This window comes from Homalodisca vitripennis, chromosome 1 (assembly GCF_021130785.1).
Source record: "Homalodisca vitripennis isolate AUS2020 chromosome 1, UT_GWSS_2.1, whole genome shotgun sequence".
NCBI classification, from domain to species: Eukaryota; Metazoa; Arthropoda; class Insecta; order Hemiptera; family Cicadellidae; genus Homalodisca; species Homalodisca vitripennis.
The window spans coordinates 147,031,031-147,090,728 of record NC_060207.1 but is presented as its reverse complement, the minus strand read 5'-3'; the positions used below and the strand labels follow the sequence as shown (position 1 = coordinate 147,090,728).

The 59,698-nt window shown below is 30.8% G+C and overlaps 2 protein-coding genes across 2 annotated transcripts; one reads left to right on the top strand and one right to left on the bottom strand.

Moving 5' to 3' along the window:
- Window positions 1-13,217: 13,217 nt before the first annotated feature.
- On the bottom strand, window positions 13,218-30,029 carry LOC124373507 (ferritin heavy chain). Its single transcript, XM_046831869.1, has 6 exons — window positions 29,888-30,029; window positions 21,668-21,763; window positions 20,461-20,573; window positions 18,818-18,973; window positions 16,255-16,392; window positions 13,218-13,702 (listed from the first exon to the last, which is right to left on the bottom strand). The coding sequence occupies exons 2-6, from the start codon at window positions 21,756-21,758 to the stop codon at window positions 13,541-13,543; spliced, it is 660 nt and encodes a 219-aa protein (XP_046687825.1). The 5' UTR covers window positions 21,759-21,763; window positions 29,888-30,029; the 3' UTR covers window positions 13,218-13,540.
- Window positions 30,030-30,100: 71 nt separating this feature from the next.
- Window positions 30,101-53,070, top strand: LOC124373513 (ferritin subunit). The gene is made up of 5 exons (XM_046831875.1): window positions 30,101-30,308; window positions 39,257-39,375; window positions 45,399-45,563; window positions 46,597-46,734; window positions 52,679-53,070. Exons 1-5 carry the CDS (start codon window positions 30,242-30,244, stop codon window positions 52,820-52,822), a joined length of 633 nt encoding a protein of 210 aa, XP_046687831.1. The 5' UTR covers window positions 30,101-30,241; the 3' UTR covers window positions 52,823-53,070.
- Window positions 53,071-59,698: the final 6,628 nt, after the last annotated feature.

The window sequence follows — 59,698 nt, the reverse complement described above, 5'->3', positions numbered from 1 at the left end:
GCTATAAGTCATAAGCTTGGCTACCACACCAAAAGGAGCACTAGTCAATGAAGTTGATTTGTTATTGGCTGATGGTATTTTTACTCTTCATTGTGAAATATCAGTTGTAATAAATAAATTAATACAAGTAAACATTATTTATGTTAAAATTCACAGTTCTTGTTATTGAACTGCTGTTGGTGTTATTTATTCATATTACCATATTAATTCATATTTTTTATGTATTGAAGTATGTGTTTATGGTGCACAAATAGTTTCCGCAGATCTCTTATCTTTCTGACACCATTTATATAATGTGACTATGGAGGACAGTTGAAATGAGACATTTGAATATATAGAGAAAATATATAAACCAAAGCCAACACAGTAATTATTATTAGATTTTGGTTGAAGCTATGAACTTCAAATTAGCACCATACAATACCAGTGAGCAAGAGACGATACCACAATGCCCATTTGTTTTACTAAAATTTTGGTACAGACTTTTGAGAAGTATTATTTATTCATTAAATCTTTACTCCTTATCCTGATTAGTAGAATCTTTTGTCTTATAAAAATAATTCGGCCAAACAAGTCCAGTTGAACAGTAGATAAATCGAAGTTTTTGGCTTCAAAATTTCAAATAATATGTACTTCAATAATAATCATTTCTTGTCAATCCATGTTAGAAAATTTTAACTTTATCAACTTGTCAAGGTATTGGGTTTCCTATAGTCTTTTGTTATTATACTTTAAGATAGATATGTTCCAATAATTTATTCGGGATTTCCAAGATTTTTAAAATAATAATTTCCTTTACTACTTTCTTTTTATTAACATTGTTAATGTTGTTTTGTTGTTTGTTGTCTCTAAAACAAAAAGATATATATAAAAAGTTCAAATTAAAAAAAAAAATATATATATATATATACTACATAGTAACAAATACATACTTTTATGAAAAAAATTATATATGACAATACATAATCAAATAAATTTTAGTATTACCTATATTTTTTATAAAATACTTTTACAAAATCTGGAAAAGTGGCCTGCCAATAGAGGTAATTTAGTTGCCAGTACTTGGTTTAATACTCTCATCCATGACTACCGTCAGTACAGGATAACATTGATATGCACGCTGTGCACTTTTTTCAGTGTCTTCTAAAATTCATCAGGGATGACGTAGCTTTTTTTAGTAACTTCCTCTATGTGTTTGTTTGATGTAAAATTTTGTCAAATAATTTAAATGTTTCATTAATTGATATTAATGAAATATTCATATTAATATACATTTTTAAATTTATTTATATAATATCTAATATTAAGTATAATAGTAAATTTATTTTAGTTTAATTATTCCTCCCTTCCATGATTATAAAATAATTTTCTCGATATAACAATAATAAAATTTAATGTATTCAAGTATGTATGACTGATTCTTAACTATACATTCTGTTACTATTTTAATCCTATAATTTATTCATTCAAATTTTAAATCACTATTTAATATCTTGTCATTCATCTAACATTTAATTTCACTTTACTAGAAATAATTATGCACTAATATGAATTAAATCTCTAAGTTAATTCATATTTCTGAACTCTTCCTATTCACAAAATATTGTCTAGTCAAAATATATGTAACAACCAGAGATTTAGCTAGAAAGCCAGTGAAAGCTTCCTGTTCCTTTATTCCAAATATTAATTTAAAACTAATTCCCATTACTTCCTGGAAGAAGCCACTCTCAGCCAAGCATCAGAACAAGATGGAGGGTTAGTTTATTCATTGTATAATATTTCAAAGTCTTATACCTTTAAATGTGTCTCTAAGCAAAACTACTCAAAGTTCTATATAACTAGACCACACAATCACAGAATTTGTTCTCTTTGAAACACTTCAACTGTTGTTGAAACATCATGATTTGGTGATTATTCCTTGTAGCACACCACCATCTTGAATTTGTGATTTTTAAGACCAATCAGAACAATGTAATTTAAATTTAACTTAAAATAACACTAAATATTTTATTTAACTAATATTAACTTTTGTAAAGTCTTATCCAAGATCTTTAATTTCAGTATCCCACTGGTAAGTGACAAGACTTCATAGTTACATTCAGTAACGTAACTTGAAATAATTTTGTTACTAATAAATAATATTATTAATTACCTATTCAGTTTAACTAGAATTGGATTTTTATTAGATGCGTTCACTATTTATTATGTATGCTCTTATCAAACATCAGCATGAAGTACCAACTCCTAAAATTTCTGCTCTATTACAGTTTTTATAATTTTTGCTACTAAACCTTATAACTTCCTATTTCAATTAAATTATTTTTAATATTTGAGTACACTGTTATTTTTATTAATTGGATGGGTATTAGTGGAGCTTATCACTTAAGGGGCTGGAAAAACTTCATTGATGTCTGTCTGTACAATATCTCAAAAACAAAATGACCTATGGACTTGAAATTGGGCACAAAGTTTCATTTATGTGAGGAATACTGAGTTTAATGATGTCGTGCCATGGGATATGGCTGAGTTTTAGTCAATATTTTTACATTGGTCTTATGGGTAACCGTGATGGCAATGTGAAAACTGAGTAAATAAATTTGTACATTAAACTCAGTACACTCACAAGAGATAATAACAGTGAAATATTAACACATGTAGCCTAACTCTTCCAACACGTACATCAATATTTTATGGTGACTTGGTGTATTTAAAATGTTGCGTGTAATAGTAATTCATTTCTATATAGACAAGAATGAGTTCTATGATATCCAACCATGGAATCTGGCTGAGAGTCGTTGAAGCCTATCACTGTAGACTCACATAATTTCTCTTTTGTTTGCCGGGCGAAACATGTTTTTTCTGTATATGTGTTTTCTTTTCTGGTGATGTATAATTGTCTGTAGTTCTCTATCTGTCAATAATCAATTGAACTATAGACTTGAAATTTTGCATTTTACCTTAGCAATGCGTGGTGTGGCATACTTCTACCTTGTAAATATTTCAAAGAAAACTAATTTATTTCAGGTTCTATGCACATATTTTTGAACTTTTTCTACATAGGAATACATTTTGGATTCCTTTTTCCAGACTGTTCTGGCAGCGAAGAGTTCTCGGACATTCTCACTTTTTCATAGTTATTGAATCCCTTCTTGCTAAGATAATGGAAAAGGTAGTATTACCTTGGAGCAAAGTCAGGGCTATATGGTGGATGTTATCAAAATTCCCGTCTGAAAGAATTAGTCCAACTTCCTGGAGTTTGTTTTTAGAAACAATTATATAAATTAAGAACAAGTCATTGATGGAATTTCATGGAAAGAGTGGTTATTGTGAATCACCTGTCCTCACAAATATTTGTCTCAATTACAATCCCCAAGTTTTCTGAAACCATGGATGGTTGAAAAGTACATTCTTCATAGTGAAGTTTTCAACGGCTGTATTGAATTCCCTCATCCAATTTCGAACTTTACCTTCAAACATAACTTTTTCTCCATAAACTTCACAAAGTTGTCAGTGAATGTCAGCAGCCAATATGTTTCTTGCGGTCAAATAACACCACTGAAATGGCCCTTATTTAAAAACGTCCCTCCTATTTATCTCTTTAGTATTAAAGTCAAGTATTAACTGATATCTTGCATACTGTTTGTAGGAATTCCACCTGCGAATTCCACACAAGGATTTATATATCTAACGTAATGGGTCTTAATTACAGTTTTCTTTTCCTTCTAAACTTTTTGAGGTTCAGGTTCCCTTTAGTTATGATTGGATTGATGATTAGTCTCACACTTGAACACCATTCTCTACAGTCTAATCCACACTGGACAAAATCACAGAGTTTACTTTCGAATCTATCTCTGATATAATAGCGATGCATCTGCATAGCCAAAGTGGTGAGCTCTTTCTCGGTTGACTTGTCTAGTAGCTTAACTGGGCTCCACAGCAAGTATGATAGTACCTCTCCTTGGAGACACACTCTTCATGTAGTTTATCAGACGGTGTTTCCTCCCACCTGAGCCTCCTCTCTTGTAGAAAGCATGTTAATTATCCATCTGGATAATGTGCTGCCCATTCCTCTGCTCTCAAAACAATACTTTTGACTGCTTCATGACAAATCCAGAAAGCCACATTATTTGACAGCTTTATCATGGAATTATTTCCCTATATAATTCCAGTCAGCTCAAAAGGTGCAGTTTCTGTGGATGATCCTGCTGATAACACATACTGAGTCGTTTCAAGGATATCTGTTCTTACAAGGAGGACCCAAAAACCCAAATTAAAAGTTTGTGGTCATTTGTAAGACATAATAAAGAGTTCTCTTGCTAGATGAGGTTAGTACAGAACTTCAGAAAACAGCTGTTTTGGCGGAGTCAGTTTAAAGGTTAACGTTTTGAGCATAGTGTTGTATTTCTCTTACTTTTATTCCGCCTGCAAGTCAATATGGTAAATTTAAAAGAGCAAAAAGTGTATTTGAAATTTTGTTTTCTACTTCAGAAATTGTTAACAGAAACAGACTTTTAAAGAGGATGCTATAAGCTATACACAAGTTTTCGAGTTGTTTGGGTGCTCTCCGTTCCATTTGGAAGTTCCCCAACTATGCTATAATAAAAACAAGACAAGTGATGTCAAATGTGAGTTGATGATAATTGTTTTTTTTATGTTTGTGAAATTGTACATTGATAATTTTTTCCTCCTGGCCAGATTATTCTTTAATGTGAATTTAAGATGAAACCACTTATAAAACTAAAGCTTTGAATTCATTTTGTCTGGTTTTAAAAGGTAGCAAGTCTGATAGTTTGCAACATACTGAATCATTAAGATTCATATAAAATAACAACTAATTTGCCTGATAAGGCAGACACCTGACAGGTACTAGTGTTAAGCTATTAATCTCTAACCTTCATTAGGAATTATACTGTCTTAAAGATTAAAAATACTCAGCCTCAAAGTAGAAGTGCAATTATTGACTCATTCAAAATCAACTCATTAATATTGTGATTTTTTGTACTGTGTCACGTAACAAAACAATTTTCTGCTACTAATATTTTATACAGGGTGGAAAAAAAGTATGGAAACGCTTTCACTAATTTTGTATGGCTTCACTAATACAAATTAAATTTTTTGTACATCACCACTTGTATTAAGAACCTAGTTTTTGAGACCAGTGGGACATTTTTATCTTTTCAGGGGGACGGCCCCGTGAGGAGTCGGACGAAAAATCTTAAATGTAAGCATAGCCGAGTTTGGTATCAAATTAAAGGTCTAGTAAAGAGAAACTCATTACCGCAAATCGCACTTAAAAAGGTTGACCCTATCCAGAGTACGGCCGTTTGAATTTCATAAGTAACGTTTGATTAATTATTATTTCTCCTCAATTTCACAGTCTCAAGTAAACTGTTCTGACTGAAAATGACACTTTATGGAACACAATTATCCAAAAGAATTAAATTAAAAATTATCTATGTATTACAAAAAATAACCATACCTTTTAAATGAGGTGCTCAAACTGCTCTCCGAACACTTGTTGGCAATGAGCTATTCTATTATAAAAACCTACTGCAGTCACATTTTGAAGCATCTCGGGTGTAATTCTTCTTGCTTCTTCTAATAAACGATTTGTCAGCTCCTCAATGTTGGCTGGTTTAGTTTTATACACATTATCTTTTAAGAAGCCCCACAAAAAGAAATCTAGTGGATTAAGATCCGGTGACCTAGCCGGCCACTCAACGGTACCCCTGCGACCAATCCAACGGTTAGAAAACACTTCATCTAACAGATTGCGCACCCGCAAATAGTAATTGGGCGGTGCTCCATCTTGCTGAAACCATACTGCATTAAAGTTTGTCCCAAGAAGAGCACGCACTGCTGGCAAAATGTTATTTTGTCAACATATTGGAAATAAATTTTCATATTGAAATAGATTTCCATCTATCACAAACGGTCCTACAAATGTTATTGATTATTATTCCAGCCCACATATTCACTTTTCTGAGGCCTTTGTGTGTGGCCTTCTATCATCCAGGTGTGGTTTATGGTCGGCCCAGTAACGGCAATTATGCCTATTTTAACTTGTCCATTAACAAAGAATGTAGCTTCATCTGAAAACAATATCGAACTTTAAAAATTTTTTGAATTTCGTCACACTTTCTCATCATTATTTTGCAAAATTCAGTCCTTCGATCAAAATCATCCTCTGCAAGTTCTTGGGTTAGGGTTACTTTAAAAGGGTGATACTTGTTTTTGTGTAAAACATTCAACACTGAGGTATGGCTCATATCAAGATCTTCTGCAGCCACTCTGGCCGAGGTGCTGGGATTTTCAACAAAAGATGTTTGGAGTACATCCAAAGATTTTTGTTCATTTTGTTGCCGATTTAGGCCTGCCACTTCTTTGACTGTTCTAGTTTCTTCAAATCGTTTTACTGTCTTAAACACTGTTGACTTACTAATTGGGGGTCTATCAAGAAAAGTGTCATTAAACAAATGCGCTGTTTCTTCATAGGGACGAACTAGATATCCATACCCACGCATCATAAGCAGCGTGATTCTCTCAAACTCACTAAGTGACATTGCTTTTAAAACTAGTAGAATAAAATGTAAACACTTAAGTAAAAAAATTTATAACTATCGCAGTACCATCTACTTTCAACTTTATCTTACGTGGACGATATTATAACATAGACTAAAAACCAAGCTGATATTAAAAATACAAAACTGTGGAGTTTTGCTGTGACAGAACTGTTTGTATTGCCTAAACCAGTTTATGTTTGCCTGAGATAAAAAGGGCTGGAGGGACTGGACCTTGACCTCATGTTGATAAGGAGTTACGGTGGTATTATTGAATACTCTCAGTTTCTTGAAGACAAGACAGGAAAACCCCTATTTACTGTTATCCAACAAATGTAGAGGTAAAAAAATAATTTTTTGTAGGGAATTGTTTTTTCAAATTTACATAACCGACATAAAACATACTACTGAAAGTAAATTAGTTACTTCACAAGACAAAATTACTAAATTTCTTTGTCATGAAATTCATACGGCCCGTACTCTGGATAGAGTCAACCTTTTTAAGTGCGGTTTGCGGTAATGAGTTTCTCTTTACTAGACCTTTAATTTGATTCCAAACTCGGCCTATGGCTTACATTTAAGATTTTCGTCCGACTCCTCACGGGCCGTCCCCCTGAAAAAGATAAAATGTCCCCACTGGTCTCAAAAAACTAGGTTCTTAATACAAGTGGTGATGTACAAAATTTAATTTGTATTAGTGAAGCCATACAAAATTAATGAAAGCGTTTCCATACTTTTTTTCCACCCTGTATGTAAATGCTAATACAAAGAAATTTCTAAATATATGTTCAATTTTAGTTTATAGTCAACTTTCTGTATATAATCGTTAGTGATAACTAAGTGACTTATGACTTAGGGTCGTCTTCTCCATTTCTTATCATGTCCTTTTTTTGCCCATCTTTTAACCATCTCTTACCAATTTCATCACTCATACGATCGACATGTGCTTTGTCCAAACTTTACTGTTGGCTGGATTCTCAATTGGCGGGAGCATTTAAAATGTGACATTAAAATTAACAAAACGCATTTTAGCTTAACAATTGATTTTGCCGTAATTATGTCTGTGGCTTGATACAGATTTAGACAGTGGGAAAGTGTGGGACAATATAGCTATAGCGGTAGAATTCCAGAACGGTACTTACTTAAAACATATACCTCGTATGTTACATTTGTTGTAATTAAAATCAGCTGTAGAAAAAAACATTAATGGGTACCCTAAAACACTCTGCCCTGTAATATATTTTTATTCAATATAGTTTATAATAACCTGAAATCGGCGGGCATGTAACTGTTCGCCCAAACATTTTGTATAGATTTTGGTGGACAATATATTGTCCACCCAGGTAAAAAGTTGATACCTTATAAAAATAATCATCAGACATGGTATATGGTAGATTATAAAGGTGATGTGCCGAAGGCTAATTTATGTAACTTATGTACTTTATGATTATGTAACTGTGTGTGAGCACTGAATTTTCTGCACTGACAACCGGCTCACCAAAAAAGGGACCATGTCACATGTGGTAGGTAATAATTTTAGAATAAAATGTGTAACATATCCTAATTTTACCTTATATACTATAAAATTGACTAAAATTAGGTTTACATCCTGTCATCAATCAATCATTGGATTGATTTAATTTGTTCTTATGGTGACATGTTTTGAAGCTTTTCCTTCATATTACATGTAAGAGGCTGCAGCATCGCAATGACATGTGAACGACTGGTGTTAAATAATCCTTGCTGTTGGTTCTGTCCATATGTAGTGTTATTGTTCTGATCAGCTGTTCTGACTGGGAGACTATTGTAGATAATATTAGTTTTATCTTGTAATTTTTCATTTAACAGGTTATTACTCGGTTGCTACACCATGTTTTGGGGTCGTGTCTGGAACATAATGTACCCAATTGTACACCTGATGAGACAATGGTAATACCAATTCTCCTAGATTACACTATATTTTGAGGTCTAGGTGTTTATAATGTCAAAACTAAGCAAAAAGCACGTTTTAAGCTTGTTCGTCACCGACTTTTTGGATCTCTCAAAATTCCAGGAGCCATGTCTGTGACAGCATCAGATTTGAGACGCTGCACTAAAGAGGAAGATGAACTGGAACTAAATTCAACAAATTATTAACGTAGTAACTCTTAAAAGCTGAATAAATTCCATACTCACTCAATGATGATAATAAATTGGCTTTATTAAAACAATGTATTACTTCCAGATCATTTAATGTCTTACTCATGTTATGATTTTCATCCAATAGATGTTGAGTGAAAGTAGGCCTTTGTTTACTTAATTATTTATTAAGATAGATGGTGTTCCTTGCATCTTTGTTTGAATGAACAAATGGTTTTTCCTATGTCATTTTTGAGACAGTCATTGCATTTTATTTTATATACTCCAGTCTGGTCCAACATGTCACAAACCTGCTTATTAGTTTTCAAAGTTTTGTTTAGGTTATTACTTGTTTTAAAGCTACATTTATGTCATTATGTTTCTTTAATTCTCTAGTAGTGGTATTTTGTATAAACCATTTAAATTCAATACATACACATTTCTTCTCATTAGACGTGTCCATTTCAATTTTTGTTATGTTTCTTCACTAATTTATCGATGATACTATGTGAATAACCATTAGATTTTGCAATATATTTTATTGTATTTAGTTCCTGGGTATAGTTTTCTGGGCTTAATAGGGAAATTTAGTAATTTGTGTATCATATATTTGTAGGCACCATATTTTTGGGATATCACATGGTATGAGGTTGAACTGATTGTTCGCTTTCATGTTGTCGGTTTTCTACATTTGCTGTAATAATTGAAGTGTGTAATTATTCTTTTATAAAGGTAGATCCTAAAAAAGTAATTTATTTTCTTATATTTCCATGATGAAACTTAATTTTGGTGTAATATTTTTCAGAGAATTATGTACCATGTTTATCAGCCGATCTGAACCGTTGAATAATACCCCGGTGTCATCTACGAAACGATGGTACAAAGCTGTCATGTTATTGTGTTTGTTGCAATCCAAGATGTGTTATTTTCAATGTGGTTTAAATACAGGGCTAATAAAAAAAGTCTGTGGAGACCCTCAATTAATATTGTAATGGTCACACTAGAGAAACTAAACTCTACACACCTTTATGTCTTGTTGTAAAGTACTTTTTAGGCATAATTACTACTTCATTCACAAGTCCAAAATGGGTTATTTTGGGGTTAACTCAAAAATTTCAATTGTCATGTCCCATTGAGTGATCCCTATTTTAAAGGTCCTGATAAAAGAAAATTATGAACGCAAAGAAGAAGTCCCTTTCTTAACCCAGTACAAAATGGCGGCCAATTGAAGGTGTTAGAAGTCAGAATTGACTACTTACAACCTAAGCATAAGAAGTTAACTTTTAGAGCAGCTAAAACTTAAAATTTTAAGCACCACTCAATGACCTCATTTTTAGAGTATTTATTAAAGGTTTGAAACTAGAGAAAGTACAGTATTTGTGTAACTCGTATTTTTAATGCTAATAATGAAGGAAAAGAAAAGATATCTAATAACAATTTTCTATCATTGTCATGAATTCTAGAAGTAGGTAGGCACTGTCATTCCTTACCAGCGTAAGGTTCCACAAGAAATGTTCAAATTGCTTCCCCTCAGCGGCTTGACAATGCACCATTGTGGAGTAAATATGTCACACAATTCGCTGTAATGTTTGTTGAGGAATCCCTTGTATAATTTCTTGTACAATATGATTTCTCAGATTATCAATATCTTGTTGCTTTAATTTGTACACTCTGTCTTTAACATAACCCCATATGAAGTAGCAGAGTGGTGACAAGTCCGGTGATCAGGCAGTCCACTCAATAAACCCACTACTTCTACCTATCCATTGATTTCAGAAAACATTATGTAAGTAGTGCCGGCTATAATGTGGTGGTGCTCCGTCTTGTTAGAACCAAACTTATTCAACATCATCTCTGGATGCTTGGAATTATCTGTTATTTGGGCGTATTTAAGTACACATCACCAGTAAGGTTCCCTTCAATGAAGAATGGTCCAATAACATCCTCCCATCACACCTAGCCAAACATTAATTTTTTCAGGATGTTGAGTGTGGTTTTCTCGCACCCAGTAAGCATGAAAGTTGCTTTTTCACTACAACAATATAATTTAATTTACATATCTGGTTATCTATTATACTCATAATTTAATCACTGAATTTTACCCCCGATCAAAGTCATCTAGGTTCAACTCGTATGCAAGCTGAATTTTGTATGCCTTGTATTGATTGTCAAAATACCTTACAAATGGATCCCTGAGATATCTCCACTTCTCTTGACAGAGTAGTAGTAGTTGACACATGTGGGTTTTCAATAACAGACATCAACACCTCCAAACAATGATCCTCGGTTTTTGCTGATCTCAGTCTTCCAGATCAGGACCGATTCTTCACAGACACTATTTCCTCAAAACGTTTTATTGTTTTTTCAACAGAAGGTTTTGATATGAGGATTCTATTGGAAAACGTTTCATTACATAAACATGTCACTTGATGATATGATCGAAGTCTATCACATAACCACGCATCATTAACAATTTAATACATTCCTGTTTGCTTAGCTACATGTTGAAAGCAAAGAACAATGTGCTCGATTCAGCATGGCAAGACACTGATGGTATTAGATAAGTATTGTCATTAAAAACAGCTGATTTGATTGTAACCAGTAATGTGATTCAGTGTTATGTTGTAGTTAGGAGTAAAGTCAGTAAATAAACAAGTCATGTTTACAGTTTCTTAATTTTCTATAGTATTAAAGATAGTAAGCCTCTGATAAGACTAGTAAAAACAACTGATTACACTGGACAAAGTCCATAACTTGTGGAATCTAGTTCCCCCTCCAGTTAGCAATTCCAAATAATTATTTTAACTTCTGTATGTTTGATATTTTAAACCATACTTTACTATGATATTATTATTCCCTTTTAATACTTTAAAAATAAGAAGTCACTGAGTGGTGCTTAAAATATAAAAATTGTAGCTGCATTAAAAAGGTTATTTATGCTTAGGTTGTATTCCTATCATAACCTTTATTTTATAAGGTTTACAAATTAAAATAGTCTCTCGTTCTAGTGTGTACAGCATGTTGGTGCAGTCTTTTGGTTTGTGCTTCCCCTCACTGGCCTGGACCCTGAAAATCATGCTTGAATTTTTTTTATGTACAATTTGTCTGTTATCAATTTGGATTTTGGCAAGTTCATCAATGAGGCTTAAGTGCATGGCAAGACACTGCTCCATTGAAGAAGAAGAAATTTATTAGTACTTATTTGTGCATGCACAACCATGTCCTACTTTTTTATCATCTATAGAAAAGAAAGAATCTGGATTGGATGGATTCCAATCCATGAAACGTTTACTAATTCCGTAACATATAACGATGGTAATTGCCCGATATCCTGTTATTTTTCAAATCATCATTGTCCTTGTAACCTATAAACCAGCTGTCCACAAATTTAACATGTTGAGGAGTGCTGACGGCTGTAACCGTCAACCTGCCTAGGGTCTACTAGAGTAAGCGAAGTATCATTAATGGACTCCAGTGAATAAAGAACACTTTTTAGTTGTATATTTATTCAAAATGTATTTAAACATTACAAAACATCAACATTTATTATCTTCTTATTCCTATTGCCTTATAAAATTTCTTGGCTTTAAGGTTGTACTTCTTTTTTTGTTAGAATTTTGGCAATTATTATTATGTTACAGGAATATGCGAAGTGCTATTTTACACAAAGCAGCATCTTGATTAATTATTATTTTTTTAAATTATCATTCTGTCTTTTGGAACAACTTTCAGCTACTACTCAACATGTTAACCCTTTGATTGATCAACAAAAATGTTTTCCAAAATTGAGTGTCTTTTTACATGTGTGATCCCTAAATTGACAGGCTCAAATAAGCATTTTTGTTGTATTCTACTAAAAAATTCATAGTCTTATTAAGTAATAACACAGGGACCTGAAATTAGTCTTGTCTTTAGATCTTTAAATGTCCTATTAGGAAAAAATATAAAATTATTCACAAAACTTTCTTTTTTACTTTTAAATTTTTGTTTAAAAATTTGCTACTTTCTCACTAATAAACTTAAAAGTATTTTGTATAAAATTAAATACAAAAATTTAGCTACCAAGGTAGTTAAAAACATGACAATTTGGTTTCCATTATTTATTTACTTCATTTACCTTAACCTAGAAGTACCTGATGATGAATCCATTGAATTCGAAATGTACATTGTACAATAGAATATATAAAAAGTGTTAAAAGTTTTGTTATTGTATATTTATAGTAACACTTTTCTAGGCTACATTTTTAACTTGTTGTGGTTCCAAATCTTGAAATAATATTTTTTATTGATTTAAGACGATTTTGAAATAAAAGCCTTACTTACTCTCTTACTGTTATAAAAACTAATTGATAACGTCCCAGAATATCAATTGAAAAAGAATAATTATAAAAGTGCTTGTCAAATAACTAAGATTGTCCTTTAAAATGATCTTGTATTTGATTAAGAATTCTACCATATCATACTGTATGTTTAAACAATACAATTTGTTTCTTTGCGCTTAATACAAAATTCAAAATTAACAGGAAAATAAAAAACAAATTTAAAAACGAGTTTTATTACTGAATAAAGAAAATTTACATCAAGATATATGTGTAACATTATAAAACTACATATTATATCAAGTGAATGTACACTTTGTGCCCAATAGCTACTTACTAAGATAAATCTTAAATTATCTACATGAAATTTGTAACAAACTTAAAATGTATTTTCATGTCATGTCTGAACGTACAACTACTAAATATTATTTACGAAAATATGAGCTCTTGATAGTGAATGATGCATGTTAGGAGTTAACAGTCGTAAATCACACTTCACTGTAGTTATCACAATTAATTATGACTTATGAGGAACTTAACATCCTATGCAAGAACTTTCTTGAGATGTTCATCAAACAAGTAGATGGCGAGACTCGGATCCTTGTTGCCAGCGATCAGCTGGTGAAGATCATTGGCGTGGCCAGCAAGGTCACGGATTCTGTCAGCGTGTTTGCTCACAAACTCTTTCTCAATGAAATTGATGGTCTGAAAAAATACAAGATACAATATAAGATATATTGTAAGATAAGATATAAGTATTTGAATATTATTGAAATAAAACTACAAGTCTCACAAATAATTTTTAAACATCCACCATCACAAATTAATGGTCTGTTTTCTGAATAAACAAAAAATAATATTAAGAGGTTTTAAATGTCTGACTTTTAAAACAAATATTTTTAAATAGATATTTTTAAACTGCCTAAACAATGTTCTGCTATATTTAAATTTCTACACAAGTTTAATATTTAACATTCTAAAATTATATATATATATAAAACATGACAATTTTAAAACTAACATCTATCAATATTGGGAGTATTTCAACAGAAAGCCAACAAGGTGTAACAATGCTTTACAGTCCTACAACCTATTTGGTTGGAATGAGAGTAATTGATTTGTTTAACCATCACAGTTAGATATTACAAATAACTCGCTAACCACTTTTAATTGCTTTTTAAAATGTTTGTTCTAACATTTCTTTTAGATTAGCAGAATAACATTCTCCATATAAACTGCAGGCAAGTTACTAGATAAATGATTTCACACTTTTAATCATGTAAGAGGAATAAAAGGTCATTTTTTACAAATTTCACATGCTAAATTAGTAATATGGAATTGGACTCTCAAAACTCTTGCACATTACTTCTTAAAATGCCTTTTATTTTATTTTAAGATTTGGCGTATGTTATTATTTGTCCATATAATTTATATATTTTTTTCCATTTTTACATATTTATTGTGACAATACTAAAAGAGCCTGATATCTAGCTTAGACTTAGTACAAGGATGACTTGCAAGAATTGACTTTGTTTTCCTATCTGCAAATGTTAACTGATGTTCTGTGTGAGTCACCGGTTTGTAACAATAGACTGGTTGTCCCTATTTCACTATGTAACCAATGACAGAGCATTGTTCTTCATATTTAAAATAAACATTGTTCTTCATATTTAAAATAAACAAACAATATGAAACCAGTTTCAGTTGTCAGTTTTCTTTTAAATGACTATCTGCAAATATTAACTGATGTTCTGTGTGAGTCACCGGCTTGTAACAATAGACTGGTTGTCCCTATTTCACTATGTAACCAATGACAGAGCATTGTTCTTCATATTTAAAATAAACAAACAATATGAAACCAGTTTCAGTTGTCAGTTTTCTTTTAAATGACTATCTGCAAATATTAACTGATGTTCTGTGTGAGTCACCGGCTTGTAACAATAGACTGGTTGTCCCTATTTCACTATGTAACCAATGACAGAGCATTGTTCTTCATATTTAAAATAAACAAACAATATGAAACCAGTTTCAGTTGTCAGTTTTCTTTTAAATGACTATCTGCAAATATTAACTGATGTTCTGTGTGATTCACCGGTTTGTAACAATAGACTGGTTGTCCCTATTTCACTATGTAACCAATGACAGAGCATTGTTCTTCATATTTAAAATAAACAAACAATATGAAACCAGTTTCAGTTGTCAGTTTTCTTTTAAGTGACATTTGATGTATGGGAAAGTTTGTTGAGTATAGAGTTAATTGTTTTGTGAGCAGAGAGTTTTTTTTCAATAAGCTCTGGTACTCTTATTTTAAATAAACCAATTAATTTAATAATAGTAATGTTTTATACAAATTTTCCCTTGAGATAAACTATATATAGTATAAATTCCAATTACTTTAGTGAGAATTATTTCTATAAACTAGTATTTATCTCATTTCAAAAAGCATATAAATATAGTTTAAGCCACAGTTATTTCAACACAATAATTTTGTTTAAATATAAATACGCATATTTTATCACACGACCTTTAAGTAGTTTTATTATATTGTGCAAACATTGTATATTGTACAAACATGTTTTACAATAAATTACTGTTGTTATTGACTATAATAATGGACTAAGGTTAATAAAACTGTATATTGTGATAATAATAACACATAAAATACTATACTGTTTATTTAAACAACATAACTAAAAAATAAGATTGAGTTTTTTGTTTACAGTGTCTCAAATTTGGTATAATTTAATTTATTACTTTTTAAGATATAATGTTTTTATATTAAACAAATACAGACAAGACAGATGGGAAACTAAACATTGGAGACATATTGATATTCATATGGTGAAATATGTTTGTATTGATCTGAGCAATAACGTGGTATACCTTTGTCCAGACAGTTACAGGACACCCTGTATAACAGATGCTGTCCCATGTCATAACAAAGACATGGTGTGCACAACTTTAAACTCAACAATTTGCTTACCTTCGCAAAATTTTCATCAGATGAATAACCAATTTGAACTTAGCTCTTTTACTAAATGCATATCGATCCTTAACAAATGTTTTTCCTGTCCCAATATGTTTCTAGTATAAGAACAATGCATCACTGAGATGGCTGTTAGGTCAATACTTTATAATGAAACAATACATTTATTTTTTTTATTAATAACACATACGTTTAGGTATATTGGATGAAAATAGTCTACACTGTTTTATTAATGAGAAAATCCACGCAATGTGTAGCAGAATAAACTCACCTCAGCATCGTGATACCTCTTCTTGCGGACAGTGACCTCACTGTGGATCTCATGAGCCTGTTCAGCCAACACTTTCTGCATGTCCAAGGCCGTGGCCAGACTGCTCAGCTCATACATCTTGTAAGACTGGATTCTCACCTGGACACCATTACATGGTTACTCTATGATTATTCATACCATAATATAAACCCATTCTTATGTATTGATGTGTGCTGAGAAAATATTCTGCATGTCCAAGGCCGTGGCCAGACTGCTCAGCTCATACAAGACTGAATATTGACCTGGATACCATTGCATGGTCTTTTTATACCATAATAAAATAATTTAAATAGGTTTTCCACTGGTGTTTACTATCTAAATGTGAGGAAAATAATTGTCTAACTACAGGAAGATTGACCATTTAAATTACATTTTTTAATATCTTAATCATTTGTGATTAAAATCTCTACAATTTTTATATATTACCATTTTGAGGGATGTTTTTTATTTGTCACCAGAACTACAGGGCAGATGTTACCAAATGTCCAGATACTACAAATCCGAAACTTCGAATATTGTTAATTAAAAATGGAAAGGATAATTCTTCCTGTACATGGGCAGTCATTCTTCCTATAATGGAACAATAATTCTTCTCAAATTTAGACCACAAAAACAGTACAAAATCAGAATCAAATCAGCCATTCTTACTTGACTATTAAACCAATAAAATATCTAATACGTGCCTTGTTTTGGTGCATTTGAATCAATTTCAATTAATACATAACAACTATTAGTATATTAAATTATTTTAAATTTATTTATAATTATTGTGATAGTTGTATTTAAACTAATTAACATTTAGGACTATTTCTACTTGTATGAATACTAGCTTTCTATAGTAGCTGAGTGGTTAGTGTCTTAGCTTTACACCCCAGTAACCCAGGAATGGGTTTGGGCCATTGCATTTTCATACACTAATAATTATCTGATCCTAGTCTGAGAGACGTAATAATCAGTTCCAGGGTAGACATTCAAATCATCCGTAGAAAAAAAGGTTCAAAGTAACAATATCACTTTAGGAAAAAACCAGAGAAAATATTCAAGCTAACAATTGTTAGCTGTTAGCAGTTGTCTTTGACGGAAAAAAACCAATAATTTTGAAAAAGTCAAAATAGTACAGTAGAGTCTCGTTAATCCGACCTAATTGGGACCGAGCCCTATTCGGATTATGTGATTGTTCGGATTAGCCAGAATTACAGAAAAATACGGTTTTAAACTTGAGATGGGTCTATTTTGTTATAGAATTATCAACATTGTTTATTAAAACATGTTTTCTGACTGTTGCATTGTATTTCTTGACAAATAAACGTGTTTGCGAATACTAAGCACATTTACGAATTGGGTTATACCCAAAACCCATTCCATAGTTTAAAACAAGGCAGATCATATGGTAAAGTCAAATTTAAACAAAACTCATTATCTTTAGAAAATAGGTCTTAGCAAAACTCACTAATACAAGCCTTCTTATATTTATTTCTTATCTGGAACTTTCTGTGTTTTCATGTAAAATATTTTTCTCTCTATCTTCTGTGGCAAGTCACACTGCTTATTCCATGTTATTCAGTTTGTTTACATCTGAATCAGGCGTAAAGAAGATTAATAGCCTATTGAGTGATGTTCTTAATGTCCTCATGAATCATGTAAGTGTAAAAATATGAATACAGTTTTTTATACTAGTAGCCTACAAGCTGAGTTCTATAATGAAGCGTTTGGTAACACTACAAACAGCAATGATGACAACAATAAAGAACCTGATTACAGTAATGAAGACAATGTTTGTAAATAATACTAAAACCTTTTACTGATCTATTGTAGAAGAAAATGCTAAATTTTATACTTAAGTTTGACCTGTAGCCATTACTTTTTTTATTTTTCAATGTGTATGTTAATGATGTAAGTTTTTTTTTTTTAAATCTATTAGTTTTTCTTTGCCATAAGAAATTTATTAGATCTTATACATATTACTTTCTACATTTAAATATTTTAATATTTAGTTTTATGATGTATATGTGAATAAATACCCAAAAATAATATAAAACATTTTTGAAAGTATCTTAGTTTTCAGGGTTTTCATAAAAATAAAAAGAATTCTCCTCAAAAATATGTTTCAGTAACTGCTGATTTTGGTAAAAATGCGCCTCAGTTGATATTATTTCAACAAGATTTTAGAAACTTATAATATCTCAGAACAATGGTTGAATACTTTTCTTATCAAAATACAAACATTTTATTGGCATTGCTGATAAGACTGCTATCTGAAAGCTATATATGACGTAAACTAACTTATTCCTTCATGTGTCTTCTTTGAATAAGTATATATGATGTGCATTACATATTTTTAATAAGGACATAAAAAGTGAACAGTTGTGTGATGGGATAAGCCTGGAAGGTAAGCAATCATTACAAGAACTCGTATAGATACAAATATAGTAAAAAGAAATGTTAAATGTTCTTAAACCATATTGTGGTTGTACAACTGAGAAAGGTGGTATTGTTACAAATTACATTTGACATCTTTACTTACCTTCTTCCTGGGCACAATGTTGTAGTTCATGTTGAAACCTCTCTTGGCCATGTACTTGATCAAATCAATACTATCTTCCCAAGCATCATCAGCCAGTTGACGATACAGCTTGCTGAAACCTTCTCTGTTCGCTTCATAGTTATTGAAGTATGCTGACTGTAATATAAGAATTACAAATTAATACACTTCTTTCACAATTTGATACAATCTTTCAATACTAAAACCTTTTGCCAGATAGTGTAGAGAAAAAATATAAAACTAAAACAAGAAGTTGTGACTTGACAAAATATGAAAATAAATAAACAATTTTAAAAGTTCTGAGTAATAACAGACTAATGTGTCTCAACTATCAGGCACTTTACTAGCTTCCTGGAAAGAATTGGATGTTATCCATAGAGTTATTCAATACACCTTTTATAAAATTAATATTCAGTACCTCCATTCACCTCTATTTAAATTTACAACAAACTGTAGATGTACTACATTTTAACAAGTGCATAATTTTAGCTAGATCTATTATTTCTTTATTAACAAAAGATCAATTAATGAAGTCCAACTAGTAACTGAAAAAAACTGTTCTATAAACCCAATGTGAGAGGTTATAAAAACAATCTTCGCTGGTTAATAATATCATATAAACCTTCTCCAGGGAAAAATACATACAAATTTTCATAATGATCGTTCAAACAGTTTCTGAGTCTATCAATGCCATAAATATTAAGATTCTCTTATTTTATATATAAATACAATATACATTGTTTAAAGTTAATTTAGTATATAACACTTTGAACAATGAATACTGAGATTTAAAACTCTTCTCACGTTAAGTGATGTCGAACTATCAGACTTGTCTTATTCTTGAAGTGAGTATCAGCGCCATGATAGATCTGACACTGACATTATACTGGATCCGAATCAAGTAAATGAAGTCACGAGTTGTTGATGGATGAAATCATATTTAACACTAAAGAAACAAATGATGCAGTTCAATAACAATGAAACTGTAGATTAAGTGCTGCAGATCCTGCAAATAATGGCTTAATTTACTTGAAGTTCAACAAATTAGTCAACAAAACCTAGTGTCAATTGGTAGCATCAAATGATGAGGACAAGTGGTATGATTGCACATGTATGGTGAGACAATTGTCCTCTACAAATAATTAAGAAATAAACTATACTTTGGATTTGTCAGATCCACACAGTGTCTTCAAATTATTTCTAACAGAAGATGTTCTTCACTTGGTAGTGAATAGGAATGCCTGTCAGTATTTACAGCAAAATTCTGACACTAAAAATTACTTTATGAGGCAATGGCTCAATTGTAACCAAAATGAAATTAAGAAACTCTTCGGGATGTAGATTGTGGTGAGCATAATTCATGAATCCTGTCCCAAACTGAAGACTCTACTGGTCTACTAAAATACTAATTACTGGTTAAAATACTGGATACATTTAATGATAATTCTCATTCAGATTGTCAATCTGTCAGTCTGACGATCTATGGTCTGGTTGAATGCATGTAAACAATAACTAATTCAGGATAATTATGACAATTTTCTATTTTAAGTAATAAAAACTCAGAATCAGATAAGATTTAACAAATATAAAAGAGAACACTTCTCAAGAAAAATAGACCCTCTTACCATTAACAAGAACTGGAAGTTCTGGTCTATGTGAGTCGCCGCGTAGTGCTGAAGATCAGGCTGAACAGTGTCCACTCCTGAGTAGTTTGAGTTACAGTTGCTTATTGAGCCACCTGAAGTTAAAAAGAAATGTTGGGTTCACTACGACCCTTACAATGTCACACAGTGAGACCAGGTCAAGACTAATGGGCTGTGATCACTAGATAAATACTACATTAACAGGAGCACTAGCACGTTTTTGGTTGGCTGATGGCATTTCACAATTAATATAACAACTACGTATCAACTATGATAACTAAACTAATATTATTAATTATTATTTACATTCTTTACAGTTTCCATTAACTGTTGTTGACATGATTTGTTCACATTCCATAATTATTCATATTTATTTAGTGTATCGTAAACTTGCTTATGTTATACAGATCATTTACGGCAGTCTTCTTATATAAATGAGACTATATTCAATGGCAATGAATAATCTTATTGGAAATAATTGACCATATTGAGAGAAATGTCTAAAAATCAAAAACAGAATTTAAAATTTTACAGCAGAAAAATTGTATAATATAATATAGATGAATCTGGATATGGTGCCTTGTGGTAGATGAAGGAAACTAGGATTGCCCGTTTCCAATGAGCTAGGGTGCATACTAAAACACATTGTGTGGTGATCAGATTTTGGAACTGACTAAAAAAGAGAGAATTTCCACTATACACTTTTTATTCTTTATTATGGGTTAAATTTATTCTATAAGAAGTCAAAAATTATAAAACAATAGTAAATATTGTAAATTTATAATAATTAGTATGAAGGAAAAATTTTACTTTATTTAATTCATTTACTAATAATTTGTTTAGTCAGTATATAGCCATTAATACTAGCCAGTGTTTTGAACAAGGAGTTTTTTGAGTTCCTGTTTAATGTAGATATTCACATACTCCTATTCTTATTATTTTATTAATCAATAACTGCGGAAAAACACAGTTCTTATTTTTTAGTTAAGCTCCCTCTAGTTAACAAACTTATACCCAATAAGAAATAATATGGAACATGAAGAAATTAGCACAAAAACTATGTTTTTAGGAATTTCTGCAACTCAGCTTGCAGGAAAAAAAAATTGCCTAGCCAAATAAGTGATTGTCCATTTCATGGCTAAAACAATACAAATACTGGATATACTGGATATTGACAAACATTACTTACCAATAGCTCCACATGATTGAACCACATCATTGTAGCAGTAATCTCCATTGACTGCTAGCACAAAGATGCTAAACACGACCAATCGTATCATTATGCCTAAAAAAGATAAGTAACATCATCAATATTTTGTTGTCAGTATCAAGATGGACACCTAATGCAAAGAATATTTCCTTCAATAATTAAATTTGATTCTATAAAAGGATTTGTGGCATTTGACTGGTTCTGGCTTTGCCTCTTTCTATAAACAGAAATGCTTCATACAATTTAATTAGTCACACTACTTTTATGACGTTTTTAAAAAAGTTGCTCTTTCTAAGTACACTTAATTTTATAGTTTACAAATATTTTCAATATTGAAAGCTTTTGAGAAAATATCATCTAATTTCCTAGCAGTACAGAAGAATACAATCATACAATTAACTATGTATCATAAAATCCAAAACTTGAGGTTTAGAAACAATTTTTTGTATTTATTCATTTTATGTTTATACCTGCAACAACCTGCACTTACAACCTCATAATCAATTAAATACTCCATATTTAAAACCTGAGTATGGAATAGGCTATTTATGGAGATTTTGTGATAATCTTAATTCTTAGGCTTACATAGCAGGTGTAATGACTAATATATAGATGTTTTCCAGTTCACACTGAGTCGAAATATCGTTTATAAAAAAAACATTCATGAAATATTTGGCCTCGGTAATAAAGGTGTAAAACGACTTCAGTTAACAGATGCTAAACCAAAAATGCTAAAAATAAGCATCCGTCTGCACAGATGAGTAATAAGGAGTTTAGCTTTATCTTGATTATAAATAAAGTTAATGGATACATTTCACAAAAAGAGAGAATTTCTGCCCCTTCGACATGCATTTAAAATAAACATACTATTATAAGTAATAGAGAGTGGTTATCAATACTTAACCTTCTACAATACCATAAGATCATAATTAATTATAATATATTTAGCAAAAAAACCAACATGTAATGATCATTTGGCAGTTGGAAATTGAGCATGGCCTGTCGGTGCCAAAGTCCAATCACCTCCAACCGCTTTTTTTATTGCTCTCTGTTTTGTGTTGCCATCATACAGCTATTTTTGGTACTGCTAAGGAAAATATTTATTGAAAGCACTCTTATCCTCATTCATTGAATGTTTTTATGTCCCAGAATATTATCACAATGTAATATACAAATAATGTTTTCTTGATCCATTCATTACCAGTGATTTAGTAGATTTTCAAAACAATACCTTCCAACTTGTGCAGCTATCTTACAGACTTCTTGGAACTAAATTTTTTAATTTTTTGCAACTACAATTTTAATGACAATAGATTGTTACATAGTTTTAACAGTGTTGCAGATAGGTTATTCGTTCTTTACTACTAAGATGGCAGTAGTAAGGAAAATTTGACTATTAACACAGAAATTGGGACATTTGATGTTGAGGAATTGGCTCTGAGAGGAAATGTACATTATTATTAATTTAGACATTCTGAGAATACAAGTTCATATCAGATTGACAGTGTACCTCTGGCCATGCCAGCTTAAGCTGAAGCATCATTTTGGTGCTGCCCGCGCTGATGGTAAAGGACAAAATACATCTCTGTAGATCTACCTAATACTAAAAGATCAAATTCTAGAGGGTCTGATCATGATTACTATTATTGCTAGCTGAAAAACACTACTTGACAAAGCAAACAAATATTGTACATTTACCAAAAACAGAACTTCCTAATATCTTACAAGAAAATTAGTACCACTCTTAATGTTCATCAGCTATTGTCATTTGTAATTTTCATCCTTATACCTTATAGCCTACATTTTTTGTTAATAGTCCCCGATTCTCCTGATTTCAGCATTATTGTTATTTTATGTATCCAAAGATTTAAAATGGCTGATGTCAGCAATAAACCAATAGGGGTTGACTCACAATCAAAACAAGACCACGTGACATCCAGCACAAATGTCAAACAAGGAAATAATACTCTGCTAAGAAAAGTAGTCTCATTTTTAATGTTCTATAACTTTGTTATTTGTCATTGTCACCCTTTGAAACCTTATATTGTTTTTTTCAGGAAGATGATAGCAATTGGTTAATAATGCGAAATTAAATTAATAAAAATGGAATGGCAGTCGCAGGACTAACCGACAGAAGTGACTACTTATGGGCTGTGAATAAGTATATCTTAAAAATGTGTTTCCTAATTATTAAATTGTTATTTTTTATATTTTAAAATAATACGAGACAAAATTCTATAACATAAAAATATTCTGTTAATTTTATATATATATTTGTAATATTTTTGTACATTTTATGTATTACAATTATCACACAATTAGTGGCTACAGAGTGAACATACATGATGCATGACGTTCTGTAATACGAATCTAATGTTTTTCCCCATGCAAAACATACATCCATAGCCCGCCAAAAGAAGTAGTCACTTCAAAAATATTTTTAATTTTTGTTTCTTTATTCTTCAACATTATATTTATTATGTTAGCAATACTTTTTCTTAAATTGTGCTAAAAACAAAACCAATTTCAAGCAAATTCCACAATTTTGTAACCCAGGAAATGGCAGTAATTTTTTGTTGTTTAGTACCATACTTTAAAAATGTTATAAATAATACATTTATATACTTACATGCATATTTTTTCAGTGAATGTGGAGATAGTAATGGTATAAAAACTTTTGCATCAATAATTAACAAATATGTTTAACTATAAATTTTGCCATTTCTTCAATTTTAAAAGTGGTGGGATGTACCTGGTGAAGTGTGATAGTATAATAAATATTAGAATCTGAGATAACCTGTTTATTCTTAGTGTTACCTAAGTTTAGTGTCACAAAATATATAGCCTAATGGTGTCCAGGTTCTCTTGATTAAAAATAAAAAATATATTGTAAAACCCCTATTTGTGACACAAAAGGCAAAATTTGTTATTACCGGTACAATCATTGTTAAAAACTAGCAAAAATTATAATTTTTACACTAAATTTTTCCAAATAATATCAAGAATTAGAGAATTGTGTGGACTGCAAAATAATAAATAATTTAATAATCATTACCTGGTATCCTGCTAAAATGTAGACTCATATGTACATAGGCCTAAAGTGGTGTCAATAGTAACAGGTTTAGAAGTTTCTTAAGAATGTTTGAATTTTTAAAAGTTTTTTCGTACTGGTGTGTAAATTTTGATATGGAAATATTTCACTGATTATATTAATTTTACTATATAAATAAATTAAACAATTACTAAAAAAGATAGACTAAATTTGAAATTAATGGCTGGATGGCAAAATACAAGCTTTGCGTTATTAACCCATTGTTATCATCCTTCTGCAATAAGTTATATGGTTTCCAGGATTGAAAATGACAATGCAATTCCAGAATATTAAAAATAGAAATTCTTTCTTGTCCAGAACAATATTTCCTTGTTCTACATCTGTGTTGGGCATCACATGATCTTTGTGTCTCTGTGAATCAACCTCCTATTGGTTCCTGCCGTCAAGGTGCCTTTAGATACGTAATATATATAAAAATACTGAAATCTGTGTAATTTAGATACAAATAAATGCTGTTTTTTAAGGTAGGTCTTCTGAAAATAAATTTCAAATCGAGCTTGAGATTCACATTATCAATCCATAAAAGTGTGTATTACTTGAAAGTGTTTACAGCTGTTGGATATAGATTATTTAAAAGTTAATTGTTCAAAATAATTAATTAGTATGGATTATATCAATTGTTATGATTTTAAGTAATATCGTTTGCCAATTTCGATATAAAAAACCGGGTCCGCTTATCGTACCCTATCCATATTCATAATTAATGATGGCTAGCTGTTATTATTTTTTAGGAAAACATTATTGTTTAACCCTTTCGAGTGCCACAGCATATTTTCCCAAGTCATACGCATAAATTGCCGGAGCATTTCCTTCTGTTTTGCAAGCGTGTGGGGAAAAAACTATATTAAAAAAACTATTCAACCGATTTGAATAATTTTTTTTTGGTTTGTGTGTTATAAAACAAGGTATTTTTTCCATATAATATTATAATTTTATTTTTATTTACACAAAAAGAATATAGGTTATAACAAAAAACTAAAAAATGAAAAAAATAAATTTCAAGTTTGAACTAAAATTTTATTTATAGGCTACAATATTTTTTTTAATTTTTTTTTAGCTATACCATATGAAAGAGCATGAAAAACTGAACAAAAATCATGCATAATATGGTGTGTTACAGTAATATTTAACCAGATACTGCAATATATACAAAATACAACAAAAAGCAATTTTTGTTCAAGTTTGTCAAAAGTTTAGAAACAATATTATAACTACCCTATTTCGCTCAATGAAGTAAGACGACTGTAAAATACTAATTATATAAAAAGTATATAAAAATATACACAGGCCTACAATATAACCTTACTTCACCTAAAATCAATAGTTTGATTGGAACTTGCGTTTTACTTCATCACCAATCCAACAATAAAATATACGTCACTAAAACACGGAAAAAGAAGTTTATAAATGCATTGTAAGTTTTACTGAACACAATTGCAGAATAGTAATAACAACAGTTTTCAGCATAAACACACGAAACTAGCACAATGTAAACACACAACGAACGAAACTGTGTAGTTAATGGCAACAAGTAGCAGCTGACCAACTATTGCGTCATCTGTTTTTTTCTGATGACAAATAACTACAAGGGGGCGGTGAACAATAAAAATCAATCACAATTGATAGTTCGAAACTTGTAGATTGCCGTGAAATAAGTTATTTGTCAAAACAAAAATGAATTATATGTGATATTAATTAAATAAAAATCGTCTACTGGGTAGATGCCGGCAATTTATGCACATTTCACAACATCTACTATGTAGACGCTGCGGCACTCAAAGGGTTAAATTTAAGTTAATTAAAACAAAGTAAAATCATTTGCATATTGAGTAATGCCCTACAAAAACCATGGCAATGATCATGCACTTTTTTTTGTCAAAATGTATTTTTAATGTTTCAAATGGCGGACAGAGTACGATAAGTGAACTCGGTTTTGTATATCGCTTATTACAATAATCGATACTATGGGCATGTCCATGGTAACTCACGTTACATTTCAACATGGGTCCTAAGTTATTTGTTGAAACATTTTAATTTTTAAAGCATAATATTAAGCAAAAAATATCTTGCAGTATTAAGCAAGAATTATAATACACATTGGCCAGATTTCAACTTCCTGAGACTAATAATTAAGGTAATAATAATTCTCTAGTTTCGGTAACTCATGTTACACAAAAAGGACGTCATAATTTGAAAGCAAACTTTAACATGAAACATCTTTTGTCCTAAATGTTTAATTTTCTTAATCTAAATACTTAAGATTGGCTCAAGAGTTTGTAGTTTAACTGTGACAACTACAACAAATAAGAAACTGAAAAACATAATTTTAATAATATACTATTGACCTAATTGACAGTAACTCACGTTACAGTAACTCATGTTACATTGTGTCTCTTTCCTAAGGACATTTTTTATTTGTAGAAATAAATTTTGTTATGTAATTTTATATATTGAATTGTGTTTAATAACTACTTTAGTATCATTACACTTAATTATTTTAGTTTGGCATAATTAAATATTTGTTTTTAATTGTAAAAATAGGTACAACTTTTTTACCAGTGTAAAAACAAGTTTTATTATTTCTAAAAACAACTTATTTTTTGCTTTAGGCCTGTTCTATAACTTCCAGTTTGTATTTTTCTTATAACGCAACTATGAAAGAATAAAAAGATAAGATCAAATAACTTTATGGTAATTATAGACTACATTTTTACATGGCTTGTATATATAATGAATATCCACTAACGCTTAAAACGGTTAGACAGTCTGTGTAGCTAACATTTTACTTTTCTCTGATATTTATTTTGTTTTTAAAAATAATAATAATATCTTCCACCTTTCATTTTAATTTCTGGAAGATGCAGAACACTCAAAATTTGTCCAAGTTTGACGAAAGTAACATCATTTTCGATCGGTTTGAATGTATAACAGTTTTTATCACTTTTTAAACACATTACTTCAATGTCTCCAAACTTGTCATTTACCACTTTGGCAAATAGCAACATAGCCTAATTAAATGTAACCAAAGAGTCTTTTTCACTTGAAAATTGCACAAGGACAAAAGTTCCACTTTTAATGCTTTCTTTTCTAGTTAGTTCACTAGAAACACTCGGGAACGGATGATTCTTCATCAGAAAGGTCAGTCATCACTGTACGCCAGATTATATATAAATTTCTTTACTGTACCATTACTTGTCGAAGGAATAATTGGGTCACTAACAGGCACTTCATATATTTTCTTGCTTAGTAGAAAAGTTTGAAGATTATTTCTTAATCTTAAAATATTACAGATTAATTTTTTTAGGCTTAATATTAATCTTACCTCCTACTAAACTACCCAGACCTGTACATTTTGGGAATACTTAAATAACCAAAATAAAAGACAAAGGTTACCTTGAGAACTCACTTCTAGGTTGAAGTGGTAACTCACGTTACAACATTTTTGGTGTGTGTACTTGAAGTGGGTCTAATAAATCAAATAATAATTTCCTGAATAAAAAGATTTATATAAGCTTATAAAGTAAGGTTATCTAAGTTCAATGCAAAGTTTTATATTTATTAAAAATTATAAGATCAAACCCAAAATATTGGAACAAATTTCGGTAAACTCATGTTACACTTATATTTAGAAGTATGTTTGAAACAATTAAAACAGGCATTATATTCTGAACAATACAAATATAAATATTACCATAATTATTTAATTGTTTTGAGGTTAACTATGTTGAGAGCTTGTTTTGTATTAGTATTAACTCCATTATATAAACATTGTTTTAAAGTGCTATGAATAAATATCTTTTTACAGTAACTCACGTTACAGAAAAACTTATATGAAATTCCTGCAAATGAAACAAATTTAAAAATTAAAAAAAATAGTACCATACTTGTAATAGTTTTCTTAAATAGAATCTGTTTTATTATTGTTATTGGGTTGTGTATTACATAAGTAAACTTGAAAAATCTGTAATTTTGGTAACTCACGTTACATGAAGTAAGGTTTAAAACATAACCTAATAGAAAGAACAATTCTTAACCTAAATGTAAAAAAAAGCATATTTTTAGTTAGCTTTTGTTCTGAAGATGGCTTCTTGGTACTGGCCACCTTCTAGATTAATGTATAATCAGTTATAAAATTGAGATGTGAGGACTTAACAAACAGCCATCAATGAACTCTGCTAACCGGTGTTAACTAAACACAAAATACCAACAAAAATAAAAATTTTTCCTCTAAAAAGCCAATGCTGCCAACATTGCTCAGAATAATCTTTATCTGAAAACATTCAAACCTAGGTTATTTCATAAAAATATTTTTTAAATATTTTTGTCCTGTTTTACATGGACATACCTTTGTATATCGAATTACAGAACTATCAATCGATATTAACTTATATAAAATACTAAACTAAAATGACATGTTTCAAATTATACCTAATAGAAAGTTTAAACAGTACATAGTATATACATCGATTTTGAGAAAAATAAACTGTCAGTTTTACAGTTAACTTTCCTCACACAATTTCACATAGTAATAATGACAGTTTACGCTCAGGAATATTTTAAAGGTGGTTTTAGAAGGTTTTAGTGGGTGTCCCAAAACTTAATATTCAACGAGAAAATTACTGACATATCTAGGCATATAAGAATTATTTAGGTTACTTTATACCATTCCATAAGTCTCATGGTAAAAGATACTCTATAAGTTAGGGCTACTGGAAGTTTAACTAACTAATTTTATGGACGATTAAATTAAATTATTGAAACACAGTTTTATTTAATAAGAAATTAAAACCAAAGGTCATAATCCAACCAAACAAAGCTTAGGTCATTTATAGCCTGGAACCTCTTTCTGGGACAATGTTTATTTTAATAGCGAATACACGTATTGGTTATAATATTATCCCTTCTTGTATATTTTAATATGAAGAAACAATAGAAAACGTTTTATATGCAATTTTAGAGGATAAAGAGTTTGTATACAAATGCTGAATCCAAAGAATATACTACCTATTACAACTTAATTCAAACGAATCTTGCCAAAATAAAACACAAGTTACTAAGTTAACTCTATATAACTATTAAGCACTTACTTCTCAGTTACAGCGAAGCTAAATACAATAACTTATTGAGTGTAGTCTTCCCTTGCACTCCTTTTCTTCTGATTTAGTTCTAGAAAAATTGCCTTGATCACATCACAGACGACTTCCGAGCATGCGCAAATGACAATTGCGCAGCAAATTTTATCAAGTTCACAGTGCGCATGACATTTCAAGAGGATTGTGATGATTATAGAGAACTACATGTGAGACATTGAGTAATTGCGGTTAGGTACAAAGTTTAATTTTAAAACTTAAATACTTAGACGCCTTCTGCGCCAGTGTGTGTAAAGGCCGAGTAGAGTGAGTTGCCAAATTTTGTTGTGCTTTTTCACAACTTCAGTAATCATGAAACACATCTTTGTTTTTACTCTTTTGTTCATCATCTCTGCAATTTATGCAGACGAGCTTCATTGTAAGTACACATTAATAAATTCTAAGCTATATACTTCTGAAGTCATTATGTCAACAGTTTGTTATTCCATCACTTTTGAAAAACATTAATAATTATACTTTGTAACACTTCTTCCATTTAATTAGTAGACCTAGGCTACCTTAATTTCACTGTCCAACTTGAACAAAAATGTAAAGAATTGGTTAGCAATTTTAAAACATGCAACTTAATTAATTTTTATAAACCTTACTAGCTGTACTTTAAATCTTTGTGTGCTATCACCTGGATGTATGAAAAAATTCAAAACAAATATTAACTTCCTGATATAGGGGAGTATCTGTAACCATTGATTAAAAAGTACAAATCTCGGGGTATACCTATTCGGACGTTCCTGATTGCAGTCTTTACTTTTCAACTAAATTCAGTGTATTTACTAGGTATATATAGGCTATAGTTAGTATACTAAAACAAATATATATATATATATATATATATATATATATATATATATATATATATATTGACCTAGCCTATTAACCATATGATTTTAACTAGGTTGCATTGATATTTGATGTAGCCTAAGCAACAAACAGCAAGATCATGTAACTATTTTTTTTAGCATTTGGGCTGCAGTTTAACGTTTTTCTGATATGTAGGTCTAGGCCATAGTTGGTTGGGTTATTTTGTAATTTTATTATTAAATTTATGTTATTAAAATTGCAATGTAATATTACTCTTGTTACGTACGATTATTACACAATATCGAAGTTTCGTAATGCATTTTGTGAATACATTATAATTGTTCGATAATAACAATTGAATGACGAGTGTGGGCTGCTTATTAAAGTCTCTCTATACTCATGATTCTATATAAACAACGGGGTAGGGTACGATAAGCGGACCCGGTTTTTTTATATCGAAATTGGCAAACGATATTACTTAATCATAACCATCGATATAATCAATCGACTACATTCTTCTATATAAAAAACCGGGTCCGCTTATCGTACGCTACCCAAACAACGTTCTATAAACATAGGTTGAGAAATGTGTCATTAGGCCACAAGTTGCTATTTTGTATGTTTTATAAAAAATTATCTCCAGAACTAGTATAGCTGCAAATACCAAACTTTGCACATAAGTTATGAAAAATATGAGAAAAACTCAAAAAAACAATTGTGTAATTTGCTTTAATATTAACTAAATGGTAATGTAGTATAAATGTAAAAAATTTTTAAGCCAAATAATAGAAAAATCAGTCTAAGTTATAAACAGTTTATAATAAACCAACTAATTATTATTTTTATGGCAATTTCATAATTACTTTTATCAGCAAAATCTGTTAATGAATTAGCAAGCACATGAACACTGTAAAGGTACAGTTGCATAAGCGAGGAACAATAAACATTTCACAGTTGAGGGCCATGAGCTGTTTGCAGATTGTTATTGCCGTGGTGGCTGTTTGCTATAACAAATCCTTTTCTTCTTACTTTCAATATAATTTTTTTTAATGCTTCAAAAATTATTACAGCATTTTTTATTTATTATTACATATTTATTATTATTTTATTAATTATTACATACATTTTTTATTAAGCCCCAAATTGCGTGTTATATCTTATTAACGTACAGAAATAATCCAAAAACTCCAAATTTTATGTGGTTTAAGAAATGTATAGTTTATCTTATGACTTAAACATTGTATATTTATACATTAATTAAAATTTGAGTGTGTTGAAGGACAAAAAACATACGCTGGAAGCCTTCAACAAGCTGATGTAATACATCACGTGTGTTCTAGTGGTGAAGTGTGTTTCAGAAAACACAATAGATGTCAAATTACAGAATACACGATTATGACATTAAATTAGCGATTGTTTCATACACTCAAATTATAAACAGCAATTCTGTAAAATTACATGACCGACCGGATTCTTCTGGAGTTACGGGCTTCAATAAAATATGGATATCTTACTGAAAGTGTTAAAAGCCTGATTATTGGGAAGTTTGCTTCTTCCTCTATGCAACCATATAAATGTTGTCACGATCGTATAACACTTACTAGGCTGCTTTAAATGTTACATAATATGAAAGTATGTTAATGTGCCACATGCCACCTCCGGGTTTAATTTAAAAGTTTTACAGAAATATTAAGTGTACAGCATACAAAGAGTTAATTTTAAGAGTAAAAATGTCAGAAGTTTTAATTAAAGTAAAATGGGATAATCTAGATCTAATCAGAGACATAAAATATAGGCTCTTTACCTTTTGGATACCAGACCAAAAGTTTTCTTTGTGTTTGAGGAATATTGGTAACTTTTACCCAGGAATGACCAAATAATACTGGACTCTATGTAGCCTGTAACCTCCTGATATTTAGGTAAAAAATAATCATTTCAATATAATGATTTATAAATAAGTTTTTTCACGCAGTAAATATAGCATCTTTTTATAAAACAAATTTAAAAATTAAAAGCAATAAGAAAAAGTGTACTCTACTTAACTTATCAAAAATTAATGTTTTCCTTCTTTGAGTAAGAAAGACTGTTCTTTAAAAAGATGTGAATGCAAAATGATTTATTTCACTAAACACTAAAGATAAAACTGTACACTATCACACATTTTTATTGGGTTTACAATAAAGATAGGTTTACAATATAAATTTCATTTTTCTGAAACTAAAGAAACTGGTGTACTTGTAAGTTTGATTTTCAACTCATTTTTAGGTTCGTAACTTGTGTATTTGGCTATGAAAATCAGGGTATCAATTAGAAATACCTAAATCATAATTTACAAAAACATTCTAATTATATTTATTTACAATTAATTACTGCCAGCTCTTTGTGATGTATTAAATAAAAATATAGTTCCAAATTAGTTCAAACAAAGTTAAATCCTTTGTATTGTATTGGAGTAATGGCTCCATAAGTACAATGTAATATTTGTATTATTTGTGTCACAAGCTGTCAAACACATTTATCCTTCAAAATAGTTAAAAGTAACTAAATGTTATACTGTTGTGTTTTTTTACATTTTATAAATACATAGGTATAACCTAGAAAGTTTTTTTATTCATCATTAAATTATTACTTTTAAAAAATAGAAAAACAGTTTAACTATACTGTAATTTCAAATACCTGTAACATAATTTGGTTCAAAATTTTGGTTTCAGTAGTTTAGATAATCGTGAATACCATTGATTTGATTGTAGTGGTGTCTGTTTAGTATATTACAGCCAACAGTGACATGTTTCTTTTTCTCTTGTAAGAAAAATAGTGTATTTAATATATTACATTTAGAGCATTGGTTTTTATTCAAAATATAATTTAGAAAATAGCTTGGGTACAACATCTTAAAATACTGTGCACAAGTTTGTGTGCCATTTCTAAGGTTAAAAATATATATTTATATTTAAATTTATCAAAGTTAGATTTTTTAGATTTGTTGGTGTCCAAATTAATGAATAAAACATTTTATTTTGAAAAATGTTATTGAGTAGAGATTAAAATACTTTAAATAAAACCAAATTTGTATCTGATTTTACTATGTAATTGTAATAATTAATTACTACACAAAGTTACAATCATTATAATAGGCATAACTAACTAGTAGTTTTTACACTAGTTAAGAATATAAAATATGAATACAAAATAATTAGAATAAAAAAAATAAAAGAAGAATAAGGCACATTAAAATTGACAATAATATGATAAATTTCAAATTAGTTTTTTATGTTATAACTATACAATGTTACAATGATTATATTTGGCATAATAATAATGTTATACTAGTTAAACAATTTTGAAATACCCAAACAAGATAACAATAATGAGTATAACAATAGGATATAAGGGTGAAAAAGACACCCTAAAAGTTATTTGAAGTATAATAAATTTCACAGCATTCATCTGGAGGCAGAACAGGATAGTCTGCAAAGATAAATTTTGTCTTTCCCCAAACCTCCCTTTATACAAACCACACATCTGGCTGATACATTTTCTGGAAAAAGTGTACCCTTTCATTTAGTCTTTGCTAATGAGGTATTGGGGAAAGTCATCCACATCGGCTTGGAAGCGGATGAGCTTTCTTTACAACCACCAGTGCTCTGACTAAACTTCAAACATTTTCTAAAACCCAAACGACTTAAAAAGTTTTTTCTTGTTTTTTTTTTTACTAATTTGTAAATCTTTTTATGAGGCAATGGTATAGAAAATGTGAAATGGTCACTCCTATCAATGCCACCCCATATGTATTGTGTAATCAACACTAACATTGGTCTTAGAAACTGGTGGCTTATTCAGCCACCTGCTTGGCAGGTACTGAGCATGTGCACTACTCTCGTCTTTCTAAAACATTTCCTGTTCTGTAGAAATTGTCACCCTTTTTTACTCTTTAGTATTAGCTTTTAGGTTGGAGGGCATTTCTTTTCTTGTTAGCATTACTGTACTCAGATATGTTGATATTCAAAAATTATTGGCCAACTTAGGGCTGGTGTAATACCTATCAGTACATATTTGTAGTCCAGTGGTCGATGTTCAAGGACCTTTCAAGGATAATTAATTATTATGGACTGACAAAGTAACTTCGCTGTTAGGGTACTTTTGAGTAGGTGAGAATCGGATATAATTTTACTTTATTAAATTAGTGAATGAAATCGTGCATGTAACTGTAGCAGCAGTCTGATTGATTCAAATCAAACTCTTTCTTTATCGTTGATTATACATTTTGAAACTCCCTATAAGTAACATCTTTAAACAAGATTGTGATTTCAAAGACATCTACTCTCTTACTAGAAATATAAAACAATTGGGTCAGCAATATAAAAATAATGTGAAAGCAATGCACTTATTAAATTACTACTGTATTTTGAAGGGTATAAATTCAATGAACATTCTTCAAAACAGTTACTGCAAACTTAATTTTTTGGAAAATATTATGGACAAACAAGATAATATTTCTATTTCCTTTGTTTGAGAAGTCCACACTACAAGACAACTATTCAGTATTTCACTTCAAATCATTTACTAACATTTCTTTTTCTTGGAACATTCAACACAAAACTTTGGTAGTAATGGTCTCAGCCATTGTTCTTATGCAAAAAAAAAAAAAAATTAGGAACAATTTTTGAGCCATCAAAATATTTGTAAACAGACTTGTTCTGTAGTTTAAAAATTATATGATAAGTTGTGTTTGACTGTGTGAAAACAGAAGCTATCCTTAACTGGAGCGATTTTTTGATTTTCAAAAGAAACATCATAAGAAATAAACTTTCATAAATTACTGCTTGGTGCAATGTTTTTTTTGTATTATTTATATATAAATTAATAACCCTCTTCAGGAGTTCAAATTCTTTTTCCTTCATTCCACAGAACTGTGGAGGCAATGCGTGAAATACATGTAAACAGAAGCTGTTGCAGCCAGTCAGTAGTGGTTGCACCAGACGGATGAGTCAGTTTCCAGGAAATAGCTCCTTCCTCCCTCTACATGTCAGTGCATATTGTCACTGTGTCAGTGGCTGTTTGAAACTTATTGTTTTTCTGATTTTTCCAACACGTTATATTATTATGTGTTTAATATGTATATTATAGCTTATAAGTAGCTATTATAAGTGTGTCGATTATTTTATGCGAATTGTAAATAAATTATAAGATATAAGATTGATATTGTGATTCCTTATTTGGACAAAATGGAGTCTATACAAGTGCCACATTTATGTTACTATTCAAGCAATATACTGCCATCCAAATATCATGACTTTATGTAATTTATGCCCTACAAAAAGTTATATAAGCATAACAATTCAATAATATTCTTAAAGAGCATGTTCAGAATACAATGCAGTTAATTATAATTAAATTAAATGCTGACAAAATATATTATGTAACATGCAAAAATGTAGAGGACCTATATAAAGATCCTTCACAGTATACCACAAACGACGACCAAGGCCTACATATAATAGACCTTTGGCAATCTACTACCAAATGATCAGGCTACATATAGGATCTTGGTGGTTTAACACCACCCATGACTAGACCTATTATAGGCCTTTGGAGGTAAAATGATTAAAGCTAATGAATTAAACAAACTCCTTTGTGCAAGGGCTATACAGAAAGTAGATTACGTTTGATATAAACAAAAAAGTACAAGGAAACATTGCAATATTATTTGAAAATGACACTAAAATGCTACTTTTCAACATAATCACCATACAAATTTAAGCATGTCATGGCGGTGAACTAGTTTTGAAATTCCAGTGTTATAAAATTCTGCTGCCTGAGACTTCAACCAGGTAGTTACATCCTCCTGTAATTCCACGTCATCATCAAAGCGCTGCGTCACAAGCCATCTTCATTCCTGGAAACAGGTGATAGTTACTGGGTGTAAGGTCCGGACTGTATGACGGATGTGGAGACACCTCCCACTTAAAAGATTCTAGGACTTCTCGAGTCCGATTTTCCATGTGTGGTCGGTACCCATCTTGTACAAATTGTATGGTAATCTAACTTCTGCGTAATAATTTCATGTAAGAAACTCTTGAAATTTTAGGAAAACTAAGTTAGAGTTCTGTTAATATGAATGTGCGGTATTGTTTAATCTTTTCATCGACTTGAGAGACAATCGTCCTTTTTCTTCAATTTTCATAACAAATTATAAGTAATCAATGTTTCAGTTGAACACTTGTACTTTTATTTCTCTTGAACCCCACACGTCATAAAAGCGAGTGTTTGACATTTTGAAAATTAGAAAATATACTGTATGTATAAAAATATAAGGTAATCATAATTTTAAGAGGAAGCAGACTGGATTAATTAATAATGATTTATTAATTACCAAGTGATCAATGTGGAAAGTAAAACATAGTTTTTAGACTAAAGAGTCCAAGGAACTGAGTGAAAGACTATTGAAATACTGTTTCCCATATTAGGGAGATCAAACTTACTATAATTAAGCAACACGGTTTTAGATTATTCATAAATGTTAACAGTTAAAACCATATCACTAAAAAGCTTCAAACCAAATAGTTCATAATATTGTAAAAGGATAGGGAGGCGTAATAATTTTCTGTTAAGGAACTTGTTAAAGCTAAACAAAATTATCTGTAAAGTATGAGTCATTAGATACGACTAATCTAAACATATGATGTTGTGTTGAGCCATATGGTTTGTAATATGATAACAAGTTGTTTTGTGATACACAATCATCATGCATGAGTAACGCACACCAGCTGTGAGCACAAAGGAATGTAAAACAGAAATATTATTTGTTCAGAGTACAGAAAGTAATTATTGGAAAACAAATATTTTTTTATCCTGATTTTATTTGTCATTGACATTGGACTAGATTAATGAAGTATTAAATGGTTGTAGCCAAAGTGTAAATCTGTTCATATTAAATAATTTTCGTACAATTTGAGTCAGTACACTGAATAAAAATTAAGTTTCTGTGATAGTGATACATTTGTTGTTTTATCAAGTGCAATACTCAATTTACTTGATACTCTTACAAACATGATGCAATATTGCAAGACTGTTTGTTGGTGCTATAAGTAGTTAAGGAAAATGTTGGCTTCACTCCATGTTAAACTTCACTCTTTAGTGTGCGCCAAAAGTCAATTATAGACAGTAAACATTACATAGATTTTTGTTTTGTCATGGTCACAAAACAAAATTTACGTTTTATCATAATTTTAGTTACTAAACTTTCTTTAAATAAACATAATGAACTTTTGAGTTGTAAAAAGTGTTTAAAACTATTATTTTAGTAATTACAGGTGCTCTGTATTAAAACTGAGATGTCTGTTTTACCCTCTAGCTGCCCATCATTTCACTTTGGAATGCTGCCCCATTCTTTATATTTTTTAAGCTTTTATATAAAATAAATATAAATATAAATTCATATAAACTATAAGGCAAAGTATAATATGTACATCTTATATTGTTCAGTATCAAACTGGCTTAAAAAAAATAACTTTGACTTACACGACAGATGAGTAAAATAAGTGTTAAATTATGCAATGAGCTAATATTAAATCTTTGTATTGATAAAATATATTAGTAAGTCATAGTACACCAAAGATTTTAATTAAAATATGTTTTGATTGCATTATTACTGTCATTTGATTCTCTTATTTTCTTATTATATATAGTATTAAAGCGTTAACAATATGTACTAAATCTGGATCAGACCTAGATCCAGAGACCACATTAAATTGAAATCAGTTTGTTGCATTAAAAGAGTATTATTATTTGTAAGTTTCTGAAATAGTTTCCAGTTACATACATTATAAATTTTTGATTAAGTATCAGTAAATAAAAGCATGTTAAAAATGCTTCTATTTTTATTTTACGTTCCTGTCCATACATATATAAACTGTTATGATGGTGCTTAAATATATTGATTGTACAAGTTTTAAATTAAATTACAGCTTAGAAGTTTTAACCAGAAGAAATAACTTTTAGCAAGCAGTTTACAGTTATTCACAGAGTCAATGCTAAGAGATAGCAAGGACACAACAAGGTCTGATAGACTGGCCCTTCCTGTTGTGCTTTCTAGGTCAATGTGATTCACAGAGGCCAGCATTAGTCACATATGTACAATAGGGAACAATCAGCTCCAATAAAGTTATATGTGGTGTTCAGTGTTTTCCAATTATTGTGACATCTTAAGTGTTTTAAGTGTTGAACACTTCATTACAAATTATTCTCAATTTGAACAAATGCTTGTAATTTTTCTTCTTCTGAATGAACTGGATATTTTCATACTGAACTGAAATTGTGTTACATCACTGTGAGAATTTTAAACCACATCTTTTAAAAGTGCCTTCAATATGTTCTGTGTAGTTACAACCAGATATGCAGATGTATGTATGCATAGAACTTATCCTAATTCCTGCTAAAGTTCTCACAAGCAATGATGGCAATGTATTTATACATCACACAGTATAAACAAGCATTGCTTTGTTTCAGGCAAGCTGCCTGATGCTAAGGTGCCCACTGAATGGAAGACGATGGTGTCAGACTGCACGAGGAAAATGAGAGACCAAGTGAACACTGAACTGCAAGCAGCCATGACCTACTTGGCCATGGTCAGTTGCATTATAAGATCATAAATAGATTGTACATCAAAAAATTTAAAATACAGCAAAGAATAATGAACGTTTTATTGCTCTATGATAAAACCGTGTTTTTGTTTGATTCATGGTATAAAGATATACAGACTTATCATGCAAGATGTATGCTGGAATATTCCAAATCTGTGTGCCGTAATAATACCACAAAAACAAGATTAACATGTTTTGCACCCTTTTCAAACTATTTCTAAAAAGCTTTTCTTGAACTGTTTAATTCGTTATTGTTTATAGGTTTTTAAAAACAATTTAGGATTGTATACATTCAAGCAACTGTTGGCACTTTGAGTGTTGGCCTGAATTTTATGCCTCCTCATAGAATGCTGGGCTATTTAGTGATTTCCAAAAAATAATAAGTCAAATACTAATATACATATATTTTGAGTGTTTATATATTTGTATTTCTCTTGTTTTCTTCTTTATTTGGATATTAAAATTGTTACATTATGTTGAAAATACATTTACTAATAAAAGGAAGATGTATATGTTTTAAAGAAAAAAATAATTTACTCAGATTTTATTGCAAACCATCTAAACTAAACATATTTATACTAGTTATTTTACAATGTCTCATTTGAAGATAGAAACGTTTAATTAATAATTATTGTGTACAAATTTGCTACATTTTGTAATTTTTTTAATATAGGAACGTAAAAACATGTTTTTGCATAGTGGAGTTTTTCAAAATAAGGTAACGCTTCTGCCTTGTCAATAAGCTGATTCAATGCTTTGTGTACATTCTAGTGGTAAGTTGTGTAATTAACTAACATCCTGATAGATCTCAAAGAATAGCTGAACCTGTAAAAATACGGATTGTGTAATATAATTCAGTTGAAAACATTTCAACTACGGGAGTTATCCTCAAAGTGTTTATGTAATGTCGATGAAAACAAAAGGGTTAAGATGACAGTATGAGAGGTAAGTAATGATAGGAAAGGTAATAGTAAAACTTCATTGAGACTAACCTTTGGTAGTAGATTAACGTGAGAGAAACACATTTTGAAGCTTCACAGCAAAGTCAGATCTTCAATTACAGGTTGTCTAGCAACCGGGAAAATGAGGAAAACCAATAATAGTAAAAGGAATTTTAACAGTACGGAGAAAGTCAGGGAATTTCACGATGATTGGAGAAAATTGTCCGGGCATGCTTGTAGGGTATCTACTGATCACAGAAGTTCCAAAAAAGTCACGGATTGTATGATGATAGTTTATGGAAATCGCCAAAATATCACATATTATGAATTTGTCACAAAAATTTTCTGGTTAAAATATCAGTTTTATGGCATTATGATTAATAACTAGTGATGTGTTGGAGCCAAACCCCGAATCTAGATAATCTTCAACAAAGATTTGGACGTGAAAGACTCGCAGTGTCATTAATTATCGACAGTACACAAAATACCACAAAGTTTTTGTTGTTTGAAAAAAAAATAATGTTAGTAACGGATTGCCTGAGTTTAAAAAATAATATTTGCTTGCAGTTGGTATTTTTAGATTTAAATTCGTAGATCGTCACGAATCTGCTGTGTATATTCACGAGCTGCAGCTGATCAGCATTATACCGATAGCTGAAACATGTTTTCGTACTTTATGTATAAAAAAATAGATAGATTAACAAATTATAATATTTTGCTTTCAGTTCATATTTGTCTTTATTTTGCTAGTCAAATTTATTTTGATTTTTTTACAAGTATTAAAATTATATGTATTAAAATTGCTGGGGCTGCTCAACACTACACATATAAAGTAAGGTAAGATTATTGTTAAAAAGGGTATCTTCAATCTATGCATATATTTCCCAGTTTATTTAGCGAAATATGCCCTGAAATATTGCTTTGTAAAAATGTTGCTTTTTGTACATTACTTTTATGATGATTGTCAAAAAAGTCACAGATATTTTTGGTCCAAAGGTCACTGAGTCACTTGTAAGCAGTAGACCTGTTTTGTAATTGTCAAATTTGTTTTATTACATTCGAGTACTCAGAAGACACAAGTCAAGTTGTTTTAGGTGTATGTTAAACTTTGTCCAAGTAAATATTAGCTTTTTACTAACTTTTAAAACTTACTATTGTACTTTGATCAATATTTGTAACTATATTTTGACACTCACATTAATTATAATTAAAAACTAAATTTTAAAAACTGTTGATTTTGTAAGTAATGGGATATGGAACATTTCTTTTTGTGTGGAAAAGTCATGGAATATCTTCAAGCCACTTTACTAGACACCCTGAATGAGAACCTTCTACTTTCTGAGGAATTTCTGTAATGCAAGAATCAAGAATTTGTATTGTCTTTAAACACAAACGCTGTAATTGATAAAGCTATAGGCTTATAATTATGTTGTTCACACTTATTAACAATTACAATTATATATTGTTTAACAAACAATATAATCACAAATTAACAATAAAATTATATTAAAAAATTACAATGGCCTAATTAAAATATATTATAAACTTTGTTCTACAGATGACACAATATTGATTTCAGATTAAATACTAATACTAAAATAAAATTTACAATAACAGCAAAGACATATTATAATCGTTATTAATGTGAAACAAACATATTAAAATTCATACTTTAAAAACTTAATGTACTAATATCACAGGCTAAAAACTTGTCAATGGAGTAATAATATTATCCTTCTACCACCTATCTATTACTTTTTTAACTGTTTCAAGTGCACATTCTCATTCATTATTAGGCAGTTTATTGAATAATTTAATCTAAATCAAGAAGATGGGCTTTCCTAGTAATATAATCATTAGTTTGTTTTCTTCTAGGAAGGGTATTTGAAGATTCCTTAAGCAGCAATAAATATGCAAGTTTGGAAGAGTCATTATTTTTAAATTCTTTGAAAATTGGTAAACATGACTCTCTATAGGAAACATTGTTGACTGCTCTTAAAGCCTGTTTTGCCATGTGAAAGCATTTTGTGCACTGCAACAGTTGCCACAGTTATTCCATATCTTATGTGAGAATGGAAAAAATGCTTCATTATTACATACTTTACAAGTTGCATTAATCCAATTTAGATTGCAATATGCTTTACAACTCTAATGAAATTCATTTAAAATTAAATTAATAGGTTAAGAAATATACAGAATCATTTTTTATCCATAGTCTTGACTAAAATCAGAAGAGTAAGTCTTTTTTTCTTTGTAAGAGGGCTATTTGGAAAGTAGATTACGTTTTGGAATTAAAAATTAACAAAGTATAGGAAAACATTTTTATTATATACATTTGAAAGCCACACTTAAATACTACTTTTCAACATAGTCGCCATTCAAATTTAGACACTTATCATATCGATGGATGAGCTTGGCAATGCCTTCCTCACAAAATTCTGCCGCCTGTGTCTTCAACCAGTTTGTCACTTCTTGCTGCAGCTCTGCGTCGTCATCAAAGCGCTGCGTTGCCAGCCACTTCTTCATTGTTGGGAACAAGTGGTAGTCACTTGGTGCAAGATCCGGGCTGTATGGTGGATGAGGAAACAACTCCCACTGGAATGATTCAAAAACTTCATGTGTGCGATTTGCCGTGTGAGGTCGAGCGTTATCGTGAATCAACAGAATTTTCGAGCTCAACTTTCCCCTACGCTTGTTTTGGATCGCTCTTCTGAGGTTGTTTAACGTTTGGCAATCCCTTTCTGAGTTGATTGTAGTGCCTCGTTCCAGGAAATCAACAAGAATTACACCTTTCTTGTCCCAAAAAACGATCGCCATAACCTTTCTTGCCGACATTGTTTGCAAACATTTTCTTGGTTTGTGAGGGGAACTTGTTTGTCCCCACTCCATTGACTGCAATTTGGTCTCGCAGTTAACATGTTTCACCTATGTTTCATTGCCAGTTACGATGCGATCGAGTAGTGATTCACCCTCTTTGTCATAAGCATCCAAAATTGTTAACGCTGCAGCCATGTGCTGGTTTTTGTGGACGTCGGTCAGGATTTTCAGTACCCATCTTGCAAAAAACTTGTGGAAGCCAAGCTTATCAGTGACGATTTCGTATAACAAAGTTCGTGAAATTTGAGGGAAACTAAGCGAGAGTTCCGTTATGGTTAACCGTCGATTTTCTCGGACCTTTGCGTCAACTTTCTCAACAAGTTCGTCAGTCACTATGCTGGGTCTTTTTTTTTAAACTTAATGACCCATTGTCGCACTCCACCTTCAGTGATAATGTTGTTCCCATAAACTTCATACAACTGCAGATAAATTTCTATAGGCTTACAGTTTTTGGCAGTCAAAAACCTAATTACTGCCCGCACCTCACAGTTGGCGGGATTTTCAATTGTGGCAGACATTTCAAACAGGCACTGTGACTAGATGCGTTACAACACAAACTTCCCGCTAGCACGGCTGGATAGCCACTGAGCGGTGGGACATCCTGACACCAAGATGGCCGCGCTAGTCCCGCCCCTAGCGGCCACAGCGCAAAACGTAATCAACTTTCAGAATAGCCCTCGTAATATGAGCTAAGAGTATTTCCAAATTAGCATTTCTATATTTACCAAGTACTGAGAATTTTTTTACACCAGAAGTGGAAACTATTAACCATGTTTATAGTGACCATAAAGTGAGAAAGGAAACAAAAAAATCTTAACTTTATATTGGTGCAAAATTGTTTAATCAGGTTTAAAATACACAAATCGATATATTTTATTATGTTGAAAATTGAAATCTTCACTATTCACAAAGTACATGAGTTATTTGATTGATTTTACTACACAAGTTTATTTCACATTGTAGTGGGTTGTAGTCTGAGTGTAGGCCTAATATTCTTTGATCTGTATATTTTTTACAGTAGTGCTCTTGTTTTTGGCGTCTTATCTGTAGGATATATAAATAAATTAAATTATACTGATATTGTTTTATATTTAATGTTATTTTGAAATATTCTTTTTGTATATTTATATTGTGTGTATCATTGTATAATTTTGTTTATTATGTATATACTTATAATTACTTGTTATACAACTTAATTCAATTAATTCATTAGGAGAAGAAGCTGTGTTACAGTAATTTGGCAGATATATTTATTTAAAAATCCTTTGCATTTATATATATGCAATATATATATATATATATATATATATATATATATATATATATATTGTAATTTTACTTATGTATGTATTAAGTGTGTATGTATGAATATGTATATATTTTTGGTCTAATAGGCTTTTTTATTGTGTGGTCACTATGGAACTAACATATTGATATGTTTTTGTTGCTAATTATTTATTAGAGTGGACGTTGTCATTTCAGATTGTTTTTATTTCCTTTTTGTTTGTTGTTAACCAACAACTGGTTTAATGGTAAAGCATAGCTTTCTATAGTTTTTGATAATTATTTGCAAAATGGTTTGTAGTTGTTTGAAATAAAGCAATTTTTCATTATTCTGTTAATTCTTTGGCTTGGTGTATGGGCTGGGGACCAGCTGATGGAGATATAGATCTGGCAAACATTTTCTTCCCCTGAAAAATTACATGCCTGCCTCAAAGAACCCTAGTGGGGGCAGATATTTATTATTTAGAAATGTAAAACAATTATTTCTAACATTTCCTTTTAAATTGATTGACTAATCATTAATAATTTAAGAATATTGGTTTTGGTACCATTTGAACAAGTACTGTATAGCCACTATTAAAATTAGTACATATTTTTAGGGCATTTGCTCCCAAATAGTTTACTCAACAAAATTGTTATGGTTATAAAAGTATTATTTTGAAGGAATGTTTTCATACACTTAATTTTTATGCACTTTTCTTTGACAATTCAATAAACACCAGATTATTTAATTTCACCCTCATGTTTTGATGTTATGAATATTATAACCAAATCAAATATATAATGTTATATAAAATATTTTTACTAAGGTTTTGTTGGAAGAATCACAAATCTACTAACTCTTACTGCCGGACAATCAGAGTTTATTCTATATTGTAAATGACTATGACATAACTCTTGTTATAGGGCTCCCATTTTTTGCAAGACACCGTGAACCGACCTGGTTTTGCCAAATTTTTCCTGGAAAGTGCCAGTGAAGAGAGACAGCATGCCCTGAAACTCATGGAGTACCTGCTCATGAGAGGAGAGCTCACCACCCACATTGAATTCGATAAGCTTATTGACAATCCGGTAACTATATTGATTATTATGGTAACTAATTTATGAAACAGCACAGTAGACCCGATAATATTAATCATTTGGTGGGTCTTTCCGCAGTTGTACATGAATAAATTAGTTTTATATAGTTTTACAGTAAAAAGCCACAAGTAATATGTTTAAAACCAAAATTTACTTCACTTTTAAGGTAGGGTTAAGTGAAGACTGAGAGTGGTGGTGTGTTGCTATGCCCTTGCAGTATTATACTTCACCCGCCATGGTGCAACATATATAATTTGTGCCTGCTGTGGCATGCACGCTGAAATAACTTAATCCGCAATGGATTAACAAGTTTGTGCTACAGTATTCCTTCAAAATGATTGAGTAATGTACAGAGTTTCAATTAAGTCTGGAACCGGCCTTTCATATGTCGGAACGATTACAGACAAGAATATACTACTTGAATTTTATTAATATTATACTAAGAAATTCATATTTTATATGGACTTTCAGCTTTTCATCATATAAGGGGACTTCCCTTAGGGGAAGCCTTGAAAATCTAAATGCAAGGATACTTCTAGTAGTACATCAAATTAAAAAGCTTTGTTAGTAGAACACAACACCGCAAACCGGACCTGAAAAGGTTCATCATATAGCCCAAATGACGGCAGGTAAAAAGTTTTCAATTTTGTACAAATTAGCCAAAACAAATTTAAAGTATTGTATTATTTACTGACCTGTCTTTGAATTAGAAATAAAAAACAGAATTGAACAAAATGTATAATTGTAGAACAAGACTACTGTAAAAATAAAACATACTTGCATTGACTTTAAAATATGGTTCTAATTTCACAAAATAGGAATTAATTCCTGTGATTTAATTTTTTTCTTAGAAATATCAGTCTTTTTCATGTCTACGGCTATTTCCAATTCCTTCTTTGTTTCCTTGAAGTATGTAACCTTCTTTATTTGTTGTTTCTTTTTTCCTTTTTCACACTCCTATTTCCTCCCAAAGGTCTTGTCTTGTTATACTTGTTGTGACTGACTCGTGGGTTGATGTTCCCAGAGACCCTTGGCTACCTCCTGGTCCAATGGTGTGGATGCTCTGAAGGCTGCCCTAGACCTGGAGACCAAGGTCACTAGTAAGATCAGAGATATCATCACCACGTGTGAAGAGCCATCCAACAAGTACAACGATTACCACGTAAGTTGATGGATAGTATCTTTTTGTAGTCGCGTACTCGTTATCTCAAATCATCTGTTTGATTAATGAACATTTATCTGTGTATACAGTTACTCTATGATATGAGTGTTAGGTTTTACTGTGGATCTGTGTTGTTTAAATTTTCAATAATTTTAGTGATACCATTTCATAGACATTCTATCAAGAGTTGTCTGAGACAGAAAAAATACCAATTGCATGTTTAAAGTTGAATGCACTGAGACAAAGACTCAAACAATACAGCTCTAATCTGTGGCCTTCGTGTGGACTTAGATAGCGTATCAGCGCTTGGCAAACAATGTAAAACAAATGTTATCAAAGTCCAAATTGAAGTGGGTAGTGCTTACTGCATGCAGACTGCTTTAAGTTTTTAAGAAGAAACTTTTTGTACAACTGTGATAAAAGAACTCTCAATCTTATCCTTGATTACTTATTTTAAACAACTATTAAAAATTGTAATACCTAACTGATAGAGGTGGAGTATGTCGTGAAGAGATAATTTATTTTTAAGAGCCTTACTAAAGTACTTAAATCTCTTGACATGATTAATCTAACAATGTTCTTATTCATCAAATAAAATTAACATGTCCAATATTCTTTACAATGATGATTCAAATATGAAATGTGAGAAAAAATAACAAGACCAGACCGATATTATCTTATTATGATCATCAGTGAACATTTTACAAACTCTCACATCACCTCTTTTATAATAAGCTTCCAGCTTTTGGATTTTCTACTAATATTTCATTTGATCATATCCTACCCTTTAAAATAGACATGATTTAGTAATGATGGCAAGTAAGATTTGGTGAAATGTGTTATAAGAGTTTCATTGTTAATCAGAGTGGCTCAATCTTCAATTTATGCTCTCTTTTTCTTGATAATTAGTAGATGTCATCTGTGTTATCACATGCAATAACCTGTTCAATATCAGGGATACTCTAGACATAAAAATATCCGTTATGATTGGTCTAAAAAGCACTCTTGAAAAAAGTTATGGTCATTAAAAACTATTCCCATCTGTTGATCCACTTTAGAATAATTGGACTTTAAATTTAAATGGCAATATTCTGGGTCCCTGAAGGAGAGTGAAACAGTTTTATAATGATCTATTAACTAATAAAATTAATGAAAGGTATTTATTATTGGGTTTTAGTAGCTACGTTTAAATGTATAGACTGACTTGACTACTACAGTAACTGAAATACTGAAGGGATTGCAGATTAAGAATAGCTCTGCAAAGCTATGAAGCAGAGAAAGGAGCACCAAATACTCTCTTCTCTATTGCCGTACAATCACGGAACATATCTGTAAGGGAAATTATCAAATAAATTTCTTTTCCAATGTAAAATTTGTTTCCTCACTCGATACAAATTTTTAAATTAGTTTATCTGCGCTTCTGTTTATAGTTTTAAAATTATTTGAGAAGAGGAGAATACTTTTTAAAATTATTTAAAACATTGTTTATTAAATCACAGTGCATTGAAACATTAAAACTGTCATCAAATAAAATAACCCAATACTTAAAAGTATTTAGATTTAATCACCAATTGGTTACAGGACCACGTGTCTCTCAAAATTCTGATAAAATCAAATTAATTAAATACTTCTTGACTCAAAAATTAAAAATCGAACTAAAATTTATATTTTATAAAACTGAAATAAAATAAACCTTTCTAAATGTAATTCAAAACAAATAAACTAATTCTCTCTTATAAGTAACTTCCTGTTACAGTCGCCACAGATTCAGTTAAAACTGTAACTACTACATTCCTTCCAAAATTATTTACTTCATACCTGGATATCTTGTTGTATTAATGTATTCTTACTGTTGAATATTAAATTTCTATTGCAAACTTCCTTATAATATATAATATTGAAATTAAAAACTTTACTTGAACACATTATTTCTTGAACTGGTTATATCTTGTGTTAATAATTGAGTTAATCTTGCAATTTCAGTAATCCAAATTTATTAAAATAACTAGCTGTTTCCTGCGGCTTCGCACGCTATTCATAAGTTTTGCCCGTGTATGAGCACTTCTGGTTCAAGTGAATTATATTTCCAACGCCGATGTATAGTTTGATTTGATGTCACGATCAAGAAAATCTGTCAAAAATGTATTGTATATGTACATATACTTTATTATAAAGTAGTCTCCCACTCAAGCTTTAAGTTCAACGAAAAATTTATTTTAAAGACAAATATACATCGTAACTTAGTGCCTTCAAATAGTGTTTGACTGTTTAATATACGTATCTATCTCGTAATTGCAGTTTATAATGTGCAGGCACTTCGAAAACTTTTCTTTGAAAGCGCCGCCTGGTGGCGAGTTACATCAATGGGCATAGCATATAAACCTTCTCAGTGGAAAAATACATATACATACAAATTTTCATCATGATCGGACACATAGTTCACGATTCCATAAAGGACAAACATACAAACATTAATTTATATATATATACTAGCGGGCCCGGCGCGCTTTGCTGCGCATTTCAATAATTTTTTGCAAAAGTTGCCCGCGGCTTCGCACGCAATTTCCCGTTGAAAACAGTACACTATATTCACTTATTCTTTTTCTATCACATTCTAAACATTGCTGAGATAATTGATAGTCGTTCCATCGTGAGCCTCTTGGGCGTATTATGAAGGTATGTACCATATTCCTGCCTCTATCTAGCTGTTACCCACGGCTTCGCACGCAAATCTTAAGAACCGAAGTCCTTATATTACTTAGTAAATTTTTTTTTTTTACTATAATAAATTTTAGATTAAATTAGTTATATCTCCGATGCCACGATTGAGCTTGCTTTGTTGTCTCGATCGAGAGAATATGTACACACGGAGTTTTGAGAACCATACTTCTGTCAAAAAAAACAACTAAGGTTGATTTTATAACATTCTTTATATTTGTAGCCAACGTAAGATAGTAATTATGATATCTGCATTACTCTTCTGATCAAGCATGAGCATGGTTTATATTAAATAAATATTGCAGTTAAAGGTGAATTTTTACGTCAAATTTGAATTGTATTATCTGGATAGTAAAGTCTATGTTTAACAGTGATTGCAAAAACAGTTTAAAACAAAATTTGTCGTTTCTCTTAAGCTTACTCTATGCTTTAAAACTATAAGTGTAATATATGTTTACAAAGAACAGCTGATTAAAAATTTGAAAAGACGTTAACATATCGTTTGCTGAATGCATTTCTTATGCGAAGATTTCTGTACCGTGGGCGCGATGTATCCTGCCAATGAAAGTTGCGAATAGCTTATAAACCTCTCCGTGGCATATACGTACAAATTTTCATCGTAATAGTTCACGATTCGCAAACATGGTATATGCAATACATAATTTATATTGAAATATCGTGCTGAAAAGTCCCGGGACGGTCTAATAACTTTTGAACTAATTACAATATAAGAACATATTTATATGTATTTTTGCTCATATAAAACTTTATTTTATGTATTTCACCATGATATCCTGCTTATCATTTATTTGGTAATATCAGTGATTTTTGTGTTGTACATCTAGAGCTCTTTTAATTAGAAACATTTTGGCGAAAATTTTATGTAAAACAGTTGACGCATTACAAAATGGCGGACACTCAAAGATTATTACAGAATTTTTCAAATATCAAACATTTTTTTTAGAGAAAACTAGACACAAATTTTACTTCTTTTACTTCAAATTTACCAAAACAGTTATAACAAATGTTCAAAGTGTTTGCCTTCATTTGCTGACAATATCCCAATCGATTGTAGAACGCTGATATCGCATTTTTAATCTGGAAATTCTTATCAGCAGGTAAGGTTATTACCTTCCTTATCTAAGGTAATCAGCTGAGCAAAAAAAGACAACAATGAAATTATGACAGATACAGTTGTTTTATCAATCAGTCACAGAAGTTTCAAGCCCTAATTTTGCAAGTAGTTTTTTTTTATTTTGCTATGGCGCTTTCAGAGAATAACTTTATTAAAGATCTGTGTATACAATTAGATCATGTGATGAGGTAAGGCATTGTTGGTGTGTAATATCTGGTTTCAGCACAGATAGCATCCAAAAAATTAGCAAAAGTACATTAATTTTAGACAATGTCTTTCCACATAAGTATGAGGGGAACAAAAATGGCAGCTCCAGATTTGTCCCCTTTAGACTACTTCTTTTGGGGCTACCTCAAAGAAAAAGTGTTTAAAACAAAACCTCAAAATTTGGATGAGTTGAGAAAACTATTTTTGTTCCTGTCCAATATTTTAAACAATGCGATATCAGCGTTCAAATCGATTGGGATTTGTCAAAAATTTGAAAAGACGTTTGAACATATGTTTGCTGCAATGCATTTCTTATGGGTATTTCTGTAACCAGTGGGGCATTTGAAAAATCCTGTATTTTATCGGGAAAAGGGATTTTGTAATGGCAACTAGCTTATAAACGTCAGATTCTCCGTGTTTCTAATTAAATAATTTGATGTACGACTCGACCTACGTACAAATTTTCATCATGATCGGTCCCCCAATAGTTCACGATTCCATAAAGGACAAACATACAAACATTCATTTTCTTATATATATATATTAGACCGTCCCGGGATATATGTATGCAGATTTGAATATATATACAGATAAAGTATTCTCTGTAAAACTTAAATTTGTTGACATAATTTACTAACCACCCCTTTCCTAACCTACATTACCTCATAACTGAAGCCTCTGATTGGTCTCTGACCACCCAATCATAAGGCTGAAGATGTTAAATGTCAACTGTTCTACCATATTGTAAACAGTTATCATAGTCGACTTCCTGATAAACAGCTGTCTTTCTTTACCATTACTATTTTCACGGATCCTTTCTTTAGTAATTACATTTTTTTATTTACTTATGCATTAAAGATTCTATTTATAATCTAAGTATTTTTGTATAACCTTCTCTCATAATTATTTATTTATTAAATTTATAAAATAAAATGTAGCAGATGCTATAATTTCTTATTCTTTTATGATAGTTCTATACTGTATTTTGATTATATTTGTGTTCATTCACAAATGATGTATGGTATTGTAAAATATGTACAATGCATTTTTTTAAATTTTAGTGCAGATAAATTGCTCAGATCATAAATATTAATCAAATAATCAGTTACACTTACTGAAAAAGTGGAATGCCAGACAGATCAAGATTGGATGATTGCGATTTTACTGTACTTTACAGTTACTTTTACTGCAAGAGCAATGTTAAAATTATTATTGAAACTTATTTAGATAAGTTTGTAGAGAGCAGTTAATAAAAACATTGGACGAATAAAATCAATATACAAGGCATCAGGAAAGTAATTACCATATTTTTTTAAGATAACTTTATAAAATATTGTACCTTAACAATTTTTAAATGTAGTTTTCACCATTGTTGGGGCATTTGTCTGGGTATTTGACCAGGTTATTAAACCTACCAATTGAAAAAATCCATTAGGAACACAGCTTGTGATGACCTAACTGGTTGGTTAAAATCTCATGCAAGACAGTTCTCAGTACTTGAGGAAATTCATCTGAAAGCAGTGTCATTGTTCTCTTTTAATTTTCTTATCTTTCACTCTTAACCTTCATAGACAACAGGAGGCCTACCACTTCTCATTTTGTCGAGGACATTTGTTGGCCCTTAGAACTGCTTAACCCATTTTCGCACATTCTACCATTCATTGCATTTTCACAGTAAATCTATGATGGTTGATGTGGGCTAACTTGACATTCCTGGCATTCAAAAAGCAAATAATAGACCGAATCTCGCCTCACAGTTGACGGTATTATCAATTGTTTAAAATATTTTAACGACCTGAGTAAACACTATACACAAGACTATCACCTGTAATGGTGTTAGTGTGGAACTGATAAATGTGCTGATAAACACTTTATTTGCTACAGCTTGTTGACTGGCTGACTGCCGACTTCCTGGATGAGCAGTACAAGGGCCAACGGGACCTGGCAGGCAAGATCTCCACTCTCAGCAAGATGATGAGGGAACATGGAGTCCTTGGAGAGTTCCTCTATGACAAGACTTTGCTCTGAACAATTATTTGTACATAATATTTTCAGCAATCCCATGTCCTATTTTGTATGACATATGTAGGCTCTAGTAAGTAATTAATCATTTCCATGTCATTTTTATAAAAGTGAAGTTAAACATGATATTTTTATATAGTGTAAATATATCTTAAGCACAAACAGTGTTAGAATAATAAATACTTTTTCTTCACTATATAACCTTTTGTTGTAAGTCTTGTAAAAATTTAGTACATAATAAAATATTTTAAATAGCTGGTTTTATATTATTTATTTCCTGTACAATTGCTATAGAAAAATACAAAAACTCTTAAAAGAGTACCAGGAGTGGCACTACATTTTATAATGTTAAAATTTAATTGTGACTTTTAAGTGACTTCAGATTATTTTAATCCTCCCTGGGTAATTGCCATGGTGAGGAGCAGACGCTAACTTACTATCGCCATAGATTGCCATCAACTGCTTTATCATTGCTCTCTGCTGCTATTGTATGGCTACTTTTGGAATTACTAATGGAAATAACAATTAGCAGTACTGTTGTCCTTGTTCATTGCTTGTTTTATGCCTAATGATGCTATCTAGGAATAATATATGAAATATGTGATGAATGTTTTCATTGACAATGATTTAGCCACTTTTCATAAAAATCCCTTCCAACTTCTTTTGCTATGTTATAGAATTACTAGACCTGTTTGTAACTACATGCAACTACTGTTTTACTGACATAATAGTTATGTTGTTTTTACAGTTCTTTGTACAAAACATGTAGTTTTATTTTAATTTGACAATACAAACAAACATTTCTTGCATAAATTAGTATTCATTTAGATTTAGTTTAACTTATACTCTTAATAATTTCTCAAATACCACATTATAGAGAATTTAATAACATTTACAATAATGAATAATATATAATAGTTTAATTGGAATAGAATTGTTAAAATAACAAAAGCACAAGTGTGTTCTCCTACGATGGAGCGGCCCAATCAATTCAGCCCGGTAGTGGCTGAGACGCATCAGAGGTGATTCTGCCGGAAGAGGGTTAAAGATGCAAGTACTTGAAATATAGATTTTAAAAAGATAAAAAAAATGAAAGATGTACATACAGATTTTGTGGCATATATATATATATATATATATCTATTTCTATAGATGGAAATCATTTACATTAAAATTTAACCTCCATCTCACCATCCCAAAAAATTTAATTGAATAGATTGTTTCAGAGATGTCAGAGGGTTTTAAAATTAAGTTTTCAATTAAATTTTTGTTTTCACTAAAACATTTCTTTTTTAATCCTTTTTATTTATATGGAGTACTTTGCTTTATGAATTTTTTAAGTTTGGTGTGGTGGGAAAGAGGAGTTTTACTTTACATGTTAATAATTTTCCCCCCATGGAAAAGTACTTGGCGAAAACTTTATGTGTGTGTATATTATATATATATATATAATTTCAATAAACATTGAATCACAAAAAGTACTTGCTCCGCCGGGACTCGAACCCGGATCTCTCACTTGCTGGGTGAATTTGTTTATTGAAATTAAATTAGGCTATTGCCACTTATACAAATTTTATGAATGTATAATATATATATATATATATATATATATATATATATATATATATATATATATATATATTAAAAATCATGTAATATCTCAAACAAAAGTTATCCAATAATTACATTTTTGTTTACACCAAGACATTTCTCTTATTAATCCTTTGCAATCGGCAGGCCACAAATGTGGCCTCAACTTATTTCTCTTTCAGCTCAGATTTAGTCTCAGGTGGTTGTCCTCTCAGCTCGCCAGGCCACGCATAGTGGACTGTTTATTTTTAATAAGTTATTTTTTGATGTTGCCAGTGTAGAAATATACCCTATAAGAGATTTAAGAAAACTAGAAAAGTGTTTAAAACATAAAGCATACTACTCAGTATGCATACTAAAGGAGTTTGAAGAGAATAATTTTGACAATCTACTATGACTTGTAAGTAGGCCTAATCTAATCTAGGCTAGCATAATATTTTTTTACTATGTTTAATTGCAGTAAAAATTGACTCTGTCTGTTACACTGTATACCATGTTTAACGACATTAAAGATTCTGATTCTGTGTTCTGCGTCATCACACTGCACTCGTGAAACCATGTACATCACTTTTACTCAGATTCATTTGAATCAGTATTGACCTTCGATTCATTAAATTACTGAGATTTAAATTAAATTCTCATATAATTTACATGCTTAATAATAATTTACATTTATTAACTTTAAAGTTTAAATTTTATAGATTGGTTATTTATTATTTACTTTTAATTGAACCGATTTAATTTGATGCAATTTAAGTTATAGTTTGATCTGTTTTAAGTTTTTTTTTTGCACAGTAAAAATACAATCCGTCTCAATGAGGTCGCTAGTATTAACAGAATATTATCTTGTTTCCATATTTTGAGCTTCGTCTCCACCAAATGCACTAGTATTTTAATAAAGAGATAGGATACACTTTAGCAGCTACAGTGACACTGACAGTTGGATAAAAAATATTTCTGAATGGTGAGTACTACGGTATGTGCTGCAAATATAAAAATATTAATTTTGTAGTAGCTAAATTGTTCCTTATTTGACTGAGAGGATGCAGCACTTTCCAGCCACCACTGGATAAGGATTGAATTTAATAACTGCACAAAACAGTGGGCCACACATATTGGCCTGGCGAGCTGAACGGCAAAACAGCGAAGGCCATTGGGCATGGCCCGCCAAGCTGAAGGACAGGACGTGATCATAAATCACCAATCTGAGGCAGAGAATATTTGTGGCCTAGCAATATGAGAGGACAATCATATGAATTTGTGTGAATCACCTCAGCTCTATGAAACAACTGCATGACTGGCTGATGGAACGACCACTTTACACACTGGAAGAATTCTTCACTACAAAAAAAAACTCATAAGCAATGTAAAGCAAGACCAAGAAAAATACCTACTATGCAATTTTGACACCATTACATTTCTTAACAAAATTGTAAATAAAGAATTTTTGAATTTGATATCAATCGCAAAGGTAATCGGGGGTGGGGGGTCCTCTTTAGTTTCATATGTCACAAGGGGTACTTTTGTTATATGAATTTTTTAAGATTTGGTGGAGGGGAGAAAGAGAGTTAACTTTTAACCCACTGGCCGAGACAAACGTGATAGTTTCATTTGTATGGTATTTGTAATAAAATGTGTTCTATATGACTTAGCCCATCAAGTGAGAGGTCCAGGTTCGAGTTCCAGGGGACAAGTAAATTTTGTGAATCAATCTATATTGAAATTATATTTATATACATATATAACTCCCAAACTTTACTAATAATTTAGGGTGTTAATATATATTAATTAGGTGTATTATACGTCTAATTGTCTGTTTTTCTACACATAATGCAACTATAGTGGGAAGGGTTGTTTCAATGTAAATTATGAGTTCAGCTCATAACACTAAGCGGAAGATAAATTAAAGCTGAACTCATCATTCACATTGTTTGTTTATGTTTGTCATCACTTAATCTAAAACTAAGAAAAAAGTCATAAACCATGAACTTTGCATGTTGAAAAAAAATGCTTTAAAATATATTTTATTACTTTTAAAATATTCTGTTTTATGTACAAAATGCTGCGTATTTTCAGTAAAGTAATTAATAAAACATGGCAAAATAGGGTTTTGCCCTCATATACCAAGTATTTTTTATTATACTTTTTTTAAACTTGTATACTTATATATGAATTGTTAACTAACTTTGTAAAAAATTTTTATTGAGATAAAATATATTGGATATAAATTTGTATGTAGTTTTAATGTTGAATAAGAAGGTGGAAACTAAAATTACTCTTGAATCAGAATGTTTAATTTTAGACCAGAGTGACAGCACTTACAATGTAATATGATAGTACCTTATGATAATTTTGATTCGGAAATAGACATGTTCAAGATACATATTATTTCAGAGTTCATTGTCAATAGTTAAACAAAATTGCCACTGGCTCTTATTTCAGATTTGCACTTGAAGAAGCATGTCTGGTTTAATCAATTATATTTCACACACCATTTCAGAAGTATATAAAAAAAGTTATTAAATTATCATGTTAACTTAGAATTTTGATCGGGCGATTAAAAAATATTGGCATTGGTCATGTTATGGAACTCTTAGTAATCAGTTTACAAAATACACACATAACACATTTAATTTGTAACCCAGATTAAAATGAGCAGGTCTTGTTAATTTACCATAGCCTGTGCCTGTTTGAATGTGCATATCGCCAAGCTATTGAGGCAACACCACACTGGCCAGTCGACCTTGAGTTTCCACCCATAAGAACAGTGTTAAAATTCACGCCCATGCCATTTTTTTATTTAGCATTATAGGATATGCATTATTTTAACGATATGATAGTTTTTTTTATATATATTTAAAAGAAGTACAAAAATGTTTTTCTGAAGAGCCTATACAAATTTTGAAAAGCATTTGGATGTGTATTATCTTTAAAATGAGATATCTATAATTCTACGACTAAAAATAAGATGGTAAAAGTGCATTAGGAAACTTTGTTCTTATGGGGTTACAATAAAGATGGGACCAATACAACTGGCTCTTAATTGGCACAATTCAATATGGTTCATCAGAAGATGAATATGATTCAGTAGAAGGCAATACTTTCTATTTGTATATTCACACATTACAGTGGGTTGCTATGGATATGCCATCCTTAATGTTCTGTAACATGGAACTGGTATTTGTCTGCTAATGAAGAACAGAAAATCAATGTTATGTGATTGCTCTTCCGGCAACTGAAATGATTGGCATGAGATGGTTTCTCAAGCTGCTAAAAGAGTCAAATGGTTTAACACCGTTAGCACTTATAGAGCCACTAATAGGTCACACAAATGTCAGCATATTCAGATTTGAATTAGGGTCTTTTACTGCAAGCTCAAGAACAAAACGTGATTATACTCCAACCAATCAATGCCTTCTTTCAATCTATTTCCTCACCCATTCCTCCTTTTCCTTGTTGGCTGAGCGTTACTGAAGCCTATTGCTCGAGGGGCTTGGAAAAATGTCTGTCTGTCCGCATGATATCTCGAGAACAAACAGACCTCTATACTTGAAATTGTGCATGAAAGTTCATCTCTATACAGGCAACACAAATTTGTATGATGTCCATGGGACTTTGCTGATCGTTAACAAACATTTTTAAATTGGTTTTATGGTTAACTATGATGGCTACATGTAAATTGCAGAATAATTTAAAACACATTTTGTACGACCATATACGATTTTAAAATGCGATATATGTAGCCTACAACACATACAACTACATCACTTGGTGTCTAGACTTTTATTATTCATTGCTATTAAACTCTACTTAATAAACAAAAATGTGAATGTATCATGTAGTAAGATATCTAAAAAAATACTTGACCTGTAGACTTTAAACTTTAGACTTCATTTCTACATAGACAAGAATGAAATGTATGTTAGTGCATGTCTAACCACGAGATTTGGGTGTCTGTTATTGAAGACAATCACTCAGCAGAATGACACAATTTCTCTTTGTGCCGAAGGCATGTAAAGATTTGTCTCTCTTCCTGCAGGATATCTCAAGATTGAAATGAGCGATAGACTTAAAATTTTGCATGCAACATCAGTGAAACCTGTTTGCATTGGGTTAACTGCTATAACCTGCATATTTGTGAATTATTGACAAGATAGTACATGTGGTGTGGCTACTCCTACCTAGTGAATAATTCCAAGTATGCTTGGTACATTCCCACTCTGTTAATGTTGGAACACCACAAAGTGTTAGACTTTCGTTATTAAATTGACTATTAAGAGTTTTTTGTTAGAAAACTGTATCTACAAAACTGACAAATATTTTTATGTCATCATATAGGTTAATATAACAAAATGCTTTTATACTTGATGTTGGTATACACTTATGAATTCTGACAATAAACAATTTAATTTGAATACGTTACAAAAAATTACATCTAATGCCAACAGATGCAATTATAAGCAACTCAAACAATCCTTACAGTGCTGATCAGAACTAGTTTCTTAGTTCTGTGTGAGAGGACTTCTTCTGATTGTGACGTAAGGAAATTTAACTCCCCCCCCAAATGGGGTATTTTGTGGGGTAAGTAACAATTTTTAAATAGGAACTCTTAAAAAGTAACACTTCATTTTAAAGGTATTATAAAAAGAAGAAGAATTGTGCAAAACTCTCTAGAGGTCTCTAGTGTTACTCTATAAAACTTGGTGGCCAATTAAAGTTTAAATTTTTTATAAAACCCTCACAGTTTAAATTACATTTAAAGTTATTGTAAGGTAGATAAAACATTCACTCTCTAGTTATTTTGAGAACTTAGGACACAAAATCATAAGAGAAGTTATTACAGAAATCGATAACCATGATTAACATAGCATTTATTAGGTTTTGTCTGACCGAAGCCCATTAGGAATTCTTGGGAATACCAATAACTGGTTTTGCCAAGTCATCTCTTACTGTGTACCAATTAGTATGTGAGACACATTCAGTCCAGTTACTGTGTCAAAGTGGTCTGAATATGTCTCACATACTAACTGATAAAGACAAAACAAACAATAAATGCTATGTTATTCATGGTTGTTGATATTTTTTTATCCTTATAATGACTTGTTTTACGATTTTGTGTAGTAAGTTCTCAAAATAATTACTGAGTGAATGTTTTATACCAGGTGTTTTAATAGGGGAAGGACTTTTAAAACACCCGGTAGAGCCAATACTCATGAAAAATATTTCTTACTTTTTATACATTAACAATTTCAAAGATTTGTTTGCTAATTATAAGAAATTAGATACAATTAT

What these genes read in the sequence shown, in the direction of transcription:
- LOC124373507 (XM_046831869.1), bottom strand. Translation starts at nt 21,758, where the DNA reads ATGATACGATTGGTCGTGTTTAGCATCTTTGTGCTAGCAGTCAATGGA. An exon ending in ACTTCCAGTTCTTGTTAATG is followed by an intron (nt 18,974 to 20,460) that starts GTAAGAGGGTCT and finishes CTTATATTACAG; the next exon opens with TCAGCATACTTCAATAACTA. An exon ending in AGAGGTATCACGATGCTGAG is followed by an intron (nt 13,703 to 16,254) that starts GTGAGTTTATTC and finishes GTATTTTTTCAG; the next exon opens with ACCATCAATTTCATTGAGAA.
- LOC124373513 (XM_046831875.1), top strand. Translation starts at nt 30,242, where the DNA reads ATGAAACACATCTTTGTTTTTACTCTTTTGTTCATCATCTCTGCAATT. An exon ending in TTATGCAGACGAGCTTCATT is followed by an intron (nt 30,309 to 39,256) that starts GTAAGTACACAT and finishes GCTTTGTTTCAG; the next exon opens with GCAAGCTGCCTGATGCTAAG. An exon ending in ACAAGTACAACGATTACCAC is followed by an intron (nt 46,735 to 52,678) that starts GTAAGTTGATGG and finishes TATTTGCTACAG; the next exon opens with CTTGTTGACTGGCTGACTGC.